General features: G+C 35.8%; 2 protein-coding genes across 2 annotated transcripts; one reads left to right on the forward strand and one right to left on the reverse strand.

The window, feature by feature from the left end:
* Positions 1-29,654: 29,654 nt before the first annotated feature.
* Positions 29,655-38,134, forward strand: LOC145094051 (protein transport Sec1a-like). Its single transcript, XM_079032311.1, has 20 exons — positions 29,655-29,882; positions 30,572-30,627; positions 30,717-30,798; positions 30,894-30,972; positions 31,209-31,259; positions 31,349-31,445; positions 31,535-31,567; positions 31,754-31,882; positions 32,856-33,044; positions 34,955-35,137; positions 35,236-35,306; positions 35,649-35,745; positions 36,097-36,222; positions 36,318-36,413; positions 36,567-36,683; positions 36,760-36,849; positions 36,938-37,125; positions 37,219-37,303; positions 37,402-37,491; positions 37,908-38,134. The coding sequence occupies exons 1-20, from the start codon at positions 29,810-29,812 to the stop codon at positions 37,929-37,931; spliced, it is 1,956 nt and encodes a 651-aa protein (XP_078888437.1). The 5' UTR covers positions 29,655-29,809; the 3' UTR covers positions 37,932-38,134.
* A 566-nt stretch (positions 38,135-38,700) lies between these two features.
* On the reverse strand, positions 38,701-41,626 carry LOC145094052 (proteasome subunit beta type-1-like). Its single transcript, XM_079032312.1, has 7 exons — positions 41,450-41,626; positions 41,242-41,349; positions 40,536-40,617; positions 40,140-40,269; positions 39,911-40,053; positions 39,428-39,514; positions 38,701-38,981 (listed from the first exon to the last, which is right to left on the reverse strand). Exons 1-7 carry the CDS (start codon positions 41,494-41,496, stop codon positions 38,907-38,909), a joined length of 672 nt encoding a protein of 223 aa, XP_078888438.1. The 5' UTR covers positions 41,497-41,626; the 3' UTR covers positions 38,701-38,906.
* Positions 41,627-67,430: the final 25,804 nt, after the last annotated feature.

Raw genomic sequence — 67,430 nt, forward strand, 5'->3', positions numbered from 1 at the left:
ACAACTTGTCGAGTTCATCTTCATCCGAAGAACACTTTTTGCTGAGACTCGTCGAGTTTGTTCTTGAGGCAAGAAGATTGCCTTGAACTCGCCGAGTCAGGGCGTTGACTCGTCGAGTTCCTTCATGAGGGAGTCTGGCTTCCAAACCACTGAGTCACACCCCATGACTCACTACCCCACCCAGCAAACACGAAAAAGGGAAAACTCGGGTACTCGTGACCCAACTCGTCGAGTCCAATGAACGACTCGCCGAGTCTGTCACATGCAAATACTATATACTCGATTTTGCTTGAATCTAGCTCATGCCATTCATAGATCTGGGTTTCTAGGGCCTGATTAACATGTAAAGTTTCCAACTTTACGTGTAAATAAACACTAATGAAGGTTTTAGGGCTCAAAATGCACTAAAAGAGTAGATCTAGGGCTTTCATGCAATATGGCTCCATAAAGGCAGTGGATCTGAGCTCATGGAGCTCAATCATGCCTAGATCTAAGGGTTAATCAACTTATTACAAACCCTAATTCGTAATCAAGCTTGGAAATGGCTCAAGAAGGACTTTAATGGAGCTATAAGGGACTATAAGCATGGAAACAGAGGGAAACTGAGTTATACCTCAAGGAAATCACTGAGATAACACCAAAATGCCTGGCCTCCTTCTTCTCTTCTTGATCTACTCTTCTTTTCTCTCAAAATCTTCAAGAAACACACCAAAGCACTTCAATCTCACAAGGAATAAGGGTTTGGACGATGTTTGGAGCTCTGAGGGTGAAGGGGGCGAGGTTGGGGCGCATAAGGTTGGTTTAAATAGGGTGCAAACCCTTGAAATTTAGGGTTTCATCAGACAGCAGGGACTTGCCTAGTCCAGAATGTGGACTCTCCGAGTCGCCAACTTAAAAGTGCTCCCAAACCCGCCTCTACTCGGTGAGTCGGGCCTACAACTCGCTGAGTCCAAGGCTAAAAAATGTAAAATACTTAGATAAATTTTACATACCAGGAACCAGGTGCTACATCGTCCTCGAAGTCTGCTGTTCGATCCTGGAACAGCTCGGGGTAGTGCTCCATCATCTCATCTACCGGCTCCCAGGTCCACTCCGACCCCTTCCGGTGCTGCCATTGCACCTTCACGAGTTCAACTCTTTTGTTCCTCAGATCCTTCGACTTCCGGTCAAGGATCGCTACAGGCCGCTCAATGTAATTCAGGCTGCCATCAACCTGAATGTCCTCCAAGGGTACTACTACTGAGTCGTCCACCAGGCACTTTCGCAGCTGAGAAACATGGAAAGTGTTGTGTATCTTACTGAGTTCGGCTGGCGAATCCAGCATATAGGCCACCTTGCCCACCCGGGCTATAACCCTAAACGATCCAATATACCTTGGCCCAACTTGCTCCGCTTACTGAATCGAATGACGCCTTTCCTAGGCGACACTTTTAGGAGAACCATATCTCCGACTTGGAACTCCAGGTCTGATCGACGCTTATCGGCATAACTTTTCTGTTGACTCTGAGCAGTCTGAAGCCTACTCTGGACCTACTGAATCTTCTCTGTCATCTTGAGCACTACTTCGGTGCTCCCCATGACCCTCTGTCCAACCTCGCCCCAACATATCGGGGTCCTGCACCTCCTCCCATACAACATCTCGAAGGGAGGACGATCGATGCTTGCATGATAGCTATTATTATACGAGAACTCCGCCAACGAAAGGTAGGTATCCCAGCTACCTCTGAAGTCTAAAACACATGCCCACAACATGTCCTCCAGAGTCTGGATGGTCCGCTCGCTCTGGCCATCTGTCTGCGGGTGAAAGGCGGTGCTGAAATGCAGACGCGTACCCAACTCGTCATGGAATTTCTTCCAAAACCTGGATGTAAACCGCACATCCCTATTTGAAATCACTGAAACTGGCACTCCGTGTCGGGCCACCACCTCTCTGATATAGATATCGGCCAATTTCTCGGCCGAGATGCTCTCCTGAATCGGGATAAAGTGGGCGCTATTGGTCAATCGATCGACGATGACCCATATCGAATCCACTACTCTCGCGGTCCTGGGAAGCTTCGTGATAAAATCCATCGTAATATCCTCCCATTTCCACAGCGGGATATCCAACGGCTGCATCTTGCCGTGTGGTCTCTGATGCTCGACCTTGACCTTCCTACAGGTCAAGCACCGCTCCACGTACCATGTCACATCCCGCTTCATGCAGGGCCACCATTAGTCCAGACGAAGATCCCTATACATCTTCGTCACCCCAGGATGAATGGAGAATCGGGATTTGTGCGCCTCCTCCATCAAGATCTAGCGCACGCCTCCAAGGTATGGCACCCACACTCTGCAGTGTAATGTCAATAATCCCCTGACTATGCGCTCACTCTTCCGATGTTCCTCCTTCATGGCCTCCTGCTGGGCCTTCCGAATCCGCTCCAATAGCGGAGTCACCACTATCATCCGCATGCAGATATCCCTGATCGGCGTCGCCTTGCGGCTAAGCGCATCGGCCACCACATTGGCCTTACCTGGGTGATAAAGGATCTCACAATCGTAATCCTTTACCACGTCCATCCACCGACGCTGCCTCATGTTTAGATTCGGCTAATCCACGAGGTACCTCAAACTCTTATGGTCCATGTAAATGGTACAACGAACCCCATAGAGGTAATGACGCCAAATCTTGAGGGCGAACATAATGGCCCCCAGCTCCAAGTCATGCATCGGGTAGTTCGCCTCGTGAGGCTTCAGCTGCCTCGACGCGTAGGCGATGACATGCCCTCTCTGCATCAATACTGCGCCCAAACCTGAGATGGACGCATCGCAGTACACAAAAAAAATCCTCCATGCCCTCTGGTAGGGCTAAGCTTGGCGCCTCGCACAATCTTTGTCTCAGTGTCTCGAACGCCGCCTGCTGCTCAGGCCCCCAACAAAAGATCACGACCTTCCTTGTTAGCCTGGTCAATGGTACGACTATCTTGAAGAAATCCTGGATGAATCTCCGATAATAGCCCGCTAATCCCAGGAAACTCTGAATCTCAGATGGAGACTTCGGAACCTCCCATCTCATTACGGCCTCCACCTTGTCCGGGTCTACCGAAATTTCGTTCTGGTTGACAAGGTGCCCAAGAAACTACACCTCGTGCAACCAAAACTCACATTTGGAGAACTTGGCATACAAGCTCTCCCTCTTCAAAGTCTCCAGAACCTCCCGCAGGTGCTCCTCGTGCTCCTCCTGCGTCTTGGAATAAACCAAGATATCATCAATAAACACTATCACTGACCGGTCTAACATCGGTCTACACACGCGGTTCATGAGGTCCATGAACGCGGCAGGAGCATTGGTGAGCCCGAAGGGCATCACCACAAACTCATAGTGGCCATAGCATGTCCGAAACGCAGTCTTCTACATATCCTCCTCTCTGACCCTCATCTGATGATATCATAAACGCAGATCAATCTTGGAGAACCAAGATGCTCCCTGAAGCTGGTCAAAGAGGTCGTCAGTCCTCAGGAGTGGGTAACAGTTCTTCACCGTTACCTTATTCAGCTCCCTATAGTCTATACACATACGATGCGACCCATCCTTCTTCTTCACAAACAGAATCGGGGCTCCCCAAGGCGAACTACTTGGCCTGATAAATCCCTTGTCTAGCAGCTCTTGCAGCCGCATAGACAACTCCTGCATCTCAGGAGGAGCCAACCGATACGGTGCCTTGGCTATCGGAGCCGCACCAGGGACTAGGTCGATCCTGAACTCCACCTGGCGCTCCGGAGGTATCCCAGGAAGCTCGTCGGGGAATACGTCCGCGAACTCTCGTACTACGGGCACCTCGCCCACCGCGCTCTACCCGCCTCCCGGGTATCCATAACATACGCGACATAACCTGTGCAACCCTGCTGGAGGTAACGCCTAGCTCTCACTGTTGAACATAGGGTTGGTCCTCGTTGTGGCTTCTCGCCCTGAATCACCAGCTCTCCCCTACTTGGGGTCCTGATCCGCACCAACTTTTGCGCGCAGTTGATCACTGCCCCATTGGGGCTTAACCAATCCATACCGATAATAACCTTGTTCCCCCGCAAAGGTATGGGAACCAGATCCACCAGATAACGCTCCTCAAATAACCTCAACACATAATCTCGGAACACCGTCGATGCTCGCACCGAACGGTCATCTGCAATCTCTACGTCTAGAGGGCAATCCAACATGCCTGAAGACTCGGAAAATCTCTTGCTGAGCGCGAGAGAAACAAACGATCGGGTAGCACCCGAATCAAACAATACCTGAACTGGGATACCGTTCACATGGAACGATCCTAAACAGAGCACATACATAACATATCAAAATCACAACAGCATATCATAACAGCATAAATAAGAAGTCATACCCATCACCACATCGGGTGCAGCGCGTGCCTCCTTGGTAGTCAACTGGAATGCCCAGCTCCTCACCATGGGAGCCTTTGCCTTGCCCTGCTGGACATCAGTGATCCGCAGGGTCGCTGGAGCTGGCGCCTTCACTAGCACTGATGCTGCTGATAACTGGGGGCAACTGGCCTTCTTGTGGCCCCTCTGGTTGCAGTGGAAACACAGTAACTCAGACGTCTGAATAACCGGTGCAGGGGCAGTACAATCCCTGCTGAAATGCCCCGTCTTGCCGTACTTGTAGCAGCCCGACGATCCCAGTCTACACTCCCCCTCATGTGGCCTGCCGCATTTCCTGCAGCGGCCCGGTCCTGACTGGCCTTTCGGCCTACCATCTGATCCCTTGGGCTTCTTCCCCGAAGCCCCAATCGACTGCCCCTTCTCTACTTTCCTCTTCTGGACATGCTCCAGATCGATCTCCCTCTCCCTCGCCCTGGCAATCCTGGACTCCAGGGTAGGGCAAGCTGAAAAGCTAACGTGCTCTCGGATGTCAGCCCGTAGCATGTCATGGTAGCGGGTCCTCCTCATATCCTCATCCCCCACATACTGGGGCACTAACAACGCCCTCTCCCGGAACTTGGCGGTGATCTCCGCCACAGTCTCCGTCGTCTGCCTCATATCTAAAAACTCCCTGGCCAGCTGCTGAAGCTCGACAGTCGGTGTCAACTCTGCCCTGAACCTGGTCACAAAGTCCGACCAGGTCATAGCCTCAATAGCCGAGGCTCCTAATGAGTCACCGATGGACTCCCACCAATCTCTAGCTTGGTCTCGTAAACATCCTGCTGCATATCTCACCTTCGACCCCTCGGGGCAGAAGTTGGTCAGCTGTGCGGACTCAATGTCCGCAATCCATCGTCTGGCAGCAATGGGGTCCTTCGCCCCATAGAAATCCGACGCACCACTGCCCCTGAAGTCCTTAAAGGACAGTGTGCGAGATCCTGACTGGCCAGATGCCATGTCACTCCTGAACGCCCTGAGGCGGTCCTCCATCAGCTCAACTATCCCTTCCTTGATCGACCCGAAAATGATGGGGGTCGACTCAACGATGCCTCTGGTGATCTCTAACGTGATGAACTCGCGTAGCCTCTCATCTACTGGCTCGGAACCTAATCCCGAACCCGATCCCTCTCCAGAACTGCCAATTGCTGGCCTCTGACGTAGTACCACCATTCTGCAATACATACAGGCAACTACTAGTGATACTGATACCTCTAAAGGAATCACATCTATTACAAGTTCCCCGGTCTTGTCTTAGCCTTCCTCAATTCGGGTACGGATCATCTGCTTTCAGTGGTACGGGCCCATACTACCTTCCACATCTATTCGTACCTTCCTCAAGGACTGCCTTGACTACACCAGATCCCTTTTACCACTGTTGATCTCTGCTACTCTTATCCTAGGCTTACCCTAGGAAACCTCTGACTCCACCCAACCCAGACCTCAGCTGCTGAAGGTCTCTTTTTAATGCCAAGTAGCCTTTACCTGAATACAATCACATGCAACGAGGCTCGGATAATCCTTCGAGTAAGGGACTCATCCCTACAACGGTTAGGACTCAAACAAGAGCTACGCAATAAGGTCAAATCCAACACTCTGAGATTATTCAACCCTGATCACATGTGACTTTAACGTATTCACCTAACAGCTAGCTCCCATCACTCAAAGCCCACATAGCACAAAGCAAACAGCATTCGGACAAAAGGGAACAATCTCAAGCAACTCTATCCTCATAACAGGAACTACACTAGCATACAGTGCTAAGCTCATACTATCAGGCATAACCTAGACAGGCTATCCTACTGTTGTCTACTCAATTCTAGCATGCAACTCTCATAAGCTGAAGCACATAAAGTAGGGACATAAGGCATCACTCCTATATCCTTAGTCCAATTCTAGCATGCTGTTCTACTGAAACTGATAAACGTAACATAAACTTGTATGGGTACTTTGGGGAATACTTACTTGAGCTCGGCCGGTCGCGCACATCACACACTTCGTTCTTTCTCAAAAACTCTTTACATAAATTTTAGAGAACATTTCCTTTTTCAAAATCTTTTAATCCCTTGATTTGAGTTCAGACACCCCCAAGAGTGTGTCCGAATCCCTCAAACCAGGGCTCTAATACCAACTTGTAACGACCCAATTTTCACGCCCAAAAATTTCATTTAAATTAAGTGGTTTGTAAAACATTTGTAGTAAAACATCATCCGATCATATCATTTCACAAAACATATTTCGTGTCTGAAAACCCAACACATAAAAATAATAATAATGTCATAGTACAATCCCAGAACATCTCATAATGCGGAAAACCAATGTGTGTGTGTATGATGTGCCACTACCGCGCCAGCTCCTTCCCCTTCGATGAAGAGGTACCTGAAACCAAAACTGAAAACTGTAAGCACGAAGCTTAGTGAGTACCCCCATCATACCACATACCATACTATCACATAACATACATACTGCCAGGAATTTCTAGGGTGCCCGACCTACCCGGTACGGCCATTCTGGGTGCCGACCTACCCGTACGGCCATTCTGGGGTGCCTTCCTACCTGTGTCAAGCCATTCTGAGGCGCTGACCTACCCATGTCGAGCCATTCTGGGGTGCTGACTACCCTTCGGTCCTAACAACCGAACCTCGGGGACTATTTCACCCCTTACTACTACTATCACATATATCATAGCATAACCTATTGTCAGACATATCTGGGTGTCCGACCTACCCTTCGGTCCTAACAACCGAATCTCGGGGACTCTTCCCCCTCTTACTACCTCTACCTCATGTAACATATCATGCTAGCAGCTAAACATGTCATAACATACTGTTAGGCATATCTGGGGCGCCTGACTCGTCGAGTTGGCTCGCCAAGTCGCCGAGTCCCTATCCTTCCATTAGACCTCATACCCGTCTCTACTCGTCGAGTTAGGCGATGACTCGACGAGTTTTCCTTCTAAATGAACATCGACTGAATCCTCATCCGACTCGTTGAGTTGTATGAATAACTCGTCGAGTTCATCATCAACTGATACACATGTCATGTCCTTAACTCGCCGAGTTGTTTGAACAACTCGTCGAGTTCATCTTCATCCTTAAGAAGATTGCTTTGGACTCGCTGAGTCAGTTCAAGCACTCGCCGAGTCCCATGAATTTCCAGAACAATGGCTTAGTCCAGAATGTTGGGTCACCCCTTGGGACCCCCTTAAAACCTTTCCACACTCAATTGGGTCCTTATGACCCTCAACTGATATGGGACAGAACCTAGGACTCGTCGAGTCCAAGAACGGACTCGCCGAGTTGGTCATAACCACTAACTGAATCTTCGCTTTCTGATGTACAACACTTGATCAAAATGTAGATCTATGCTTCTACAATCGATCTAGCACGTAAAGTTACAACCTTTACGTGCTTTCATGGGACTTTAAGCTCAAAAGGTCCTAAAACAAGCTCTCACAATGCATGGGGCCTTCCTTGAGTGCAAAAGCCACTCCTTTCTGCCTTGTAACCCCTCTAAGGACCTAGATCTGAAACATCAACCTCAAACCATGCTTGCAATCATGGTTGGTGACCAAAATGGCTTAGAAAAGCCCTAAAACTCCACAAAATGGGATCTATCAAAAGAGCAAGCAAGGTATAGACTTTATACCTTCTGAAGTCTGCAAATGATGCTCAAAACTGAATCCTTCAAGCCTGCTCTTGATCCTTCAAGCTTTTCCTTCGTTCCTTGGATCACAAAAGCACCAAAATCACTCTAAATGCCTTAGATTGTTTCAAAAACAGCTAGGGTTTGCTATGGGGGGTCTTCTGGGAGCAAATGGGACTAAAAAGGTCGAGTTAAGGTGTTTAAATAGGGTGCAAACCCTCGGATTAGGGTTTTTGCCCAAACAGGGTCTACTCGCCAAGTCCGGGACTCGACTCGCCGAGTCCACAACTTAAACTCCGCGCCTCATCCCGCTTCTACTCGGCGATTTGGTCCTTCCACTCGTCGAGTCCAAGACCAAATGCAAAATATTTAAAAATTTAATAAAAAGAACACGTACCAAGAACCAGGTGCTACACGCCCGCTATCATTCGACCTTGGTCCTGAATACTGTACTAGCATAATGTGCCTAGGGCTAACCCCCGGGTCTTCCTACTCATAACTACATGGGCCAACATTGTGTCCGTAGACCCATTCACACAAAGGGAAACTCACCTGCACTGCTGAACTTGCTGATAACCCTCTGGCTGCTATCCGACAACTCTTTGAACCGCTGCTCCACTAGCTCCCCGAGCTACTAATATCAATATAACACTTAGTCCCAAACTGAACTCTAGAATTCAAACTAAGTCAACTCTGGTCAAAGTCAAAGTCTTGGTTAAAGTCAACCTACCAGTTGACTCGACTTGTCGAGTTGTTCCACCAACTCGTCGAGTCCATGCTCCTCAAATCCTAAACAACCCCGACTCCACTCGTCGAGTCTAGCGAGATCTCGATGAGTTCTCCTTCATCAAAACCTCGGGACTATCTTCAAATGACTCGCCGAGTTGTTCTACAACTCGCCGAGTCCATCTTCATTAGCTAAGGAGATTGCCTTGGACTCGTTGAGTTCATCCTTGAACTCGTCGAGTACCATGATCTTCATGTCCATCACGGACACAGACTAGCTGAGTCCTTCTCTAACCCCACCCATTGCTCCAACTCATAATGGAAGGGTTTGGGTTTTGCGACCCGAATCACCGAGTCCATGAACTGACTCGCCGAGTCCTCCCTGTGACAACTCTATTATGTCTCTTTTAGTCTATTCCAACACTTCCAACTCATAGATCTGGACTGCTTATGCTAGCATTGCACGTAAAGTTGCTAAGTTTACATGCATGCAAGGGGGTTATGAGGCTAAAACACCAAATCCAAGCTACAATGGAGGTCTAAGCCATGAAAGGAAACCATAGCTGAGAAAAGCTTCTTCCTCAGAGCTCTTAAGGCTCAAAGATGCTTCGATCTAGTCTCTATTCGTCCTCAAAGGCTCAATACTCGGGTTGGCCTTGGAAATGGTCCCAAAAGTCTCATAAAAGGGACATGAAGAGATCTAAGAATCCATAGATCAAGGTAAGAGCTTGATTACCAGAAAGTGATGAGGAAGAGGGACTCCTTCTGGATCTACAATCACTCCTTAGCTCTTACAACTCCTTCTTTTTCTTCTAGCTATAAATGAAGCCCTAGAAATGAGAATGAGATGCTTAAATAGGGTGACAAGTCCCGAAATTAGGGTTTTCCCAACCCAGACCAGACTCGTCGAGTCAGTCTCCCCGACTCGCCGAGTCGGTCACTTAATCCGCGACACGGGTCACGCTCCGACTCGTCGAGTTCCTCCTTGGACTCGACGAGTTGACTCCCTTGACTTAGGGATTTTCTTTCCTTTCTTGGTCTTCCTGATTCTGGGTGTTACACATACATATGTATTTCTCTTTTCAATGACTGGTTTTTGTGTAGATTTCATATGTGATAAGAAATAACTTGTGGCTACTTTACGTCTTCTAATTGATTATTGGAAAAAGTTAGCAGAAGAGTTTTACATATGTTACACTCTTTCTTTTTGTCAAGCTACTTCATATAGTTTGAAGTGAATATCATGCAACATTCAACAACATCATGATTCTAATTGCTTATGTTTTCTTTAAACAGCATTCGGGGAGTAATCCAATAGTCCCTTTGGGTCCCCATCAGTTTTTGGGCAGACCAATAATGCAAATAACAACCCATTTTCTCCAAAACCATTTGGTAGCACATCTCCCTTTATTGCACAAACAAGGGGTTCTATTTTTGGTGGCACTTCTACTGGTGTCTTTGGTACACAAGCTTCTTCACCATTTTTTGGCGCTTCTTCTTCACCTTCTTTTGGTAGTTCAAAGCCTTCTTTTGGAGCTTCTTCAACCCCATCCTTTGGTGCTTCATCTTCAGCTTTTGGTGGTAAGTACATTTACTGAAGTAGTTTGATTTTCAGTTTCTATAGTACTATTTTTGTTTTCTTTTCATGAAAATTACAGAAAAACCATTATCTTTTGAACAGTTTCAGCACTTCTACTTTGATATCTCCACATCCTTCCCTATTAACGACGCAGTTGAGTCTAAACTTTACTTAAATCAACTCTACATCCTTCCGTTTATCTACATCGTCTACAGGTATGGTTCCTTTTAAGTTACAAATTCATTAATTTGAAGTAACAACTCATCTCTTTTGCTTCACCTGGTGAAGACTTCATCCAGTTTGTGTAGTTGCTCCTTCTCTATTCGATTAGGTGTTACCGATAGCCTGTTTCTAAAGCGTATACCAGCTACACCACCTGCTCTCCCCCGATTCCATCAATGGTTTTGCTATCTCACCGTTCCTCTAAAACCCTATTTTGTGGATGTATAAGTTACCGTGGCATGTGACTGTGGCCAATGAAGTCCAGTCTTCAGGTTCAAAACAGGGTCAAGAGTTTGTTGGTAAAGCAACTGCAGAGCAACAATTTATGAAGGATTCTGCTATAGATGCTGCAAAAATAGTTGTTGACTTCAAAATTAATGTATATATAATATAAACTTATGGTTCTAAATTGAGCCCGTATGTTTATATTTCCCTTTTTAATTATTTGTTGATCATTTAAGGTATAGCTTCTGTCATGGATCACAATATTAGATGTCTGTAAAGATGGTGACATTCTTAAGAGAGTAGTGAAGAATGGAGAACACACAGGACAACTTGGCGATTTGGATGAGGTTAAAGGTAGTCTTTTGCACTTCTTCTTTTCCATTTTATATTAAGAAGAATTTGTTAACTAACAAGTGATGTGGAAATACATCTAATCAGTCATTGATGTTGGTTAATGCAGTGAAGCTGCCTGATCGTGTTATAATTTCTAAATCACCAAAAGAGGGTGTTGAGTTTTACTTGAAAGATGGTAAATAAATGATTATGTAATTGGGTTATTTTCATTTAACCAAATTTCTTTAAAATAATATTATACTGTCTTACTAGGTCATTTATGTTCGACACTACCAAAAGCAATTAAGGCCATGACAAGAGAAGAGAAAGTTGATTTGATTGTTCAACCACAGTGTAAGGTTCTGTAAATATATATAATTTTAAATAAATTGATAAATAATGTGTCTTTTTATGATCCACATATGCATTTGGTGAAGAAGGGGTTACAGTTACATCACTACAAAATGGTTTCTCTCCAATTCCACCAAATTATATGCTTCATGTTGCATTAGAATTGGTATTTTTCATATCTGTAGTTGATTCTAACATTTTTGGACCAAATTACCCTTGCATACAGTTTCTATAGTTAAAAATTTTGATTTTAAATTTTTTGGACGAAACTGCCCCTGTATATTGGTTTTAAACTTTAAAAAAATTATTTTTAACAGTTTTAGACCAAACTGTCCCTGCATACTAATTTTATAGTTAATTTTTTTATTTTAATAGTTTTGGACGAAAATGCCCTTGCATAATGTTTTTATACTTAAAAAAATTGAATTTAACAATTTTGGATGACACAACTCTTGCATATCGTTTTTATAGTTAATCTTTTTTTGATTTCAACGGTTTTGAACTCAGATTGATGTTGAATATATTTAAGTAGTTAGGTGCTAAATGCAATAAACAGCAACGAGCTTTGAATTTACACATTTTTTTGGTTTTTTTTTCAAAAACCAAACTACATTGCTATTAGGTGCATTTTCCATTTTTACGAGTAAAATGACCCAAATGGCAACATACTTTTAATTTATATGTATTTTTTCCATTTTTACGAGTGAAATTCCCCAAGTGCATTCTCATTTAGGAAAGAAGAACCATGGTGTAACATCCCGAGTTCAGGAGTCCAAGTTCAGGGTTCAAAGTGAAAATGTGAATGGTCAACTCGGCGAGTCCAAGGTGGACTTGGCGAGTCGGCGGATGGACTCGACGAGTTGGTGCTGTGTGGAGAAAACCCTCATCCCAGGGATTGAGCCCTATATAAAGAACATAATACCCTCTCCCCAACCTCTTTGCTCTCCCTTGAAGTCCAGAAACCCTAATTTTCGTGTGTGAGAGAATTAGAGAGCATTGGATCTTGAAGGAGTGTTTTTTGAAGAAATCTTTGAAGATTAAGAGGCTTGGAGCAAGGGGCTTTGCAAGGTTTTGGCTTATTCTTCTGTTGGAGTCTTCTTTGGAGGTAAGGATTCGTTGCTTGAGCTGTTATCCATCTAGATCTATTATTTGTGGGGTTTTTGGGAATTTATCTAGTGCTATCTTGAGTTTGGAGATTGGATCTGAGGTTGCTACCTCAGATCTAGAGTAGTGATGATCCAAAAGAGCATAAAGTCCCTATTCAAGAGTTGTTGATGAAGCCTTTTAGTCCCAAACCTTAGCCAAGAGTGTATTATGCTTAGATCTCCTTGGATTCACGTAAATTTTGCCACTTTACGTGATGGATGGCTTGTATAAGAGTAGATCTATGGATTTGAGACCCTGCATGGCTTGGAAAGCCTTTGTATGGGTTAAGAGCTAGAGGTACTCGGCGAGTCACATGGGTGTACTCGGCGAGTTGCATGAAGATAGGCAGCAACTCGACGAGTTGGAAGAACAACTCGACGAGTTGGTTGAAGATAGCCTTGGACTCGGCGAGTCTGGTCGTGAGGTCCTAACCTTTTCTGGTTAAGCTGTGAATCGGTGAGTCAGGGGATGACTCAGTGAGTTGAGTATGGTTAGACTCAGAGTTGTGGGACTCGGCGAGTCTTGGGGCGACTCGGCGAGTTGAGTCGTGTTATGGGAGTTTCGGAGCATGGGGACTCGACGAGTCAGCGGGTTGACTCGGCGAGTAGAGTCAGTCAGGAGGGTTGACTTTGGATGAGGACTTTGACTTTGACCAAGAGTTGAGCACTTGACTTCCAGGGGTATTTTGGTAATTATGGGTATTTATTGAGTTCAGTCTTTTGGTATTGATCAGTGGTGGAGTTCGTGTCGGAGGTTGGAGCAGCGTGATCTTATCCTTTCAGTCGGCGGTTGCGAGGTGAGTTATCCTCACTATATCAACAGGGTCTAAGGCACTAAGGCCGGCACTTTATCGGATTGTAATCCGGGTATTGTTGTTATGTTGTTGTTTTGCTATGTTTGAATCCTGGTAGTTAGGATGGTATATGTTAGAGACCTGGTTAAGGTCGGTATCCTGGTATATAGGATGATGCCATGCTAGTGACCTGTTAGGTCGGTATCCTTGTTAGGATGAGGTTATGTTATGTGATTTGCTAGATCGGTTTGATTGGATGTGGATTGTTATATGATTATATGTTTATATGCACATGGTTGTTGGATTGGGGTTGGGTTGAGGCGGGTCCTGCTTTGTGTTGTAGGCCAACATACCCAGGGAGGACCGGTTATCCCGAAGGCCCAGCAAGCGGTCCGGATAGGCTGTAGGCCCCACGAGGGCGGACCAGACGTGCCGAGGCTCGGAGAGTGGACCAGGCCGACTGAAGGCTCGGTGCGGGCGGACCAGTCATACTATAGACTCAGAGAGTGGACCATGTGGATTAAAGGCCCGGTGTAGGCGGACCAATCACATTGTAGACTCGATGTATATGGCTAGACTCGAAGGGTGGACCAGGTGGACTATAGGCCGGTGCGGCGGACCACTCACACAGTAGACCCGAAGTGCATGGCTGTCCTGTATCAGTTATATGATATGGTTATGTTTGTATAACGTTGGTATTTTGGGGGTATCTCACTAAGCTTTCGGGCTTACAGTTGCGGTTTAAATGTTTCAGGTACTTCAGGAGACCGTGGCAAGGCAAAGGCATGATCGTACCGCTCCTCAGGTTTTATGTGTTTACGATGTGGTTTCTGGGAAATACTCTGATAATAAATGTACTGAAAACCTTTTTGTAATAACTTTATGAAATTGGGATGTTTTTGAAAAGTTTAAATTGGTTGGAATTTTTAGAGTGTTACACATGGATACACCAGCCGTCGGATTTAATCTCCGATTTCACAACTTCACCATTCTTTAAGGTAACTTCTATACCGGACGTATGATGTGTTTGTTTTTTGTTGTCTAAGATTACATTTTCTAATTTTGTTTTTATTTTTTTATTGTTGCACAACAGCTGTTCGCTGGAATACCTACATGAATCTACATGTCAAGAATGAAGCTTTTTTAGGTGAATTTGTCACCATCATTTTTCGTTGATTTGTAGTATCACCAGGTAACTTTTGTTAATTTTTATGTTCCTTTTACTATGTTTAATATATAGATTGGTAATAAAACTAATGAACATTAAAAGATCATGCATTTGGGAAATTGAGTTTATGAAAATACCTTTTTTTAGGGGTAGCTGTTGCCTGGAAAGCTGCAAATGTGAAAACTGGAACTACAATGGTCGTATTTGGACTAGGTGCAGTTAGGCAAGCTGTATGATTCTTATGAACTTATATAAATATACAACTTTAAAATGATCCATAAAATGGGACCGTGTATGTTTTTTAAATTGACTTGCCCTATAACAATACTCAAACTATAAACAAATAGTTGATCAAATGACATTTACAAAGAACAAACAACGGAAAAAATTGTCGCATCTGACCCCTGCAACGCGGGGGTCCCCACCTAGTTTCCATAAAAGATTATATTTTGTATTTTTTTTGCTTTATATTTTTTTTTAAAATAAATTCAACTTTAACATATTTCTAGTTATATTATTAAAAAGTTTCGTTAGCATGTAACTTTATATCCTCTAACTCATGTGCATCATAAGTATGGATCATATGAAAGAAAATTTTATTCTAAAACATAATGTTTTTGCTTCGTTCTTCTTTTTATACATCATATTTGGTCACCTAAAAATCACTACTAAATTTATTTGACAATATATGGATGAAGGATTTCAGACATTAGCTATTTTTTTACCTTTCTAACCTCTAACATGAAATCACATCTCTTCGATATTGTATGGATGGAGGATCTTAGATGTAACACCCGTAAATTCGGGCTAGACGTTTAAAATATAATAATTATTATTATTATATATTTTATCGAACAATTAAAATCGTTGAATAGAATAATTGTTCTTCACACGTATTACAGGCTAATAAATATTTATCGTATACACATTATGTGGACAAATATTAAGAGTATATAATATTTGTATAAAATCTTAATATAAAATTATCGTTAAACGATAAAATAATATTAAAAATAAAAGATTATTTATGATAAATAATCTAAACAAAAGTTGTAGAGACCATAACCACAAGCACGTAGATATAAAGAACGTTTAAATTTAACTTAATATGAGGATGTTATGATTTTTTAAAGTTTTGCGTTCAACTATGCACAACAAAGTGTGTCATAAAATATGGATCGGAGATAAGTTGCTTATTTGCCAAAGTGATATAAATTAAAGTTGTAGTTGTGGCATCCCCAATTTCAGGGCCAGAAAAAACCAATTTAATTATGCTTATTTTAATAAAAATATTCTTTTGAAAAGATTAATTATGCGGAAATTGTTCTCAAAACATGATAAATTTTATTATCAAAATATTTCCAAAGAAATGTAGTTTATTCATATTAAAAACTCTGAGATGTCAGCATTAATAAAGAAACATAAGCATAACGAAAATAATACATGTCTTACAAACATCTATTATTCTACTTATAATCCATAAATCTCTCATCAGATCATCACACATGTGCTCTCGTGCCACTACCTGTAATACAAAAAAATGAGTGGGTCAGGCTTGGGATCCTGGTGAGCATATAGGGTTTTCAACCTACAATAATTATAGTCTTTTAATTATGTATTTTCATCAAATCATTCAACCCGATCATCCATTCTCGTTATTCTCACATCCTGATAATAAGTATTGATCTCAAAGGACCCATCCTATGGATCGTTGTAAGCATCAGGGTAAACAATATTGCTTAGGGGATTCCTTAGTAATATATGTCAATAAGGCAACCATGGGGGATGGAGTACACTTGGTGAACACATAGTTTAAAAACACCTACAGGTTGCGAGCCTGATAGCGTTCCATTGGACTGTCTAGAATATTTTGTAGTCGTTATATATACTTCCCTAGATGACTGGATCTAAATTCGAGACCTCTCATCATTCATTCATTCTCATCACCCATCACTACCCAATATTATATATATATATATATATGTGTGTGTGTGTGTGTGTGTAACATCCGAAAACCCAAGGTATTTCTAATTTATTTAATCTTGCATTTATTAGTTTCGGGCCATGAAGTTGTTGGACTTAGAGGTTGGGCCTTTTCATATTAGCCTAAGTTGAAGTCGTACCCTGGTCATAAGCCTGGCGTGTACGGGGCGTAGTGTGATCAAGGAATCGCAGAGCCATGCACGTACGCGCAGCGTACGTGTTCTGACTCAAAACCCTAATTTTTAGGGTTCAAGCCATATAAATATGTCATTATGTCCCATGCCCCAGCCCCCTTATTAGCCTCCTTAGCTCAGAAACCTTAAAGTCTAGCCCTTTTCATACTTGTGTGTTCTTGGCCTTGTGAAGATCATTTTTGGTAGCTTGGAGCCTTGGAAAGAAGAAGAGGAAGTTGGTGAAGAAGAGTTAGTGAAGCTTAAGCTTGAAGATCCGAATTGTCATCATCATTTAACACTCATTTGAGGTATAAAGTTCAGAACTTGCCTTATGAATGCTTAGATCTCTTGTAGTTGAGTTTTGGACTTTTTGGTCCCAAGGATGAAGCTTGATTGTTCAAAGTCGTTTCTTAAGCTTAGGGTTGCCACCCTTGGTGATATTTGAGTCCTTAAGTCATAAAGTTACCATCTTGAAGGTCTTGAAGCATCCAATTAGGTTGTCATATTCCAAGTTTGGGTTCATTTGGGAGCATGCAAGCCACCAAGTGGTCGACTTTATGGGTTAAGACCCTTCATTGGACTCAGATATGTGTTTGGAACATCAAATCTTAAGGGTTTAAGGGTTTATTGGGTTTTTGGCTTAATAGGAGAGTATGCTAGAAGTACAAGTTCGTACGCACAGCGTACACACCATGCAGCCTATACGCTTAGCGTACAGATGACTACGCCTCGCGTACTCACTTGATTGGGCATTACGTTATTTTGGGCCTCGGTTTGGGTCACTTTCATGGATTGGTGACTTGGTCCATGGTGGACCATCTAGAACTGGACCAATGGGCTAGAGAATCATTGTTGGGCATTGGGCTAAGGCCCATGCCAAAGGATTGGGCCCAATTAGAACTTGGGTCATATATTGGGCCTCATTGGACTGTTTATCTTTAGGCCAAGGGTTGTGATGTGTCACACCCCCAAAACAGGCGGCGGAAACGTCCGGGGGTGGATGACTTCATTTGTAGTATCACAACATATATAGTATAGTAATCAAAGTACAAACAACCATTGCATTAATAAGTATAAGTTTTTACATGTGTTCAATCATTGTATATTGACACCAAAAATAGTTATATCAAAAGATAGAAGATATGACTCAAAACAGCTCCATCTTCTCAAAAGCTCGGGGAGTACATGTCTACTGATTCCTAGAGAATACAAGTAATTTGAAAAGAGAGTATCAACATAAAGTTGAGTGAGTGCATAAGTATTTATGTTTGAAAGTATGTTTTCTGTTCTTTGAATATGTAAATTATTCCAGAAATTTCTATATTTTCTGTTGTATAAGAAAAGTAGTTTTAATCTCATAAAATCGTTCTATTTGTAAACCAATATAGTTTATTTGTATTCCTTTGTAAAACCTGTAAAAGTGAGTGTGTCTGGTTCCACCAGCTGTTATTGTAGGCTGTAATGTAATATTGTAGAGTGTATCCTTGTAAACTAGTACTTTGAAAATGTACTCATGTTTAGTTAATTATACACTAAGCGTATTGTTAATATCTTTTTAGTGAGTTATTATAACCATGTTGAGACTAGATGGCCTGAAACAACGCTTTGAAGTGTCAAAATTGTTGATAACAACTGTCACTCGTAGGAGTGTATGCCCGGCTGTAGCTAACAGTCTGAGTGCAGGGTTGTCATCCCAATATAGATCTATACACACTTGTTTCGATCCCATACTGGAGATTCTGGTTATAATGTCAAGACTTTAACTATGTTGTTTAAATGAATAAACAACCTGAATCTATTGACTCATAAAAAGCACATAGACGTTACGTGTATAATAGAAGTGAAAACCCAATCATTCTGAAATAAATGATTGATAGTATGCTCCTAAATTAGTATTTTTAACATGTATTTGAAAGATGTATACCCTTGATTAGTTTTGGATCAAACCCTTGTTCTTGTAAAATGGTGTACTCTAGTATACTTGAATCGTGAATTAATGTTCTATGAATCATAGATTATACCTATTATAATATATATGTAATTTCTGAATTGATACTAAATGTTCATGAATGCAACCCCTTGCTCGACATGTTACAAAGGCAATGAAATTGAATGACATAATCTTTATATTTATATACATATATAAATATATATAACTAAATTTTAAACGACGGTTAGACAAATAACCTATACTCTAAGCCCACATCCAAACAAGGAAAAGGAAATAAAGTGAGTTATCAGTCCTAACCCTTTAAATCTTATATATATATATATATATATATATATATATATATATATATATATATATATATATATATATATGATTTTTGGGGAAAACTATAAGCTTATAAAATTATTTAAAGACTTTAACATTTTGAAATACTTTTGATGACTTGATGTCATTTTAACACAATTTGAAACCATTTGATTTGATGATAATTGAAATCCAATTTGGTGAGATATTTTGAAACTTTTTGATGGTAACACAAAATCCTTGTGTTACACTTGTATTCTCCCCCCCCCCCCCCCCCCCCCCCCTTAAAACTATAAAATCTATGAAAATACGAGGGTATGAACTCACCTTTGTGTGAGTGAATTGGATGAAAGATTGATATAGGATGCTTGGTATGCCAAGTGAACTCCCGAGCTCACATAGATCCTATTTAGCATATATTAACATATATATATATATATATATATATATATATATATATATATATATATATATATATATATATATATATATATATATATATATATATGAAATTAGGGTCTGTGTAACGCCCGTAGATCAGGGCTAGTCAATTTAGAGACGATAGGCGTCAAAAAATGAATTTTTGATGAAATATTATTTAGAATGAATAATCTTAACTAAGTTGTAGTATATGTTACAAGGATTCCGTACATATATAGAACGCCAAAATCTGACTTCGTATGAGGAAGTTATGATTTTTTGAAGTTTCGACTTATCGGTATGCAGCCTGAAATATTCGATTTGAGATCGAGTGGTTTTTAGCCAAAACAATATAAACGAGAATCGAAGATCTCGTTGTTGGTATCGAAGCAATGAAAAGTTAGGCGAGAACGGACGTCAAACGAAGAAGTTATGAATATATAACGAACTTTTCCTGTTCGGGCCTACTAAAAATAAATAATAAAAATAAAGTCAAAATTAGCCGACGAAGTCTAAACGAAAGTTGTAGAGCGTAGTCTCACCTACGTGTGGATATAAAGAACGTCGAAAACGGAGTTCGTATGAAGAAGATATGAATTTTCGAAGTTTATTAAATAATTAATAATTAAATTTAATTATTAAATCCCGGTATTATCCGAAGACGAGTCGTCGGACTCATCCGAAGTACGCCCCGCGTACTAGCCTACGCCCCGCGTACACCAAGGTATGTCGACATTCACACTCAAGTATTTCGGATACGTAAGCCATGACGATCCGAGGCGTACGCCCCGTGTACTCCGAGGTTCCAGCCTCTATAAATAGGATCTGAAGGCAGCCGACTCCTTTGCTATCTTTCTCTCTTCTCTCTCCCGTTTTACCTCGATTTGCGTGCTAGAAGTACCCCGAAGCCCTGGTAATATTCCTGAGTCCCGAAGCAAGTCCCGAGATCCCGAAGATCCCGAGAAGTGCGATTCCCGAGCCGACGCTCTGTCCGCGAGAAGTTCGATTTTTGTAGAAATCTTCCAGATCTGCGGAGAGATACTACTTCTACAAGACGTAGTGCTGTCTGATCATCTTCTGATCAAGTGAGTGTATACTACCTTTCATAAACACGATAATAATACAAGTATGGTTCGAGTGTATTAAGTATATTGTTGTTTATATGTGTGGGTGTGTAGTTACTTTCTTCTAACACATAAACATGAAGTATTTGTTATAAAATACATGCTATGTGTTTATATATTGTTGTTTATTTGAGATGAGTGTGGAATAGATGTTTTATATAGTTTTTAAATGAGTTAAACTGTATATGTATTTTATATCTACAAATATGTTGGGTAGAACATGGGTACATGAGATAGTTGGTATGTGATAAAATGATGAGGTATGAAAGATGATTAAGAATGATATTGGCAGATGCACCAATTAGAGAATATCATAATACTAGCAGATGCGCTTAAGAATAATATCGGTAGATGCACCAAGTAGTGAATGTCGTAATCCTGGCAGATGCGCTTATAGGATAATCCTGGCAGATGCGCTTATAGGATAATGTCGGCAGATGCGCCTAAAAGAGAATGTCATAAACCTGGCAGTCGCGCCTCATAGTGTATGACGTAATCCTGGTAGAGGCGCTTAAAGGATAATGTTGGCAGATGCGCCTTATGTAGCAATGGAAGTTTGTGCTAATTCCTTAGGTCAATCCTTAGGAATGAATGAATGACGGGTAGTTGAATTCCTAGGGTAAAATCCTAAGAAAGATAATAGGGATGGGTAATTGAGTTGATTGTTTGATGGTTGAATATAATAATTATATTATTGTGGGTTGAAAACCCTATATGCTCACCAGGCTCCCAAGCCTGACCCACTCAGTTTTCTTTGCATTACAGGTAATGGCACAAGAGTATAAGTTGGTGGACTTGACGAGAGATTTTGGATTATAGGCCAGTAGTTATGAATAACTGTTGTAAGGTCTATTTTGTTCTGTTTATGCTTTTGGTCTGTATCGGAACATGACATCCCGAGGTTTTATTATTTAATGAAAATACATTCTCTTTGAGAAATGTTTTGATAAATGGTTATCATATTTTATTTTGGGAACAAATTCCGCAACCGTTTTCTTTAAACGATCACTCTGATTTATAAAACAAAGGATAAACAAATCGGTCTTTTCTGGCCGAGAAATTGGGGATGTCACAGTCTGTAATAGCTAATATGTTTAGGAAACATCCTTAGGAACTAGGAAACACTTACAATAAAGTGTTAGAACCGAAAATGAAGAGCTAAAAGATGATCATGGCCACACAAGAGGGGTTCATGACCCTTGATGGGTTCATGGTCCAAGAACACTTGAAGTGTTCACGGCCCAGATGAAGGGTTCACGACCCAATGAGGTGTTCTTGATGAATGAAGAACACTTCATGATCCTAAGGAAGTTCCTAAGAAGATTCAAAGGTTTTTAGATGGGTATTCTTTGTGAAAACTAGTGAAATTCACGGATTTCAACCTAGTATAAGAAGATTTGAAGGATGTCGTTGAAATGATAACAAGATCAAGAAATGATACCTGTTAGATCTTAGGAAGAACTTGTGATTATCACTTGAATATGATGAGAAAGGATGAATTTACCATGTTCTTGAGGAGGAAGGTTGTTCTTGGTTGATGATACTTGAGAGAGAATGGTTGGAATTGTGTTTGAAAGTGTAGAAATGAAGTAAAAGTCGACTGAAATCTATATATATGCGAGGGTTCACGGTCCGAAGGGTTTCACGGCCGTGAACCTCATTTGCGGTCCGAAGGCGGTTGTAGCCGAGAAGCGTTCACGGTCCGAGGGTTTGCAGCCCTCGTTCACGGCCGAAGTTGATCATGGCTGCGAGGCTGCTGTCCGAAGGGAAAGAAAGAATGGTTTTCAGACTTCTTGTGTTCACCTCATAAACATATAACACCTTAAATACAAGTTGTAAACACTTATAAAACATTATTCTAACTCATTTAAGATAGAATAAGAATTAAATTGATTTAGTTGACCTAAGTTCGACTTTGGTTGACTAGGGTTGACTTTACAAGTAGAAAATAATGGGATGTTACATGATGTATGGACCAAGTTGTGTTGGGGGTAGAATAGTCTTTTACCCCAAGTATGGATTTTTAGGTAATGAGGTAGATCCCTCTGTTGATTAGCTTTTATTGTCAATTGTTATCTTAGAGAGCTATAGGACCAGCAGTTAGTGATCATTCGTTCAGTCAGCTTATCGAGGTGAGTTTCCTTACTGGATTTGTCGGGTCGAACGCACTACTGTCGACCTATGTTTATGTTATATTGTTAAGATGCTAGTTGTCTTTGTGACTCTAGCATGTGCATGTGTCTATATGTTTGTCGGGCTAAGGTATGATGTTGGGCAGGGCATGATGAATGTTCGTATGTTATGTATCTATATGATTATTGCATGTGTATGTGTTCATTTGATATATGTTATTGCATTGTTGGGCGGGGCCCGTTTACCGAGCTCAACTCGATGTCGGGCGGGGCCCGATGCCGAATTGGGTCCAATACCGGGTTGGGCCCAATGACAGGGCGGGGCCCATTATATGTTTATTGTATGTTTGTTATGTGGTATTTTGGGGGAACTAACTATGCTTTGTGCTTACAGATTTTAGCTTATGTTTCAGGTACTTCCGGTTGTAAAGGGAAGAGCTCGGCTGATTGCATCGCACACACCATTGGGATTCCGCTTATGATGGTTCACTCTGATTTTATGACAATTAATACATTGGTTTTATTTGGATATTCAAATGATGTTGGAAAATACTATTTAATCTATTATTAAAATGAAAATTTTCGGGACCATATTTTTTATTGTTACAAGTTTGTATCAGAGTCTTGGTTTAAGGGATTTGGGCACACTCTTGCGTGTGTATTAACTCAAACTAAGGACTAGATGGAAATTTAAAAAAAAAAACATTAAAAAAAGGATTTCTAAAAGAGAAAAATGTTATGGTGCATGCAATCAGCCGAGCTCAAGTAAATTATCCCAAAATACTCATACATGTTTATTTATGATATGAACTGTGGAATTGTGAATCGCATGCTAGACTAGGGATAAGGATCTAGGAGAGATGCCTTTGTATACATGTTGTATGATCCTATATAATTGCATGCTAGTATCGATCAACCAGTAATAGGATGACATGTTTGGGATATGCTTGGTTTTGATTACTTGATGCTCGAATGCTGCTTGCTTCGTGCTTTTAGGAGTTCTTGTTAATTTCAGCTAGCCAGTAAGCGAATATGCCAAGTTACATATTATGAAAACTAAATAATTCCATAAGGTTAGGTTTAACACTATTGCGCAGCTCTTGTTTGAGTCCAACCCTTGCAGTGAGAGACCTCTCATTTAAAGAATTATCTAGTTTTTGTAGTATGTAATTGAAAAAATTTATCTGGTTTTTGGGCTGTTACACAAATCTAATATACTCTTAAACTAACACTTAATTTCACTAGTGTCCACGACGAGACTTGAACCCTCGACCCCAAAGATAAATGACAACATCCCTTTGGTATATTTGATCACTTGTGGTTTTGTATTAATTTGGTCACTCAACTCGTTTTTAGTTTTAAAAGGTCATTTAACTTTTAATTTTTTGCTAAAATGGCCACTATGATTGATAATAACATGTTTACATATCTTTTTTTTTTTTTTGCTATCTAAGGCCATTAAACTTTTTTTTTGGCTATTTTAGTTCACTGGACATTTTTTGGGCGATAACTAGACACTCACTTTTGAAATTATGTACATTTGGGTGGGTGTGTGTGTGTATATATATATATATATATATATATATATATATATATATATATATATATATATATATATATATATATATATATATATATATATATATATAGGTTTAGGTTTTATGGAAAACAAAAAACCCTAAAAATCATAAAAATGCATGAAAAAAATATTTAGAGATCACAAATCTTTTTTTCTGACTTTATATTCTTAAAAATCGCAACTTTTTATATAATTTCGCTGAAATTTTTTTTGAAAAAAACCAAATAATAATAATAATAATAATAATAAATCGATTTTAATTTTTTTTTTCAGCGAAGGGTTATATGAAAAACAAAAAAACCCTAAAAATCATAAAAGCATGTTTTTTTTATAAAAATCGCTAAAAAAATCGATTTTTTTGGGTTTTTTTTTCAAATTTTTTTTAGCGAATTTGAAAAAAAAGCTACGATTTTTTTCATTTATAAAGTCAAAAAAAGTTTTGTGATCTCTGAGTGTTTTTTTTATTCATTTTTATGCATTTTTAGGGTTTTTTGTTTTCCATAAACCTAAACATATATATATATATATATATATATATATATATATATATATATATATATATATATATATATATATATATATATATATATATATATATATATAAACGAATTATGAAAAATAACATGTAAAATCGCAAGTAAAAAAATAAAGTCATTAAAATTTATTGTGGAATATATATATATATATATATATATATATATATATATATATATATATATTCTACAATAAATTTTAATGACTTTATTTTTTTACTTGCGATTTTACATGTTATTTTTCATAATTCGTTTTTCTAACTTCATTTTTATTGCGTTTTTACTTTTTTTTTACAACTATTTTTACAGCTTAACTTCTTTTACTTTATTCTCATGTTATTGTTTTTTCAAAATCCATTTTTTCATATGTTTTTAGAACTTAATACATTTGTTTCAATTAGGTGTAATATATAACTACATAATTATTAACGGGAGTGATAATCCTAAAATTATTTGTTTCTCATGCATCCAGTATTGTTGTATAATCAACAACTTTCTTATATGACTACCTATTACAATTGTAACAACACCCCCACATATGTTTCTAAAAAAATCATCATTTTTTTCTCGTTTTTGTTGTTGGTTTTTTGTAGTACTAAATTATCCGTTTTGTTTGATTATTGGCGTTATGGATCAAAAATATGATTCTCTTACTTAATTAGTATCCTACTAGATAACAAAAAAATATGCATATTTTAAGTTATGTAATGATGATTTTTTATGTAAGAAACATATGTGATGTGTTTATTACCGGTGTAATAGGTAAGTCATCATATAAGATAGCTGCTAATTACACACCGTTACTGGATGCGTGAGAAACTAATAATTTTAAGATTATCACTTGAGTTAGTATTTTTATTGTTCAGTTAATTTATATTTAATTGACAACACAAATATATGACATTCTAAAAACATTTTGCTAAAAGCATATAATAACAAAGAAAAAATAAAGTTGTAAATGGATTTTGAAAAAAACATGAGAACAAAGTAAAAAAGTTAAGTTGTAAAAATAGATTGTGAAAAAAAACATAAATAACATACGAAAAGTGAAGTTATAAAAACAAATTTTGAGAAAACATATAAAAATGAAAGTAAAAAAAAATAAAGTTGTAAAACAAATCGTGAAAAGAATGTAAAAACGAAACAAAAATGAAGTTATAAACATGAATTATTGAAAAAAAAATGTATAAAACCAAATGAACACAATTTCAAAAGTTTAGTAAATAATTATAGTTAAAAAAATACAATCGACCTAAAATATATATAAAAAAAAAGTTGGTTGATCTTAGATAGTAAACCAAAAGTATGAAAACCTATTATTTTCAATGATGGTGACAATTTTGGTAAAAATTTAAAAGTTAAGTGGTTTTTTAAAATTTAAAACAAGTTAAGTGACAAAATAAATACAAAGTCAAAAGTTAAATTACCAAATACGACTTAACCTACGTTATTTCACTACTAGTGTTCTGTTGGTGATTTTAGTGTTATCAACATATTTTGGTGTAATTATTATTAATAATGAGATAACCCGAGCTTGAAGGTGTGGGGGTGCACACTTGGTGCGATAACTATTAACTCGGGAATATGGGGTCCGGGGGCAACGCCACTTGGTGCAGGGTTCCAAGGGGCTGCAACCACTTGACGGGGTTTAGGGGCAACGCCCCTGGCGATGGTTCCACTGATCGATCAGGGGACGGGGCTCCAAGGGGTAGTGCCCTGAAACCTAAACGAATTTTACATTGGCTATATGCAATTTTCCACGAAAACTCTCATGATGACGTCTTGATGATGTAAACATTAGTTATGTCTAGTAACTACCTGTTTTGGCATTAAATCCGAAGGCAACTGCCATAACCTCTTTTCCTTCTAGTATAAGAACCTTTCCTCTGGTTCCACAAAAAAAGGTTGGAACTTATGTACACGAAAATATATTTTGTTCTCTCTATCTCTACAGAACACAAAACAACAAGATATATTTCTGTGTTTTGATTTTGGAAGTGGTCTATTTTTCAAAATTGCATTTCTTGGATTATACCAAATCGGATTTCATGATACCCTAGGCATAAGGGTCGAAATCACAGATTTTTTAAAAATGATTGCAATCATGATCCTATAAATTATCCAAGTTAATTGATATTCTAAGACCCCAAAATTTTTCATGTTCCATCAATCTATGTGAAGTAATTAAAGTTGTAAAATAATGTATATATTACTTAAATTTGTATATCCATCGAATTTTGAATTAACAACAAGAGTTATTTCATATTTCAAAATATCTTAACTCTTGAAATGACGTAATTTAATAAAATGGTTTCACTGTTGGTAAAAAAAAATGCTTCATATGAGAACAATATAATTTTTTTTTTAATAAAAACTCATATATGTCAAAGTTTAATGGCTCATTTGTTTATAACTATGATAAAATTTTGTACAAACGGCTGAATATGTTACAATATTTAAAACCATTAGCTATATATTTATATATTTAATATTTATACAAGAGATATAAATTGCTTCGATGTACAAGAATTTTTGTTAGAATCTATATATTTTTTTAGAGCAAAGATTTGAACCGTTAACATGATGGTTGCGTGACATATTAATATTTTTTCAAAAACTCTAGATATGAGTTTTCACGTTCGATTAGTCTAATTAGTAAACATAGCATTCTAAATAGATAAAATCAAATGATAGTATTAGGAAATGAAATTAAATAAGAATGAAATAGAAGAGGAGGTTCACAACCCATGCATGAAGGCACATGACATGGAAATCGTGTTTCCCACAAAGTCAAGAATCAATTTATATTTTAAATCCCTATATTATGATTGTATTATTTTTATATGTTATTATAAATCATTTGACGGTATCAAATAAGTCAATAATTAGAGGTATAGTAAAACGAATGGTCAATATGTTACATAAGCCATCAAAGTAACCAAAACAACCATTTTGAAGTATGGACGAATACAAATCAAGTTGATCCGTTAATTTTTTAGTTAATTTTTATTTTTTCGTTTTTATTTAATGTACCATATATGACCAAAAAATTGTTGTCATTCAAAATTTAAAATAATAATATAGATTTATGATATTGTAAGCATTTGAACACATCTTAACTGATTTTTGACTCGTTTAGCATGTTAAAGAGGTACGACTTGTTTATTTATTATTTTTCTATTATTGTACATTAGGGGTTAGTATTTGATGTTGAGCTCATTGCAGATGAGGGATACTTGGACGAGATTGTTATACATGAGGGGATGGTACATGATGAATACTTGGACGGGATGTCTCGCATCTTGGTGCATGCTTTTTACCAATGACATTGTCTTGGTTGTTGGGTCTATGTATGAGTTGAATGAGCAGATGGACACCAAGAGAAAGATGTTTGAAGAAAAAAGGTTACCTATTAACATAACTGATACATATCTTTTGTGTAATTTTAAATAGAATAGTAGTGTAGTATGAGTTGAAATAAGTATCAAGGATAAATCCATACACTTAATGGATAATTTCAAGTACTTACGTTCTATATTCTATAAAGGTGTGTGTTGAGTTAGACGTTACTTAATGCATAAAGGCAAGTTGGTTAAGTAGAGGGCGGTCTAATGTGTTTTGTGTGACAAGAAGGTCATGTTGATACTAAAGGAAAAACTCTACCAAGTGGCAGTTATATTGGATATGTTGTATGCATATGAATGTTAGTTGGTGAAGGAGTATAAAAGGAATATAGAAGTTCTAGAAATGAGGATGTTGTGATAGATATGTAGTAGAACACAGTTGGATAGAAATTCAAACATGATAATCGAAGAGACTTTGATCATTGATAATTTTAGGGAAAAAATATTGTGGTGGTATGAACATGTACAAAGGAGGCTAACAACGAATTTAGTTGTAAATATACGGACATTTATGGTGGAACGTATGAGAAGGAAAACACACCCCATAAGGAAATGGGAAGATTGTGTGAGGTTAGATATGAAGAAGTTAGACATTGTAGTAGGGCGTATATGCTTAGAATCAGGGCAGTAAAGTAGCCTAGGTCCTTGTATATCTTACTTATATAGGTCCTTGTATATCTTACTTATATGAGTGAACATTTTATTCGGTAATTACTTGCTACTCTTTTCTCATGTTTCCACTTGAATCAATTCCTCCATCGTTTTATTACTAGTTGTTTTTAGCTCAATTTCATGTATCAAACTTTGATTACAATGTTATTTCGTGCATCTATTTACTGCTATCATTGAATTACCCTCTTCATATTTTTCCCATTGCAAGTTTAAGTTTTTCCTATGTTGAAGGTCATTGAAAGATGTTGCTCTACCTAGGTGGAGGCAAAGCCGCCAACACTTACCTCCAACCTCTTCCATATCCTATTGTGATGAATGCTCTACTTAGGTGGAGGCAAAGCCACCAACATCTACCTCTTCCATATCCTCTTGTGATGAATGACGTTCAAATTATCCTAGTAATGTCTTATTCATTTATATTAAAAGATTAAAAAAAGAATGGTAAATTTTAAATATTGTTTTGTTGGTGGATTTTTTATTTTCAATAGTAATTATAATGTTATTAATTTATACTTTATATAGATTAAAATACATAAATATATAACTCACTTTTCAAACTACATTCAAATGTTGCTTTTTTATTAAGATCTTATTTAAACAAGTTTTTATCATTAGTTTTCAACATTTCAAACAAACCAAAAATGAATTTTTATTTTCTGAATGAGAATATTTGCATCTTAAACAGTAGTACAGGGACTAATCTTGTATTTCTATCTTTTCGTGGGAAACAAAGAGCGCTTAAAAACTGTCACCCCTTAAAATATGACACTCTGTCTCCGGCATCCCTCCCCTTCGTTCTCGCTTGTTCTCTCCCCACATTCTCTCTCTACAATTGAATTTTTGTTCTTCACGATCGACATTTTCATTTCTGAAATTTGAAGCTTTGAAATTCCGATTCTTATTTCTTTTAATTTAGAGAAGTAAAAGTTATAATCCAATGTCATGCACCGATTCCGCCTCGTCCTCTCATGGCGGAGAGTATAAGAATTTCCGTCAAATCACCCGTGACAGTAAGTTTCTATCTCCAGGATTCTATTTGGTTTGAGTGATTGATTTCGTTTGTGAAATGTATCATATGTACGAAGTTATTTGATTTGTTCTGCTGCAGAATTGGCAACAACGTGCTTTGAATTGCTTAGATGAGTTAGGAATTGCCGGATTCTATGTTCATCCTTTTAGTTTATGTTTATTAATGGATTAAATTAAAGTTGATCTCCACCCGATTCTAGTAACAGAACTTCAAAAATGATATTGAATGTACGAGAATCCCAACAAAATTTTATCATATCATGGTAGCTTTTACAAATTTTGGAGTGATTATGTTTCCCTTTATAATCCAAAGTTTAAAAGTACGTATTTTATTTAAGGTGAAAGTATTATTCTAGTCTCAAAACCTTAATGTACCTTTTTTAATCACATGAATGTTCATTGGTAGCTAAGTTGACCTCCATAGTATTTCTCTGATAGCTTCATGAATATCAAGAGCATGTCATTTTGATATTAGTGTGACTGTTTGATGGTGAGACTTTATTGGGTAGGAGAAGAATCAAGTATCTATTCTTATTCTTATTCTTATTCTTCTTATTATTATTGGTTGTTTTTTGGGCCTAATGGGTTTTGCTTAATCTGTTATCATGTAATAATTTTTAGCTTCTTTTAGTTCTCTTTCATGATGTAAATATGGATTATTCTTTTGCAGGGTTGCTGCTTGAAATGCTTAAATCATCCTCATCAGGGGACTCAAGAGGCTGGAAGGTATGTTCATGTATTTATTGCAGGAAATATTTGCTTAAATCTTGTAAAGATAAGATGTCAAATGTTGAGATTTTAATGGTTTGTTACAGGTACTCATCATGGATAAAGTTACTGTTAAAGTTATGTCTTCTTCATGCAAAATGACAGATATCACAGATCAAGGAATTTCATGTAAGTATAAAAATGCCAATTTCTCTAAATCGATTGCTGATATTTGATGAGTTTATTGAGATTTAAATGTTTTATGTTCCTGTTTTTCTCTTCAGTGGTGGAAGACCTTTTCAAGAGAAGGCAGCCTATGCCTTCTATGGATGTTATTTATTTTATTCAACCAATCAAAGAGAAGTATGTTTTATTTATCATTTCACATGTAGTTGTTCTAACTGAATTGGAATTCAAGATTCCATTCCATGTTTGATGGATTACAATTCCTCCGCATTCCAATTCTCTCGGATTTCAATTCCTTTGACAGATTCCATTCCTTCCAAAAACATTTTATGAACCAAATGCCTCAAAAGTTGTTTTAAGTTTCTTCAATATTTCTTTTGTTTGTCTGACTCTTTTCTTTATTGGGAATGCAGCATTGTGATGTTTTTGTCTGACATGTCAGGAAGAGAACCTTTATATAGAAAGTATGCAGAAAGATGTAATTCCCATGAAACTAAGCCTTTTTTATTTTGTACATTATCTTATATCCAGTATTTTTTTTCTTTTGTTTCAGAGCATTTATTTTTTTTAGTGGTCCTACCCCAAAGGAGTTGGTTAGTCATCTCAAGAATGACAGTAGTGTTTTACCACGAATTGGTGCTCTCAGAGAAGTAAAAAAAATAATAATAACATCATTTTTCTTCTTATTTTGATCTTTTTTTTATGTGAAGATATGATTTAAATCATGATTTGATTGCAGATGAATCTGGAATATTTTCCTCTAGAAAGTCAGGTAACTCTTATTCTTCCATTTTTTAATACTAGCTTTAGTTCAAATATTCAGTTTCTGTAAGAAAAGTTTTGTTTTTATCTTTTCTATTGTTTTTTTTTTTTTTTTTTTTGTAAAAAATAAAAATAGAATCTTTCTTTCTTTTTTTGTAATCAATCATGTTTTTGTTTTAACTGTGTTTCATGTCAGGCATTTACAACTGATCATGATAGAGCTTTAGAAGAATTGTATAGTAAAAGTTCTGAAAAATCCCGCCAATTTGATATCACCATGACTACAATGGCCATTCGCATTGCTACTGTTTTCGCTTCATTGAAGGTAAAATTATAATCTTTCATGGATTTATTTATTAACCTGTAACTCTTTTCACAAAATAACCTTTTTTTTCTTAATTATTCCCACAAATAGCCAACAATTCCGCAATGGGCCCACTGCAAGATTACTGTTTGCTGAGAATTTTGCTTTTTGTATGGTCCCCACCAAAATATATTGAAAATTTGTAAAAAAAAAATTATATAAATTTTTCTCCTTATACCGCGAAAATTCATATACTGCGAAAATCATTATTGTTTTTCAGAAATATTTTTCTTTTGTTTTGGGGATCTTCAAAAACCATTTCGTAGTGTGAGGAGTATTAAGTTGAAAGAGATTTTTTTTTTAAATATCATTTTGTGAATGAGGAAAAAAAAAGTGATTTAAAATGAGGAAAAAAAAATTTTTGGGCCCATTGCGAAATTGAATGTTAATTGTGGAAAAAGTAGAAAAAAAAATTATAGGAAAGCGGATATTTTTGTCTTTGGGAAAATGACTTAAAAGCCCAACGAAGTTTCTAAACTGTTTAAAAAACTCCAATTATGTTTTGTCTGTTCAAAAAAACCCAACAAACTTAACATTTTGTCTAAAAAGTCCAACTAAGTTACACTTTCCTGAAAGTCAAATAAGATAATCATATGATGTGGCTTATTACCATATCGGAAAAATGACTTGTTAGACCAACGAAGTTTCCAAAACGTTTAAAAAACTCCAATCATGTTTTGACTGTTGAAAAAAAGCCCAACGAATTTAAGCAAAACAAAATTGGGATTTTCTGAACGGTTTAGAACTTTGTTGGACTTTTTAGACAAAATGTTAAGTTAGTTAGGTTTTTTTAAACAGACAAAACTTGATTAAGGTTTTTTGAATGGTTTGGAAACTTCGTTGGGCTTTTAAGTCATTTTCCCTTTTGTCTTTTTATGTATATAAAAGGTTAAAAGGCATATAATTTTTGTTATTGAATTGGTTTTGTTTTTAGGAGTTTCCTGTAGTGTGGTATCGTGCAAAGGGGATGGATGGAACAAGCGCAGCAACATTCCGTGACTTGGTGCCTGTGAGGCTTGCTTCTGCTGTTTGGGACACCATTTCAATGTACAAGACAAGTATTCCCAACTTCCCACAAAATGAAACATGTGATTTGCTCATTGTTGATCGATCTGTTGATCTGGTAATTAATTAATAACTAATTACTAATTACTAATTACTAATTGCTAATAATAATATTAGTTAGTTATTGGTATATATATGATACGAATCCCAGGAAGGTATGAAAAAGTTTGGTAGCCTTTGTACCAAATAAAATAAATTTATTTAACCATGCATCTTTCTTTTTAGGTTTATTATATTTATTTATAAAAAACATGGTCGAATCACTTATTCTATTCTTTCGAGCCAACCAAACATGACAATGGAATGTAATGATCCATTTTATTATCACTTTTCGTTCGTTTCATTCCATCATGTTAAACAGACTCTTAGTTTGTTTTATCTGATAGCATTCACACCTTTCCATATTATCAATTTTCATTCGTTAGGCATAGGATGTGACATGACCCTTTTTTTTATGTATATAATGTTTGATGACACATTTTACTAAGAAAATTTCCATGATTTTAATTAAATTTTTTATTTTGTTTTTGTAAAAAGAAAAGTAATTTTTGTTATATTATAATCTAACTTAAGCTTTAGTGAGCTTCTACATGTTTAATTTTGAAGTTATGTAAATAGTAAATAATTAAATAATCTATAGAATAAGGGTTCTTCACTTAAATAACCAAAAAATGGGAAGTTCATATGACCAACTTTTGAACATTTATCACAAAATGACCATTTATTTTTCAGAATAACTTTTTTCACGAATTTACTTTATTAGTGGTCCCCACTACGAAAATATTAAGACAAAATTAGTGAATTCTTTTTCACAAAACTGACACCATTATTAGGTGAAATTCCATCATTTCCGTGATTTTTTTTATTTATCATTTTACAGTTTTTGTTGCGGGACCCAATAAAGTGATTTCTAGAAAGGAAAAAAGAAAAGGTATTTTTCGAAATAGTTGGTCATTTTCTGACATGATGTACCCATTTTTTTTTTGTCATTTTCAGTGATTAGCAATAAAATTAAACCTTGTATTTACTTATATTATAAAAAATTAATATGCAACGAAATGGAATGTAAGGCTGCACGGTGTGGTGCAGTTTGAGACCGCACCTGGGTGCCACCTCAGCAGGGAACACCGCCCCCAGGGTGCGGTTTCCTGCCATTGAGACCGCAGTGCAGCCTTTGAAGACCGCGAAATGTGATTGGTTGGTCAAAAATCTGACCGTTAAATGCAATTTCGTTGTTTTTTTTTTTTTTTTTCCTTTTGCTTTTTCTTTCCTTCCTATATATATACACATATCAAACTTAATTTTTTTTCACAACACAATCTTCTCTCTCAAATTTTTTTTTTTAAAATCACCACTCTCCAAAAAATGTCATCTTCTTCATCTTCTGAAGAATTTTAGACTATTTTTGATACCGTTATTGCGTGTGTTCAAATGGCGGAACAAACATACAACGTTGTATGTAACAACGCAGCTGCAAGTTCTCAATGTTTCCTTTAATTATTTTATTTATTTATGTTTTTTAAGTTTCTAGGGTTATTTAAATGTCATGTGTGTGGTTTTTTTTTTTTGGTAACACAATGTACTGTTTTTTTTTTATTTTCAAGTAATGAAGAATTATGTTTTTTTTTATTAAAATAGAAGGTATATTAAATTAAATTAGTTAAAAAAAAGAAGTTTTATTAAATTAAAATACTTAAAAAAAAAACAAAAAAATAAAAGAAATGAAAAGTGTGGCACCACACCCTTGGTGTGGCAAGAAACCACACTTGAGTGGTAAAAAGTGACATGGCGCTGATGTGGCGGGGAAGGGAGTGTGGTTTCGGTGGCACCACTCCCTCCAGCCTAATAACTCATTCCATTTCCTCACTTACTCCAATACATGTTCATCCATTCCATCAAACCAAACAGATTTTTATTGTTTTTCTTTATCTATTTTGTTATAGATTTTGACATGTTATACACTTTCAGATTGCACCAATAATTCACGAATGGACATATGATGCCATGTGTCATGATCTTCTAGACTTGGATGGAAACAAATATGTGCAGGAAGTCCCTAATAAATCTGGTGGAGACCCTCAAAGAAAAGAGTTCCTTCTAGAAGATCACGATCCAGTTTGGCTTGAAATGCGCCATTTACATATAGCCGAAGTACATTTTTGATTTTTTCTTTTACCTTTTTTTCTTCACTTGAAAATATATGATAATCAATTTTTAATGTCTTGTCTTTTCTTCTTGTCACATATCAGGCTAGTGAAAAATTGAGTGACAAGATGCAAAACTTCATGTCAAAAAACAAAGCTGCACAATTACAACAAAAGTTGGTACTTTCTTTTATTTGTTTATTATTACATTATCCTACTTTCATTTTTTTTTTCCTATTACTGTACTTTGAAAAATCTACTCGATTATAGCAATGTCATCCAGATACAAAGCAATTTTTACTGCTATAACTATGTAGATTTTTCAAAGTATAATTTTGTAATAGGAAACAAAGTGAAAGTACAATGCTATAGTTGGATATATATATATATATATATATATATATATATATATATATATATATATATATATATATATATATTTCATATGAAAATGCCTTAAAAAGACAAAAATTGAAAGTAGGTTGCTATAATACACAAAAAATATGACTTTGGTGCAGAGATAATAGTGAGTTGTCTACTCGAGAGATTCAGAAGATGGTTCAAGCTTTGCCTGCTTATAATGAACAAATGGAGAAACTTTCACTCCATGTAGAGGTCTCATTCTTCCTTATCTCCTCTCTCTCTCTCTCTCTCTCTCTCTCTCTCTCTATATATATATATATATATATATATATATATATATATATATATATATATATATATATATTCACCCAATTATAGAAATGTCATTAAAATGCATAGCAATTTTCACTGCTATAATTGGTTAGGGTTTTCAAATACAGTGCCTAATAAGAGGAATAAAATGAAAGTAAAATGCTCCAACAAAAACGAATTCTTAATAGAAAAAATGAAAGTATGATGCTAAAAGAAACAAATGAACAAAAGTGTGTTGCTATTTCTTCCATTTGGATTTACTTTGCTGATTAATTTGGTGTTTTTAATAAGATTGCTGGAAAAGTCAACAAAGTTGTGAGAGATGAAGGGCTGAGAGATCTTGGTCAACTTGAGCAGGATCTTGTCTTTGGTGATGCTGGGACAAAGGAACTCATTCACTTTTTAAGATCATATCAGGTAACTTATATACATATAAAAAGCTGAAGGACATTTTGGTAAATATGATTTTTTTGTCTCAGGCTAAGAATAAGATAATCTTATACTTGTTACAGCACACAGATACAGAATTCAAGTTGAGATTATTGATGATTTATGCAATGGTTTACCCTGAAAAGTTTGAGGGTGATAAAGGAACAAAGCTTATGCAGGTAGCTATTTGTCACTACTATTTATATGATTTTTTTAAATTAAAGAAAAAAAAAGTACAAGAATTAAAGTAGGATGCTATAATACACTAATAAATGAAAGTAGATTGCTGTTTCTTGAAACATTTTTTATTTTTGTTTTTACTTTCCCTTTAGGTGGCAAAAGTGCCTTCTGAGGATATAAAGGTATTCCAAAATATGAAATTACTTGAAGGAACAAATAGCAAAAAGAAACACCATGGAGCCTTCTCCCTTAAGTTTGATGCTCACAAGGTAAATTAATTTTACAATCTTTAAATCAAAACTCGATATTTTCACAAACTTATGCAAATTTTATTTATGCTATTAGAAACATCACGCATTAAGAAAGGATAGAACAGGAGGAGGAGAAGAAGAAGAGGAAACATGGCAACTCTCCAGATTTTACCCCATGTTAGAGGTACCACACACATAATCCAAGCAAGGGCATTTACGTCTTTTTCACATACACAGAGTCCTTGCCCACCTTTTTTTTTTTTTTTTGGCAGGATTTGATTGAAAAACTTGGGAAAAATGATATGCCAAAGGATGAGTATCAATGCATGAATGGTCCAAGACCTAAAAATGCTGCTACTAATGACACGTCAGCAAAGAGTGGGGGCACAGCTAATCATCCAAACTCAAGGAGATCAAGGAGGACTACCAAACCACATGCATCTGGTGATGGGCATTCCGGGTAACCTACACAAAATTTAAAATTCTTCTTCAAATATTGTAAAACATAATTTAATTAAAAAAAATGTGGAAATTCTATATTGTTTTTTTGTAGCAATTCTACGAGTACAGCTACAGATTTTAAAAACATGGGGCAGCGTATTTTTGTTTTTATCATTGGTGGGGCCACCAGATCCGAGGTAAAAAATAAATGTATTTTTTATTTTTGACTTTTTTGTTGTCTAAAAATACATGAATACTAATCTTATGTTGTTTTTTTTTTTTTATTTGTGTGTAGTTACGTGTTTGTCACAAACTTACTGCTAAATTAAAGAGGGAGGTGATATTGGGTTCAACTAGTCTCGATGATCCAACACAATATATCTCGGTAATATTAATATATAAAATAATAATAATAATTCCTTTAGTTATTCTTTTTATTTAAAGTAATTTACATTTTTGTCCCTTGAGTAAAGCTGATTGTTTTCAGTTTTGGTCCCAAAAAGTTCTCTTGAAATTTGGTTGTTATTTGAGGTTTTGGTTTCCTAATACAAGTATTTTGGGGCTAAAATTGCAAAAACAGCTACTCATGGACCAAAAAGTGTAATTTACTTTTTTATTTATATAAGCATGATGTTTCTTTTTGACTAGCATGAATGAGTTAAATACATAAAGCCAAGGGATTGAGGATTTCCCTTGTTATTTTTACAAATTTGACCTTATTTATGTTTTTACTTCTTTTTGGAGTACTTTTTTTTTTTTGCTTTACCAATCGATGCTTAATTTTATCCATTTGTGTTGCAGAAAGTGAAGATGCTTTCCGAGTAAGATGACATGCGGATACACTAATTGCATAAATAGTGTTGGTCTTTTTTATTTATATTTTTAATGGATATGATGGGAAATATATACGAGTGTTTTTTAGTTACTATAGAAAAAAGTTGTATAAAAATTCTCATTAGTTGTGGATACAGGACTTTTCTCATTAAGTCCTTAATTTTTATAAATTCTCTCATTTTCTTTTCTTCTCCATAAATATATCGCCATTTTCTCAAATAATTTCATATCGTGTTAAATAAAACCTATAAAATCATGATATCATTCTATAAAATTTATTGTATTTTGCACTTCTATAAATTTTTGTAACGGCGGCATTTGGATACTATATTGGATACTAAGATTATGTTTGGCGTATTAGCTTGGATACTATATTAGATACTAAGACTATGTTTTGCGTATTAGCTGAAAAGCTAGTTAATATTTGAAAAGCTAGCTGATAAAAAATAACATTTGCTAAAACTAGCTGACATATATAAAATTACATAAAAAACATAAAAGAGTATGTGTTTCTATACTTAATTAACGGGTGTATTTGAAATCTTTTAAAAAAGCTTCTAAAAAGCTAGTTTAAGTAGCTTTTCAAAAAGCTAGCTTATAAGCTACTTCTTGGCTTAACAATCACGACAACATAAAAAAAAACTCGAAAAATAAGCTAGCTGTGGCGCGCCAAACACAGTCTACGCCTATGTTTGATTGATTAGGGCTGTGTTTTTGGTTGATAAATAAACTAATTTTTGGTGTGCAAACATTGCCTAAATATTTAAAATAACGGTTACTAAACAACAATTCATATGTTCCATTACAATTACCATGTCTCATGTGAAAAACAAAGAATCCAAGATCTGAAATACTCAAAAGCATCAAACCCAATTATAATCTAAAACATAAAAAGTTTTCATCTTGTGACATGATGATGATGATGATGGTGATGATGATATGATGATGAATGAGAATCTTGAGAAACTAATCTCTGCGGAGTTGTTCACTTTCACTTCGAACACCATTAGCATTTAGAATTATAATTTCAACACTGTCTCCCTGTAAATTAATATAAAAATAAAAATAAAACATCTTGTGAGTAAAAAAAAAAGGAATTCAATCATTGAAATATGCATAACCCATTATAGCAAGGTATGAGTAACTTTTTACCCATAATAGCAACAACAATGGTATGTTTCTATTATGGGTAAAAAACAAAAGCTATTTCTTGCGATTTGTCTTTTCAATAATCCAGTGCTGCAACTTTAACTAAATGATCAAAAAAAGAAAATTTTCAACTTGCAAGATTTTTTGTTTTTTATAAAAATACAAGGGAACAAAGTATTGTTTCTTTTTTTAATTAATGCAGCAAAACAAATTAATAGAGAAAGTCAGGAAAATCAAGCTTTCTCCATTAACTCAATGTTCCACTTTTTTGGATGATATATTTACGATGACGAGGGCGATCTTGTCTTTTTTCACTAAGAAGAAATCAAGAAACTTACAGTGTAAATATCTCTTTCTGTTGCTGATGAAAAACAAGTCTTCACCAAATCAATAGCTTCAGCTTCTGATAGTGGTGTTACAGCATCCTGCACCCCCCAAATAAATAAATTAAAAATAAAAATTATATTTTTTTGTCACTTGCTGACTGGATATGCTAATCATGTGAGGGTTAAAAATGTCATTTCAGTGATACATTAGTGAAAAAGGATAACACCCTCATTATATATATTTTGAAAATAATTTTTTGAAAAAAAGTAATTATAAGTGAATTCAAACAATATTCATTATTTATCATTAAATTCCATTCCAATTCCTGCCAAACATGGAACTTGAAGAATTCCATTTCCATTCCATCCGTCTGGCAACCAAACACACATGGAATGGAATCTTCAATTCCAATTCAGTCAAAATCCACGCAAGACATGTATGTATTTGCACACACTTACTATGTGTGTGAGAGAGAAAGAGAGAGAGAGAAGAACCTTTGCAGGCAAAAGAAGAGGGCTAGGGGATTTAAGTTGGTTATCAAGGAATGGAGTGATGAGTGTGGCACCAGAGCCTTGAGCACTGTATCCAACTCTTTCATAAGATCCAACAGCATCATATGTGAAAACACATCCCTTCCCTTCAAAATATATATATAAATAAATTTATAAGAAATTATTCCACAAATTATATTTTATAAATCTGTATAGATAGTAATAAGATTACCTTCACTATCGAGTCCCCCTAAAACATTAAAGGCATAATAAGGGAAGAAGCGTTTGTAGTAAAGAGTGTTGGATAGAAGCTGAGCCATTGCAGGGCAACTCATTTGTTTGTTGTGCTGGTGTTGATAAATCTGTAGTAATACATACAAATATTAATATTAATAATAAAAAAAGATCATCATCATCATAATAAGAATAAGAATAAGAATATTATAATAGCAAGAAATGGAAGTATGATGCGATAATAAATATATCAATCAAAGTACATTTGCTATTTCTTGCATTCAACACTCTTTTAAACATCATTTATACATACAACAATTCATTTAATGGGAGAAAAAGAAAAGAAACAAGATGTTATGAGCAATTAACTAAAAAAGAAGTTGAAGAATCTTACCAGGTGTCTAGAAGACAAAACCTTTTGAAGTGCTTTCACATCAGCCTGGAATCCTGAAGAAGCCATGAAACTTTTGTCTGCTCTGAAAATATAATTTTTTTGAACAATGTTAGATATTTTCTTTTATTTTTTTTTTAATTTATAAAGCTTTATGCTTTTCAGACAAACAAAAATGGCAAAGTTTCAAAGTGAAAGTAGGCTAATTAAAGTTATAACATCAAATAAAAGAAACAAAAACAACTATATTTTGTTTGCATTACGAATAAATTATGAAAACAACACTTCCATGAGACTCAAGTACTTTCTAAGGTGTTGTTTCTAATTTACTTAATGGACTTAATGTGGACAGGATTTAACTCATTAGCCTATATATGAGTGTTTCTTTTTTACATATTGCAAAAAAAACCCTGCAATAATCACTTTCAAATCACACATGGAATACCCCCTAATCTCTTGTAGTTTCTATACCATGAAAAGAATCGATTGAATATATTGTATATTTTATGTTACCATCGACAAATTTAGCAGAACAATTTGGAGTTTTTGAGCATCTAGAAACCCTATGCCCTAAGGGTGGACCAAATTACGATCCACACATGATTAAGAAACACTAGGGTTCAAATTAACAGCAGAAAGTGAGGAAAAACAACAGAACCTATAAATAAAACAAACAAATTCATAAAATCGGAAACAAAACAAATCATACAATTTACAGATTTTGGAGTACTCTCGGGTGAGAATACTGTAACCGGTAGACATCCGAGTATCCGCTGCAATCACGCAATAATCCGCACCAGCAATCGCCACACAAGTTCTGCAAAAATACACATCGAAAGATAAAATCAAACATCGAGAACTTTAAACGTATATCTTGAGATATAGAAGAATTAATGAAAGGCATAAACGATGTATACCCTCCATTGTTATCGTATGGAGACCAGTTTGCGTGTTCCTTCGGCATGATGGTAATGACAAGTTTGGAGTTCAGATCACAAAACTCACTGTGTGTGTGTGTGTGTGTGTGTTGTGTGTGTGAAGAAGAACCCTTTTCAGCTCTTTCGTTCTTCTATTTCTTTTCTCTCAAGAAAACATGTAATTCGAAAAGGGGAAACTGGTTTGCATTTTGGTCCCCAAGGTTAAGGGTTTTATCACTTTATATCTTCCTTTTAATTTACACAAAATACAATCATTACAATTTTGGTCCCTTCGTTTTTTTTTCTTTTAAATTTACATGAATTACATTTTTTTGTCCTTAGTTGTTTTTAATTATGAAAGAATACATTATAGTTTTGGTCTATGTGGTTTATATCTAGGGATGGTCCCTATGGTTTAGGGTAATTTGCACATTTGGTCCCTAACTTATTTTTTTAACTCAGAAAGTCTTTACTGTTTGTTTTTGTTACGCGCTTGGTCTTTGTCTTACCTAAAAAAACTATTATTTAAATAGAGATAAAATGGTAAGATATGTAAGGTAAGGTGAGGGGGTGGGGTTGGAGATGTGTTTATTTAAATAAATTAAAAAATCAAAGGTAAAATAGTATTTTTAGGTAAGACAGGGACCAAACGCGTAACATAAACAAATAGTATGGACCTTCCAAGTTAAAAAAATAAATTAGGGACCAAACATGCAAATTATCCTAAACCATAGGGACCATTCGTGAAACTTACTCTAATTTTTTTAGGAAAATTGTGCTTTATGTAGTCTATATATACGCATCCATTCACTTATAAACACAAACAAACAGTTGGACGGCTGGTTAAGACGATGGCTTATTGAAGCAAAAGACTTAGGATCGATTCTTGCTCCTTACATATCTTTTGTTTACATTTGTTTTATTTTCACACATCGTCGAACACATGTTAACTCAACCATTTTCATTTATTATATAAACATGCTATCTTGATGTTTCATATGATATCTACTTTGAGCCCCATATCGATTCAAGTATCACAAGATACTTCAACTTCATGTTTATATAACAAGACATATATCAAGACTTGAGGTTAGTTAAGGATTCGATTAAGGTTTGGGTTTAAAATCGAAATCGAACCAAGGAAACCCAAGTACAAACCGAAAACCAAAACATCGAATCGATGGGTTTAGGTTGGGATACCCTTTTACTTTGATCCTCCGCCACTGATTATATATATCTTCATTTCTAGTCCAATTTTTGAATTTTTAGTATCGTTCATTCTGATGGTTCCCAAAAAGCATCAATGTTACAAAAAGTTATAGTCTAAATATGGTAAATTTGTAATTTTTATACCTTAAATGTAATACCCCGTTTATTAAGTAAATAAAATTTTAATTCACATGCCAATATAGTTGGTTTCCATTTGTGTCTCCAAATCCAATATTAACATTGCTTCAAAGCTATTTTGCATTCCTCTTTCGAATGTTTCCGCTTTTTTTGCCGTAGAAAATTCTGTCAAGAACTTTGGTAACAGTCAAACAGAGGCTGTATAATTTATACCTTTTTAATGATTTCATGTAACTTATACCTAATTATGTTGATTTTTTACTTTGTGATACTAAGACAGGAGACAAATCTTAGGACCCATATACCAATGGGGATGGAAAGAAGTTTTGACTATATGCAAGAAATGGCAAGCTACTTTAATCTATTTGTGTAATAGCATCCCACTTTAATTTCTTTCTATTAAGGCATTGTACGATGCAAATCCATCCATTCAAGTCACACCCCCGAACCAGACGGCAGACACATCCGAGGGCTCGCGTGACTAAAATTGAATATCATCACAATGAATATACATGAATCATAACATAAACATCACCATGCATCAATATATTACAATTGACATTGTTCACATCAAGTACATCGTTTAAACATTACATATCCGTAACATAGATTGTTTGATAGTTTTCAAAAGCATAACACCCTAACGTACTCGGTATTACTCCTCAGCTTGCCTGTTACCTGAGAATACAAGTTATTTTGAAAAAACATATGGATGTTGGTGAGTTCATAAGCATGGTTGTTATGAAAATGTTTTGTGTAGTTTATAAAACCCAGAAAATCCGATATTTTCTGAAAAAGACATTTGTTTATATCAAAGTGTGAAGATCCATAGGTTTATGCGTGAATGATTTCAAAGCGTGTATAAATGAAAAGTTTTGCATCGTAGTTATTGAAAAGTACAATGAATGTGTTGATTTCCTTGAAAAAACCCGATGTTTTCCGATCAGACGATATAATTGTTTCAAAATTGTTAAACCATCACAACGAATGATTATGATTTTTCCCTGATTACTCAGATAGTATTAGATTTGTTTATGTGAGTCGTTATAACCATGCATGATGTGACAACCCGAAATTTATTCCGTCACGATATTCCATTTCCGTTAGTAAAACCGTTCGTATTTCAATTTTTCCGTTAACTTTCGATTTAAATAACTAAAATGAGACTTTTGTTACGACCTCGTGAGTATCCAAACCTGTTAGAAACACATGAAAAACGCCCCAAATTATATTTTAGAAAATTATTAGTTTCGACCACGTCGGGTTACAATGATTAAATCGGGTACGATCAAAAGCCCCGTCTAACGTCAGTATCGGGTAGATTTCCACCGAGCCTCAAATTCAAACCATATTTAAGGTTGAAAGGACCTCATTTGAAGCCTTTTTCCCTCTCTCTACTCTCTCTCTAAAAACTCAATCTTGGATCCAAAAATCACCTCTTTCAAGCCTCAAATTGGTATGTAATCCTTCCTAACTCATAGTATAACACATTTAGCTTTCAAATTCGTGTTTAATTCATGAAATAGGACCAAGAACATGTGTTTACGGCCCTGGAACAACCCTAGGCCGCAAACACACATAAATGGGGTTTTTGAGCCTCAAAACCCTTCCAAACCACCTTTAGAGCTTAGATATGACTTATGGGCTTTCAAGACTGGACTTAGAACACCAAAAACTTATCATTTGAGGGGTAAACATGAGTTTACGGCCCAAGAACATGCTTGGACTGTAAACACCCTTTCATAGGCCGTAAACCCCTTTTTAGGTGTTAAAATGCCCCTTAAGCACCTCCTGAGCCTTGGAATAAAGTCTAGAACCATCCTCCAATGTGTTAAGGACCTTAAACTTGATAAAAACCATCCCTTTAGGAGTTCACGGCCGTAAACCCCCCAAGGAATGGTTCCTGGGCCGTAAACTCCTATAACATGATCAAATGGTGCCCTAACTTCATCCTATAGCTTGTACTTTGGACTAGAAACACTTGTGATTGACCTAGGACCACCAAAACACATTAAGAATGGGTACATAAGAGTTTACGGCCGTAAACTCCTCAAATGGTCCAAATAATGATCAAGCCCCCTTCCAATGCCTTAAAACTAAGCCTAGCATCACCCCACAAGAGTTTTAAGACCATTAAGCACCCAAGAGCACCCCCACCATGAGTTGACGGCTGTAAACTCATGGGGATATGGTCTCAGGGCCGTAAACTCCCTTAGGAGTTTACTCTTGAAGAGCAAACTCCATGTCTAGGCCATACACCCCCCTTAGATGCTACCCGGATCACTCCAAACACTTGAATAGAAGTGTTTTCGCGTCTCAAAGTGTTATTCATATTTAATTAGTAGTTCAAAGTCTAATTAGATACAATTGTGTATCTCTTCATATTACATAGGAACCTCGCGTGTACTCAAGCCCCGAACCGACACTTAGCATCCAACCGACACATTTCTCGTCCGGTGAGTTCATACCCCTACACCTTTTTCCGTGTTTTTCAATGTTTTCAGGGGGGAATATAAGCAAAAGTACAAGGATATCTTGTACTCAAACTTATTATTTCATTTGAAATGTTTTATATTCCACATGTTTTTAACAATCGAAACCGTATTAACCAACAGTTTGACTTGTAGAGTTAGTTTTCAAGCCTTATTATATATTGTTATATTATATATTTCTCAGATGATTTTCCACTTTATCATTGTTAAAGGCATTAGTTTTGATTCGTCCTTTGTAACACTCCACAAAGATACGCGAGTGGAGGACCGCCCTTTGTAATTAGAATTTAAAACAGGATTTTTCCGCATTATTACTTGTAAATTCGTTAATCTTAATAATTGGAGACACGTCCTCTATAACACTCCACAGAGATACGCGAGTGGAGGACTACCCCTGTAACCAGAATCTCCTGGAGGAAGAGCGTGACTTGAGTGTATAGATCTATACGGGGCTGACTACCCCGCACCTGGCTGCTAGCTACAACCGAACCGAAAGGTTCAAGGGTGATGAAAGTCATAAAATGATATTGGACTTCTTATTGCCATATCTAGTCTATCGTATGGTTATGGAACTCGCAATTTAGATAACGGAGATTTACTTGTTGGTAATGATGAATTTAGTAAGCTAATAACCTTAAGAATTAGTTACTTTCCACACAATAGTTTTATATACGTGTTAAAACTAACATACATTTCGAGGATAACCAGGCTTTCAGGAAACTTCACACAAGCACTTAAGTATAGTAGATACTTGTACATTACATTCAGAACCAATAACCAACCACAAACTTTTAAGGAAAATAAGGGTTTTTCCTGGGATAACAGAACTCGTTTTTAACTAGATCATGTAGTAACCAGATAACAAATTGTTCTTAACCAAACTGTGTAACAAATGGATAATCAAACTTTACTTATAAGAAAATATGGGATTTTCTTGGATAACAACTCTTTCAGAAAACTAAAGGAAACTTGTTCATTTTCAGAAAACAAACCGCTTATGAACTCACCAGCTTTATGTTGATTTTTAAACTACTTGTATTCTCATGTTCTCCTTAGACAAGTATCCCGCGTTCTTTTGCAGAAGACGAAGCGTATGGAATTCACGTCTTTACTTTCGTTTAAACTAATGTATCTATAAAACATGTATTACCTTACTTTCAAACAAAATGTAATGATCCTATGTTGTCGCAACTAGAAATTTTGTGCCTTGTAACTGCAACACATAAGTAAAATTTTGAATCAAAAACTTAAGAGCGTGTATGATACTTACTTTATGACATCAAAATTTGCAATCAAATACACCATACAAGCATTACAAATTGTCAACAAGCAATTGGAAACCCTAAAAGTTCTTGCTTAGGTCCATTTTGGACTAGGACTTCCTTATTGGGCCCAATGGACCAATAAGCTTCCAATTTGACCATCTTGGGTTTAGAACTCTTAAATGGGCTCTAATTGGACCCATTTCCATTTAAATCAATATTTTGGGCCATATTGGGCCTAGAATGAAATAAAATACCATAATGGACCTTATTGGATCACAACAAATTTATATAGCCCTAATGGATCATAAAAATCATTCCTTAATTTATTTGGGCCGAAAATTTCATAATTAAGTCATATTCTTCCTTTCCTTTCTCCTCTTCTCGGCCCAACAACCCAACATGGAAGAGGGTTGACTTTCAATTGCCACCTCTTTATTACCTCTTGGATCTCAATGCACTAACTCATGTTCCCATGCACACATCACTTCACTCACTTCTCTTCCCCCTCTCTCTTTTTCCTTTGGCCGAGAGTCTCCCAAACACATACACTTCACAACAAAACTCTCTCTAAATCACTCAAGACTCATCCCTTCTTCTTCATCCAAAAATCTCGAAATTTTTCTTGTGTTTCAAGAGGATTTCACAAGATAATCATCATCCTTTGGTAAGTTTTCACATGTCTAAGTTACAAAACTCCTCTCTCATGTAAGATCACTTATCCTAAACAAGTTTTTGGTGATCATACTCCTAGAAAACTCCCTAAGTTCGAGATCTTCCAAGGAGGCTTGCTAGGATCAAGTTTTCTTCATTTCTTCCTTCTAAACCGAAAACAACAAGCAAAGGTGAGCTTCATACCCCCTATTTTTCGGTTTTTATAAGTTTTGTGGGGGGGGGGGAATACAAGCAAATGTGTAGATCTATGAGTATATGTATGCTTTGTGTGATTTCTATGCTTGTATATATGTTCTTATGTGATTGTGGTGTTGGATCTAGTCAAAAACACCTTAAAACCGAGATCTACATTAAGTTGTATGAAATAAGTATAAATCATGTTATTTCACACAAATCATTTCTAGAAAAATAACCAAGTTGGTTAAAGTGAACATCTTTGGGCTTAAAACCCATTTTTGGACTCAAAATGCTAAAAATATGAAACTAAAGGGCCCAAAATGTCAAAATACAAATTCTGAGGGTTGAGATGAGTCAAAACAGTTTCAAGAATGTATTTTCTGGAAATTTACTCTTTTGAAGGATTAAAATGTGAATTTTTAAGCATAATGGGCCAAAAATGAACTTTTCGGCCCAATAAAGCCCAAATTGCGAGATTTTCAAATTAGAGGGGCTGAAACTGTACTTTTCTGTAAAACAGGGGACTACTAGTGCTCCAAGTCCATTTCAGGGGTTAAAAATACTTTTCATATTTAAAAGGGACCAAAGATGCAAAAATTTTCTATTTTGGGCCAAAAGTGTAAAAATTGCAAAAATAGAGGTTTCAGCCGAGAAAACTTCATTCTGAGGGACTAAAACTGTTTTTCAAATAAATTTGAGCTGAAAAATACCTTTTCAACAAGTTTTGATACTAAAGTGTCAAGAAAAATGGTTTAAGGACTAAAATGGAAATTCTTTTATACAAAGGGTCAAAAGTGTAAATTTATCCAAAAAAAAAGGGGCTGCAGAAAGTAAATTTCTAATGTTTTAAACAACAAATCCGTTATGATGAAATACTAGTACCACGACTACCGACGAAACATAATACACCTTCAACACCAAAAATCGTTACCAAACGAATTGATTCGGTCTCGAATCAATAATGAATCAAAAATATATACACGACGATACTACAATACACACGCTGAAATTACGGGAAGTCAATACACACGCGGGAATTCACCAGACGTCGATACACCATCTTTGGGCCCTCTTTTCTCCTCGGTTGTGGGGCTATGGGAAGTCAGGGTGGTTGGATTAAGTGAATAGTACGGACGACGCCTAAGGGATCGTTTGTATAGTTGTAAACTAGTCGTTTTCATTAATGCGTGTTTATAACAATTCACAATCCATAATTAATCCAATGTCACCTGGAATTATCGAATACACACGGCACAACGGTATAATAAAATACAAAACGCGTAATTCAATTCATACACCTACAAGATGCATACCAAGTCTAACAATTTTTTTTTACAATTATAGAAACAAACAAGCATACTTACGGATCTTCACACTTTTTACACGATACTCTTTTCAGAAAATATCGGATTTTCTGGTGGTTTTCAAAACAATACAAAACATTATGTTTCAAACATTACTTATGAACTCACCAACATTTCATATGTTGACGTTTTTCAAAATACTTGTATTCTCAGGTAACAGGTAAATCGAAGGGAAAATGTACTCAGTGATGTTTTGTTGTTTGTTTAACTAGTATCGAACAATCTACTTTTGGGAATGTAATGTTATGAAACAATGTACTAAATGTAAGCACTACCGGTTGTACTATTTCAATGCATGGTGATGAATGATGTTATGTTTCATGTATATTCACTGTGATGGTATTCAATTGAGTCACAACAGCTCTCGGACGTTTCCGCCATTTGGTTCGGGGGTGTGACAGGTTGGTATCAGAGCTCTGTTTATAGTGAACTAGCATATCTAGCCACACATTGATATGCAACTATAAACCAAAAGAGGGACTAACACAACTCTGAATAAAACAAGTAAAACACAACAATAAGACACCCTTGCTTGCATTAGGAATAAGAACATAACGCCGAATCAAACAAGATAAATACTAGTATCTCGGTTAATCCAGGACTGTTCTTAGTAGTATCAAGAAGCGGATGTATCCTGATCAACTACATTCCCTCCAAGGTATAACTAACACATGTTCTGATGAGACCGCGATAGCTAGGGAACTTAAAAACAAACCCCTTTATCACCAAAAAGAGAACGTCTGTTTAGTCTATACCATAGTTGTAGAGTTGTAGGAGTAACGATAGTTTATACCTTCGCCCAGTCTTCATGGAGGGAGAGCAGCAGGGTATCCAGTTGATGGGTTTTAGGTAAAACAAATAAACTATAAAAACAATTCCTAAGTTCACATGCAACCTACTTTGGATCTATGTTTTATCTATTGAACATACAACTTTGAATTGCAAAACAAGAACCCTAGAGGAGAGAGGCTAATATCAAAATTAACAAAATAGGGTTTAGTAATTACATACCTTTCAATTGTTATAGTAAACAATTGATAATTCCCTTGATCTTGATCTTGATCTTCTTGGAAGCTTAGCACCACAAGTGTAATGCCTCTAATGGAATCACACCCAAACTAGCAAGAAGGAAAGTAGAAGGAGAGAGAGCGAGTATGCAATTTTCGGCCCTAAGGGTTTCTTCCAAAGAAAGAGTGACCAAAATGTGAACCAGGAGGCTCCTTATATAGTTGAGGGATCTAGGGTTTAGGAAAAACCCTAATGCTCCTTGCTTAGGGCCTAAGCAAAGCCAAAGGCCTTATCCAAGCCCCCTTGGACGAAATCCTTAGGGTTTCCCCTATAGATTTCGTCCACCTCCTTCCAAGGAGGTTCTGGAGCCTTCCACTCAACTATTAGATAATTGCAAACTAGTCCCTGCACTTTATAATTAATTCTTTTAACCCCAAAATTAATTCTGATTAATTTCTGGCTAACAATTAATTAAACAAAATGATTTCTTATTAATATATTAATCTTTTAACACATTAATAAATTCATTTATATTAATTTATTAATCTTACAATAAATTAATATCTCTCCTTTCATAATTTCCTTGTCCGATTGCTAGGTTTGAGGGCAACCCAAAAGGACTGTGCTGCTATCAATTCAAGTACATACCAATTATAGTTATGGGCTTAGACACCTAATCCAACAGTCTCCCACTTGGATAAGTCTGTAACTATAATTGCTAGTATGCCTTCTAAATTTGACCAGCAAATTGTAGCTTCCAAAAAGTTGTTGCCGAACTCTGACCCAGTCAGTTACGAGTCCTAAGATAAGTGATCATATAATCCTTCGTTCTGCAAGATATCCACAGACATAAGACATGGAATACAATCAATCTCTTTGTCCAGAATATATGTTTCCCGATTTCTGATTTGTGATGATATAGGACTTCTAATCGAACACATCAATTCAGTCCTGGCTGGGCCCAGCGCATAAGTCAACACCAAATCATCGAGGGGCCCACAGATATCGATTTTCCCGATAGGGCAAAAGGAACGAATAAACATTGACTCATATGCTTGTATCTTTTACTCATCAAACCATACATGACAATATGTTTTATAACACCAAGTTACTGATTCGTTTTCATATCACCAATGTATAGCCGACTTGCAAATTACAACTCATATATCTCTATGTCAAGATCATAGATATTATCGTCTCAGTATTACTCGTGATGAATTCCATGAAGTAATACTCTGAGCGTGGGTTTATCCAATACTCAAATCTCAATTTCTGAGTACTCATGAACGTTGCAGCAAATCTATTGCCATGTCTATCCTTAGACAATCTACAATCCAGTTCATGACAGTCTTGATTCACTACTTACTTCCAAAAGTACGAGCGACTGTGGAGTTTGAATAATCTTATTATTCGGGAAGTCAAAACATGCAAAGTGAAACGCAATAATAATATTAATCCTATATGGCCCCAAAGCTTTTGAGCGTAAATAAAAACACTGTTGTTTAAACACCATATTGATCACTCATTATTCATTGCTTATAGTTTCAGAAAATCAACTTATTACTTGAATTATAACCACAATTGTCCCATGCTCCAAGCATGCACACTTTGGTTTCCTATGGTCCATACTTTGTGAAATAAATCAATTGAAAAACCTTTCCAATGATGCTCATTTCACAATTCCCAATCCCTATTACTAGTGTTAGAACACAAGGTTCTTGCAACTACTAGAATATGCTAGATTCTAACATTTTATGCAACGATCCTTTCGCAAAGTCATAGCACAAAAGTCACCAAGACTTGGCCAATGAAATTACAAAGTACTCTATCGGAAATTGTTTTCAAGATAATTCCATAGACGTGAAGTCTCACATTCAAAGTACATTCCTTTGAACATCCTTCTTGCATAAAAGTTTCTAATCTAGACACAGACTCTCAACATCCAACTCCCAATATGGAGACATTTCCATATTTGCCATATGACAGCTTATTCTTAATAGAATCTTATCTATTCATAATAATGTCAATATAGCCCATTCAGTACTATACTTCTAACTACTCACAAGCGACAAATCCTCAGTGAACCTCAGATTTTCCTTTGATAGTTGTTTAATTATTTTTAGTCAAAACCGATTCTATTTCCTTTTTCCCTCTTAATGCTCTAGGCATTTGGAAAATTTTAGAATGGTAAAATATTACAGCATATGCAATCGATCCTATACCCGAAGCATGATGCATAATGTCTCACATAAAGAAGTGATACTTTATCATCCTTCTGCCATAATATTTTATGTGTCCTGTTCCCACATTTCGATCTATGAAGAGGGATGCCGTGATCATAATCGAATTTGAGAATGCATTATATATCCTTGACTAAATTTATTAACATTTCTCAATCTAAGCTTTAGAATTTTGAAATGAAGTATAATATTCTCTCTCTTAATTATAGCAAAACAACTTTTCAAACATTACAACTTTGCAAAGTGAATCTTTGTTTTCTATAATTAATATTGCTAACTCGTAATACTTTACCATAATAATCATGCTCCCACTAACATGATGATTATTTTCTTACCAGCATAACACTTATGCTCCCACTAGCTTTGACATGTATTCAGAAAACAATTAAACTTCCAAAGAACAATGCTTATTGAATTCCTTAAGTTCATATTTCTAATACCTAATGCTTTGATAAGCCTTTATCAAAGCTTCTTAAAATCATACACCTTTGCCTTAGAAAGCTCATATGTGTGTCTAGACAAATTCAGAACTTATGTCACTAAGTCCCAAATGTTCAGACTAATTGTCAAATCTCATATTTCGAACTATGGAAAGGGATGCCGTAACCATAATCGAATTTGAGAATACAATTTCCACAATTGCTATCTTCTTAAAATCTCTCTTAGTGAAAGCATTTCCTCACAGTCATTTTCATGAATGAGGTAATCTTATGACACTTAGATTTTGTGGTGTATAAGTTCCTATCCATGTGAATTTGTCAAAACCAAAGTTTGTGACAAATCCAAACTCATATGGACTGAACTTTCTCAATCTCGATTTCTTGCCTCATGGTAACACGAGTGCCCACCATGTCTTCCAAGTGGTTTATCAACTCATCCTTACTTATCAATGTACTTTCCATTGATCAAGGTGCTATGTCTTTATGCATTCACATAAGAACTCATAGAACTCACTTGCATAATTAATTCAATTGGAATGGCATAGAAAAGGAGTATGTCATCCACGATAGGCTATAAACCTCAAGTCGTGTGCTAGTGATGATCGATAAGGTTTATTCTTGAAACCTTTTTCAAGATCATTAAAAACTCCCACTGACCTCTTGACATATACGATTCTCTTGTCAGGAAACTTTCCTCGACAAAACAAATATTCAAGAGTTAGTGTGGTTCTTATCAAGACAAAACACTTCACAAAATTTGTCCTAGTTGGTCTTTGTCTTATCCAAGACATCACAACTTACAAATTTTAAATGTTCAAGAATAAGAAAACTTTTCCAAATTCCACATTTGATGTGTTATAAACCTTCTTGAGACTTGTCACTCAATTCACAATCTTGGAGTATAACTCTAAGACTTGATGTTGGAACGAAGTATGATTGACTTCTTGATTTTAACCATTTCCACAATTCTCGATTCCTCTTTTTAGACATGCAAATGTACTAAGACTTACTTAGAGGATCAATTGAGATATGGTTCCTAATCATTAAGACTTATCATAAAACACAATAAAAGTTACTCTCCCTTCTTCTTAGAATAGAGATACTTTTATCTTTCTGCCTACTTGATTCTTCTTATTCGTTCTGCCATTGATTGAAATTCTTTCAATCAACTCAGAATTATATTTAATCTTATAAGCATAACCATATTCACTAAACTTTAGTAAATCATGATGAATATCTTTATCATTCTCGTGGTGGACTTGATCAATGTACAACCTAGTGTACTTGATCTCCTAGTCCTTCTCTTGACACTTTGTCAAAGAATTAGTCTAATTTCCAAATATGAAGTTTCTCATTCATCACGCAATCAAGTTGCATGACTCCAAGTTTCTGTCCAGTTGAAGCTTGGGCGATGAGAATCTTTCCTCATTTGGCAAACTCTCGACATTTCCACAAATGACATAATTAAGAATCAAATCCATTATTGATAACAATACATCAATTTTTCATAACGACTTCATTGCAAGGATATATAAAATTATTCAAACCAAAAATTTTATTTTATTCATAAAAGCAGCGGAAAACTTGTCCTTACAATGCAAAATCAACTGAAAAACTATGTATTTATTCCTAACAAATCTATCATAACTTTCTAAGCTCAAAATCTGATCTTCGAATCCATGCGACGGTGATCCATTTCTTCGTGATCAGACTCATCTTGCTTTTCCATCAAGCTTCCTCTCTTTTCTCTGATCCTGCAAAACATTCAAATGTAATCTTATCACATTATGTATTAAGAATCAATGAATAGGAACTTGATGGAGTTAGATAGTGGATTTTATACCCAAGGAGGAGTCATAACACTAGACTCTCCCATCTCTTAGATCTCTCAGGTAGATAGGGCAGCTTCGTCTCCAATGCCCCTTCTCTTGGCAATAAAAGCAAATGGACTCTTTTGGAATGACACAAGGAACAATCTCAGAGTTTACCTTTTCTGGATCTCCAATGTCATCATTTTCAATGTCCCTTGAAGTTTGGGAGTTTGATTCACCAGACAAATTTGCTTGATCAGCAGCCAAATCATTGCTGATTCAACAGCTATAAGCAAATAGGTGAGATCAATGAGGGTTACGTCGTGATTCATCATATAGTACTCTCTAACGAACTCACTATATGATTCAGGAAGTGACCGAAGAACCCAGTCAACAGCCAACTCACTTGAAATCTCGACACCAAACATGCTTAACCTATCAATGTGTGACTTCATCTCTAAGACGTGTGCATACACAGGTTTCCCATCTTCGTGTTTACTTGCCAAAAGGGCTTGAGTGAGCTTGAACTTTTCAAGCCTTCGAACTTGTAGGTTTGGGAGAACAACGGGAGGAGGTGGAGGAAGTGGAATCAAGTTAGTCCACATGGTAGGGATTGATCTTTCACCTTCATAGTGGAACAAACCTTGAGCAGGAATACTTTTTTCCTTTAGATTCGGGAAGACCATGGTTAGATTCAGACATCTACAAAAATGGGAGAAAATTCAAGTTAGTTGATAAGAATCCTTGATGTAACACCCAAAAGAAACATCGAGGCTAGGATCCAACACAACATTCCACAAATTGGAAGAGGGATGCCGTAATCCAATTTGCAGAATATTTGAAGGTAGGTAAATGACGATTTACCAATTTCCACCATGAAAAACGAAAAAGAAGGTTAAGTTTTAAATGTATTGGAAACTCCTAGATTCTTTGAGATACATTGAAACTATTCAATGACATGTTTTAATCTCGGATTATGCTCTTCTATTTGTGACTGGGATGCTGAGGATCACAAACAAGATGTGAATAACCATGCAAATGTGCTTGGTAACCTCATTGTCTTTATCATTAACTATTGATGTGCTGGTAAACCACACACGCTCCATCAAAAATGACAATTATGAGATACCCATTACTACTCTTTATTAGTGCCTTTTAGTGTGCCAGTTAACCACACACGCTCCACTAACGACCAATAAAGCATAATGTGCAATTTCATGGATTAGCATACTTTTCACATTTCTCCTAAAGTAACTAGAGTTGGGGTTTTGTAAAATAATGTTCTAGTGCTTTCTTTAATAACATTATACTTTTAATGAGATGTAGTTGTCCTATCAAATCCGTTCTGCTAACGACCCTCCACTAATCAAGGAAGCGGTGGGTGAGAGTGGACACCCATTCAACTACCATTTTATAGGCAGTTTCCTTATACCCCCCTTATAGATTAGCTTCGTGAATGAGGCATACTAGCGATTTGACTGACCATATTCTTATACATATATAATATTTAACTTTTAATTATAATATACATATAAGGTGTGTTTTAAAACATTTTAAAACTCCAAGGGTTTATATAAATTTTTCGAAATTTAAACTATTAAATTTTAAATTTAAGTAAACCAATTAATTCGATTTAATATTTATCTATTAATTAACTTTTAATTAATTTATTAAATCTTTTAAGGATTATCTAATTAAATTAAACAATTAACTTAATCCTAATCCATATCCCTTCTAGATTTCAAAAATATGGGGATAGGATAATTTCCTTAATTTTCTCAACCAAATAACTAGATTTAATATTTGTCTATTAATTAACTTTTAATTAATTAATTAAATCTAGTAAGGATTATCTAACTAAATCAAACACTTAATTTAATCTTAATCCATATCCCTTCTAGATTTCGAAAATATGGGGATAGGATAATTTCCTTATTTATCTCAATTATCCAATAAGGCAACTATTATCCAAAACAAAGAAACCTAAAAAGGGGGAGAATATTTCGAAATTACAAGGGGAGGAGGCTAGGGTTTTGGAAACCCTAACCCTAATTTCGACTAGGGTTCATGGAGGCTAGGGTTTTTGAAAACCCTTTGCACCAAAACCCTAAAATCGAAAATTTTGGCCTTTAGGGTTTAATGGCTATAAACCCTAATTTGCAATTCAACTATTATAGCAATTCAATTTAAAACAACAATGGCTCTGATACCACTAATGGGTTTTAGGTAAAACAAATAAACTAGAAAAACAATTCCTAAGTTCACATGCAACCTACTTTGGATCTATGTTTTATCTATTGAACATACAACTTTGAATTGCAAAACAAGAACCCTAGAGGAGAGAGGCTAATATCAAAATTAACAAAATAGGGTTTAGTAATTACATACCTTTCAATTGTTATAGTAAACAATTGATAATTCCCTTGATCTTGATCTTGATCTTCTTGGAAGCTTAGCACCACAAGTGTAATGCCTCTAATGGAATCACACCCAAACTAGCAAGAAGGAAAGTAGAAGGAGAGAGAGCGAGTATGCAATTTTCGGCCCAAGGGTTTCTTCCAAAGAAAGAGTGACCAAAATGTGAACCAGGAGGCTCCTTATATAGTTGAGGGATCTAGGGTTTAGGAAAAACCCTAATGCTCCTTGCTTAGGGCCTAAGCAAAGCCAAAGGCCTTATCCAAGCCCCCTTGGACGAAATCCTTAGGGTTTCCCCTATAGATTTCGTCCACCTCCTTCCAAGGAGGTTCTGGAGCCTTCCACTCAACTATTAGATAATTGCAAACTAGTCCCTGCACTTTATAATTAATTCTTTTAACCCCAAAATTAATTCTGATTAATTTCTGGCTAACAATTAATTAAACAAAATGATTTCTTATTAATATATTAATCTTTTAACATATTAATAAATTCATTTATACTAATTTATTAATCTTATAATAAATTAATATCTCTCCTTTCATAATTTCCTTGTCCGGTTGCTAGGTTTGAGGGCAACCCAAAAGGACTGTGCTGCTATCAATTCAAGTACATACCAATTATAGTTATGGGCTTAGACACCTAATCCAACACCAGTTTCATCAAGTCCTAGTGGCTCATGGAATGCTTGAAGATGAACCAGAAGGGAATCAAGAGGAAGCACACGACGTCGGACCTGACGAATACACAGAAACCGACTACGAGATCGAGGAGATCGACGATGACATCGAGGAAGGACAAGACCCGGACAAAGATCACGCCACGTCATTTGTAGACGAGGCGCAACCAGACCACCCCGCCCCACCAGTGAACCCCCACAAGGGAGAACCGTTCTCCCGAAGCTGAGATCGCCACCCTACGGCAACAACTGTACGCCATGGAAGCACGTGCAGTGCAAGCTGAGCATGAGAGGGATGAGGTTATTGGAGACATGACTGAGATGGCTCAGTTGCTGGCTCAACACTTCGGCATATGACCCCGCCACTATGTAGGACGCATCACGGAGTGTTAGGGATAGGCTTACCTTACTAGGTCATTAGGAACTATGCTATGTACCCCGACTCTATGTTTAAGTGACTACACTACTCATAGAGCCGTTGTGTTATCAAACTAGTGTCACTTATGTATGCTCTTACGAGCAAAATTTTCATGTATTAAATACGGATAATATTAGTGAAATTATTACGTGCTTTGTTATGATATTACTAATTGCTATGTGTTGTGAATCTATGATTGTATGTTACATGATAGAAGTACCTAAGTTCGTGCCATACACCTAGTCAGTAGGATCACAACCACGCGGAAACCACGTACACTCAACATCTTTCCGTTTCATGACAGAAAGATGCCTTGAACGACTTATGGAAATAGCGGGGGCTTCGCACCCTCTTTTCTCCTCGGTTATGGGGCTATGGGAAGTCAGGGTGGTTGGATTAAGTGAATAGTACGCACGGCGCCTAAGGGATCGTTTGTATAGTTGTAAACTAGTCGTTTTCATTAATGCGTGTTTATAACAATTCACAATCCATAATTATTCCAATGTCACCTAGAATTATCGAATACACACGGCACAACGGTATAATAAAATACAAAACGCGTAATTCAAAGTATTAGGAAAACATCGGGTTTCCTAGGGTTTTCAATTAATACAACTACAAGATGCATACCAAGTCTAACAATTTTTTTTTTTACAATTATAGAAACAATCAAGCATACTTACGGATCTTCACACTTTTTACACGATACTCTTTTCAGAAAATATCGGATTTTCTGGTGGTTTTCAAAACAATACAAAACATTATGTTTCAAACATTACTTATGAACTCACCAACATTTCATATGTTGACATTTTTCAAAATACTTGTATTCTCAGGTAACAGGTAAATCGAAGGGAAAATGTACTTAGTGATGTCTTGTTGTTTGTTTAACTAGTATCGAACAATCTACTTTTTTGGGAATGTAATGTTATGAAACAATGTACTAAATGTAAACACTACCTGTTGTACTATTTCAATGCATGGTGATGAATGATGTTATGTTTCATGTATATTCACTGTGATGGTATTCAATTGAGTCACAACAGCCCTCGGACGTTTCCGTCGTCTGGTTCGGGGGTGTGACATATGTAATGTATTGTTTTGTGTTTACTATGCTTACTATGTACATTGGTTGTGATATTACATGACGTCCTCCGCCCCGAAACGTTTCCGCCATCGGTTTCGGGGTGTGACACATGATAATGACTAGTTCGTCTGTCTTGGCATTCTAACGAACGCCAGAATTGATCTTAAGAATTTGTCACCCTAGACTGGTCGAGTCTAACTGTAGCGAACAGCTAAGGTGTGGGGGAGTCACCCCCGTATAGATCTATACACAAACTCTCGCTTTCCCTCCAGGAGACTTTGATTATAACTACAGACTACAGACCACCCATAGAGGTGCCACCCACTATTACTCACTAAATCTAACATGAATATGATTACCATTGATTAACGACCTTTATATGTTTATTGAATTTAAGGCATGCCTAACAAACGAGGAGAATAGGATTACAAAGTCCTACTAATCTAACGTATTATTTATGGCTATTGGGTATACGAAGGGCACGTTGGCCCATTTCGCATTTGATTTACTTAGACCTTACTAGCAATGCTAATGGGCCATTAAGGCCCAATAGCACTTAAAAGCCATTGAGGGTCCCTTAAATATGAAATTGGGTCATAAAAGGCCCAATAACATTTATTATTATCCTTTGGCCCCAAAAGTCATGTTAATGGGTCATAAAGGCCCAACAAGCATGATTGGAACTTTCAAGCCCAAAGATTTGAATATTTAATTGTTTTAGGTATTACATGATTTTCGGAAAGATTGATTTTTAGATTCGAACGACACGAGGTCGGTCGGTTACTTATAACGATATTTAGAATTTCATGTATATTCGTGTTTCTATTTTTCGTAAGTTGTAGTTTGGTGTTTTTGACTCAATATCTTAAAAATAAAATCATTGACTCAAAAATATTGGTTTGAACCCTTTCAACCCTTCTTTAGTAAAAAAAATGATAATTTTAGTCCTTTATAAAAAAAACATTTTAATCCCTTAAACCATTTTCTTGACCCATAGACTTGTTCAAGTGATATTTTTAGCTCAAAACTTATTCTTTGGCAGTTTCAACCCTTCCAGAAAAGTGTTTTTCGGTTAAAACCCAAACTCGTGCAACTTTTATAATTTTGGCTCAAAATCCAAAAACTTTACATTTTGATCCTTGTTTGGAAAAAATATCATTTTAATCCCCTGAATTAATTTTGTTTACTCTTTTTCCCCTTGTTTTGAGAATTTTACCATTTCAACCCCTTGAAAAACACCTTTTTCAAATATTTGGGCCTAAAGGTCGAAAAGCCTAAGGTTTAGCCCATTAGGCTAAAATTTACACTTTTAGTCCTTTTAAAAATCAAGATTGTTATAATAACTCATATTTTAACTGATTTGACCTTTTTGACCCTTATAAAACCGTAAATGACATTTATTTCCCATCTTTTACTTATTTGTCAAAAATGGTTCATAATTTGGATTTGTGTTTTGTTTTGCTTATTTTGAACTTGTATAACACTTTGATTTTGATAATAACATGTTTTAAGATGTTATTGAACGTATATTTCCTAGTCATGGTTAACGATCTCGGCTAGATCATGATTTTTCACACATATTTATCAAATAAATTCAAGAAATCACACATATCATACAAAAACACATAGATCTACACATATTACTTGTATTCTCCCCCATAAATCTTATAAAAACCGAAAACAGAGGGGTATGAACTCACCTTTGCTTTTTGATTTCGATTTGAAGAAGATATGGAAGAGTTTGATGCTATTTTCGGCCCTAACAAGCTTTCTTGGGTTGATTTCGATCTTAGAGGTTTATAGGATGATGATCATGAGTTTATATGAGCTAAGAAGAGATTTTTGATAAAACAAAAAGTCTAGATTATGGATCCAAGCATCAACTTACCTAAGATGATAATTTTTGTGGAATAACCTCCTTGAAAAGCTCTTAATCTCGAAATTTTTGAAGGAGAAGTGAAAGTGTTCTTGAGAGAATTTGGAAAGAGTTGGAATGAATTATGTATGTGTGTGTGTGTGTCTACTCTAGGCCGAAGGTAAGAAGAAGAAGAGGGAAGAGAGATATATGGATGTGAGGGATGCATGGAAACATGAGAATGGTGCATGTAAGTATGGAAGTTATTGCATGGATGCCCATTATGAAATAAGGAGGTGGCTAACCCTCCTTATTTCACTAGTTTCTATTTTTTTATCCTCTTGGGCCGAGAAAGGGAGAAGAAAGAAATTTGGGCTGTTTGTGCTTAAGTCCATATTTGTCACAACTAGAAATTTTGTGCCTTGTAACTACAACACATAAGTAAAATTTTGAATCAAGTCTTAAGAGCATGTATGATGCTTACTTTATGACATCAAAATTTGCAATCAAATACACCATACAAGCATTACAAATGATCAACATGCAATTGGAAACCCTAAAAGTTCTTGCTTAGGTCCATTTTGGACTAGGACTTCCTTATTGGGCCCAATGGACCAATAAGCTTCCAATTTGACCATATTGGGCTTAGAATCCTTAAATGGGCTCTAATTGGACCCACTTTCATTTATTCCAACATTTTGGGCCATATTGGGCCTAGAATGGAATAAATTAAATATTACGAACCATTATGAACCATAATTAACCTAAACTAGCCTAACAAAGTATAAAAATCACACTTATATTTTATAGGGCTAACAATCATTCAACCTAACTCTAATATGGGATTAGGGGCAATAAAGCCCAAAAATCTCCTTTTTCCTCTTCGAATCTCGGCCCAAGCCCAATCCATGGGGAAGAGTTGACTTAGGCCTTGCCACCTCATTTTTACATGGGGGTTATCCATGCAAATAACCCAAGTATCCATGCACTATCTTATCAATCTTCTCTCTCCCTCTCCCTCTTTTTCCTTCGGCCGAGAGCAAGAGATGAACACACACACCTCACAAAACTCTTTCTAAATGACTCAAGAATCATCCACTCTTCTTCATCCAAAATCTCGAAAATTTGGCTTGAAGTCTAGGGATCTTCATAAAGTAATTCATCATCTAAGGTAAGTTAATGGCTAACTTATGATCTAACTCCCTTCATTTCATCAAAATCTCTTCTAAATTCATTCAATCTTGTGATCTTGCACCTTAGAAGCTCCTTAAATTCGAGATCTTCCAAGGAAAGGTTGCTAGGGCCGAAATAACAACAAACTCTTCTCTTTTCTTCTTTAAATCGAAACCACAAGAAAAGGTGAGCTTCATACCCCCTGTTTTTCGGTTTTTATAAGTTTTGTGTGTGTGTGTGTGGGGGGGGGGGGGAATACAAGCAAATGTGTAGATCTATGAGTATATGTATGCTTTGTGTGATTTCTATGCTTGTATATATGTTCTTATGTGATTGTGGTGTTGGATCTAGTCAAAAAGACCTTAAAACCGAGATCTATATTAAGTTGTATGCAATAAGTATAAATTATGTTATTTCACACAAATCATTTCTAGAAAAATAACCAAGTTGGTTAAAGTGAACATCTTTGGGCTTAAAACCCATTTTTGGACTCAAAATGCTAAAAATATGAAACTAAAGGACCCAAAATGACAAAATATGAATTCTGATGGTTGAAATGAGACAAAACAGTTTTAATAAAGTATTTTCTGGAAATATACACTCTTGAAGGATTAAAATGTGAATTTTTAAGCATAATGGGCCAAAAATGAACTTTTCGGCCCAATAAAGCCCAATATGCGAGATTTTCAAATTTGAAGGGCTGAAACTGTACTTTTCTATAAAACAGGGGACTACTAGTAGTCCAAGTCCATTTCAGGGGTTAAAAATACTTTTCATATGTAAAAGGGACCAAAGATGCAAAAATTTTCTATTTTGGGCCAAAAGTGTAAAAATTGCGAAAATAGAGGTTTCAGCCAAGAAAACTCCATTCTGAGGGACTAAAACTTTTTTCAAATAAATTTGAGCTGAAAAATACCTTTTCAACAAGTTTTGATACTAAAGTGTCAAGAAAAATGGTTTAAGGACTAAAATGGAAATTCTTTTAAACAAAGGGTCAAAAGTGTAAATTTATCCAAAAGAAAGGGGCTGCAGAAAGTAAAATTCTAATGTTTTAAACAACAAATCCATTATGATGAAATACTAGTACCACGACCACTAACGAAACATTATACACCTTCAACACCAAAAATCGTTACCAAACGAATTGGTTCGGTCTCGAATCAATAATGAATCAAAAATTCTATACACGACGATACTACAATACACACGCTGAAATTACGGGAAGTCAATACACACGCGGGAATTCACCAGACGTCGATACACCATCTTTGGGCCCGAAAGTTTCAAATCGTGCTTGTTGGGCCTAGCTAGCCCAATGACATGATCTTTAGGCCCGAAGGAAACTCGCTTACATGTTGTTGGGTCTTATATGACCTAATTCCATGTAAAAGGACTTTCACTGGCTTTTGTGCTGTTGGGCCCCAAGGGTCTTTTGGTACTACTAGCAAAGTCGAGAATTCACCAATACGATTCGGGCCAAGGGCCTTTCGCATTCACGATAGCCTTGAACGACTTATGGAAATAGTGGGGGCTTCGTACCCTCTTTTCTCCTCGGTTGTTGGGCTATGGGAAGTCAGGGTGGATGGATTAAGTGAATAGTACGGACGACGCCTAAGGGATCGTTTGTATAGTTGTAAACTAGTCGTTTTCATTAATGCGTGTTTATAACAATTCACAATGCATAATTAATCCAATGTCACCTGGAATTATCAAATACACACGTCTCAATGGTATAACAAAATATAAAACGCGTATTTCAAAGTATTAGGAAAACATCGGGTTTTCCTAGGGTTTTAAATTCATACACCTACAAGATGCATACCGAGTTTAACAATTTTCTTTACATTTATAGAAACAAACAAGCATACTTACGGATCTTCACACTTTTTTTTACACGATACTCTTTTCAGAAAATATCGGATTTTCTGGTGGTTTTCAAAACAATACAAAACATTATATTTCAAACATTACTTATGAACTCACCAACATTTTATATGTTGACGTTTTTCAAAATACTTGTATTCTCAGGTAACAGGTAAATCGAAGGAAAAATGTACTTAGTGATGTCTTGTTGTTTGTTTAATTAGTATCGAACAATCTACTTTTTGGGAATGTACTATTATGAAACAATGTACTAAATGTAAACACTACTAGTTGTACTATTTCAATGCATGGTGATGAATGATGTTATGTTTCATGAATATTCACTGTGATGGTATTCAATTGAGTCAGAACAGCCCTCAGACGTTTCCGCCGTCTGGTTCGGGGTTGTGACAATATTATGGGCCCATTTTGATGATTTTCGGCCCAATTGGTCTTTGGAGATGGTTCACGGCCCAATATAAATCAAAGTATGAGTTTTATGGCCCATTAGGGCTAATTAGGTTTGTTATGGCTCAATAAGGCCCGTTAAAGATAAACTAGTCCATTCTAGGCTTATGAGTCCCAAAATGTTAAGTTTCATGTAAATGGGTCCAATTAGGGTCCATTTAAGAGTTTTAAGCCCAAAATAGTCAATTTGGAAGCTTATTGGCCCATTAGGCCCAATAAGGAAATCCTAGTCCATGATGGTCCTAAACCGGGATTTTTAGAGTTTCCAATTCTTTGTTGACTATTTGAAGCGTTTGTATAGAGTGTTTGATGGAATTTTGTTGTCATAGAATAAGCATCATACATGCTTTCAAGTTTTAATCACCATGTTATCATTGTTCAATGTTTACAAAGCATTAAAATTCCTGGTTGTGACAATTCATAACATTGTAATTTAATTACTTACAATTTCAAGGTCATTCTTAAACTCTCTTTTTACTATACTCATGGGTCGTCTTATTACAACCTTGCATGTTTATTTCTGTTTATCAAGATACTGACCTTTATTGAGTCGTACTTAGCACGGGTCTCGAAACTTTCCTAGTATATACATGAGTTTATGTCATTTTTGGTCACTTAACTTTTGGTCTTGTGCTCATTTGGTCACTTAACTCCTTTTAAGTTTTAAAAGGTCATCAAACTTTTCGCTTTGTGCTCATTTAGTCACTTAACTTTTGGATTTGTGCTCTTTTAGTCACTAAACTTTTAACATAAAGATATAAAAAATGAACACAATTTTAAATAGGCACAATTTTAAAAGTTAGGGTACTAAATGAATACAAATCCAAAAGTTCAGTGACCAAACCAAAAGTTAGGTGACTAAATGAGCACAAAGTCAAAAGTTCGATGATCTTTTAAAACTTAAAATAAGTTAAGTGATCAAATGAGCACAAAGTCAAAAGTTAAGTGACTAAAAACAACCTAAACCCTATATATATATATATATATATATATATATATATATATATATATATATATATATATATATATATAAGGAGTGGATCAAATGAGAACTATAAAAGATTAAGAACCATAAAACCCTCATTTTCCTATTTAATATGTTAACATCATGATTTTTTTTGTCTTTTTGGTAAGAAAAAGGCAAAACCGTAATTTTTACACTATAATATGTTTATTCATACATTTATTCATATTTTCACACGAAAATTATATAAAATATCCAACTTAATACAACCCTTTCGCATTTTACATCACATAATTCACAACTTAATACAATCTATTGTACATTAATTACGAAGTCAAACTCAAACTCTACAACCGCCACCATCAAAACAACAAACCGACACCAACCACCTAGTCCTCCGTTGCAACTATCATTCTTTCAAAATCAGATCTGTATATAAAATAATACGTTGACAACTTAAATATTACATTTACAATTTAATAAACCTAATAATTTATTAAAATAGAGTTTAATACAAAGAAATTATAAAAACTTATACATTCTTACATATTTATACCACATAAAAAATTAATATATTCACAAAAAAATAATACATGCATTTATATATAAAATTCTCATGTTTTAACACAAAAATAAAAAAAATAAAAAAAAATCCACGGCTTAATATAGTCATTCACAATTTAATACATAAAATTCACAACTTAATATAAAAAATTCACAATTTAATATATAAAAATTATACATTCTCAACCATATTCTCTACTTGAAACTTATATTTATACATTTAGATTTGAAGTGTAATGTTTTTTTCAATGTTTAACTTAGATAATATTCACAGTTCAAACTTTACATACTCTATTAAAAAAAAATAGATAAAATCATATGTATGTATAATGTTTCAATTATCTCCTATTTTAGAAGCAATAAAATAAATAACAATTTAATACATAATTCACAGTTTAATACAAAAAAATTATATATTTACAATCATATACTCTACTTAAAACTTACATTTATACATTCAAAACTGGAGAAAATTCATACTTTCAAAGTTTAATTTACACACTATTCAAAGTTTAAAATTTACATACTTTATTAAAAATAAAAAAAAAACAAATCTATGTATAATGGTTATTTCATCTTATATTTTAGAAGTAAACATAAAATTCATAAAAAGTTCACATCTTAACATACTCAATACACAACATAATATATACTTAATTCACAGTTTAATAAAAAATTCACAATATAATAAAGTACATTCACATGTTAATACTTACATCTACTGGTATTCGAAGGTTATATTAGATAGAGTTCAGATATTCATCAGAAATTACAGTTTAAGAAAAACCTAAATTCATATTATTTAAAAAAACATTAACATACAGACATTCGTTATTTAATTCCCAACATAACAACCATAAAATTTAAGTTGTGAATAACATTTTTATGCACATAATATAACAAATAAGTAGAAAATGAAAAAAGATTTATCTATAAAACTCGACATACATGATGTTAATCGAAAACTTATCTGTAAAAATTCAGATCTGATGAAAGCAGTAATGAGATGCACCACACAAACCAGATCCATACATGAAATGCATCAAATACATTAGATCTGATGCAAATCTAGTGTTAGGTAGCATATTTGGTGTTCAGAACTCCGTTGATCTCAAGAGCAGGTTCACCGATGGTAGGATCTGATGCAGATCTATGCCTAAAAGTGTACCAAACAGATCAGATCCGACTAGATCTGAAAAATCGGTGTCTTTGGTTTTAGATATGAGAGGCAGATAGTGGTTGTTGACTTTTGTGGTGGCCTATGGCGAGGAGGCAACATCGACGATATTTTTTGGTTCTTTGGAGAGGTCGGTAGTTGCAGACGAACCACAAATCACAGATCTGAAGGTGTAGAAGACCGACACCGACGGTTGTGACAAGAATTCGACGGTGATAATGGTAGCTCACATCGACGGTTACAGGTTTGGTGGCGCTTTAACGTTGTCGGTGGCAACAAGTCACCAGAGCAACGACAATAGTGATAATCGTCGAAGGTCGGGTGGCCGTCGTCGACAGTGTCGGCGAAGGGCATCAGAGGGAGAGATTTGTCTGACTGAAGCTAGCTGGGAGGAAAGAAAGAGTTCAGATCTAGATCTAGATTTGATTTTGAGATATAATGAGTTGTGTATGTAAGAAAATGGGTTTTAATAAAACTATTAGGGGAATAGACAAAAAAAAAC

The sequence above is a fragment of the Lactuca serriola genome, chromosome 3 (assembly GCF_051521515.1).
Source record: "Lactuca serriola cultivar US96UC23 chromosome 3, Lser_US96UC23_V15, whole genome shotgun sequence".
NCBI classification, from domain to species: domain Eukaryota; kingdom Viridiplantae; phylum Streptophyta; class Magnoliopsida; order Asterales; family Asteraceae; genus Lactuca; species Lactuca serriola.

Excerpts from the sequence above, each read along its gene's own strand:
- LOC145094052 (XM_079032312.1), bottom strand. The coding sequence starts at position 41,496 with ATGCCGAAGGAACACGCAAACTGGTCTCCATACGATAACAATGGAGG. Across the intron at positions 40,270-40,535 it reads TTTTGTCTTCTAGACACCTG|ATTTATCAACACCAGCACAA; the intron begins GTAAGATTCTTC and ends GTATTACTACAG. Across the intron at positions 40,054-40,139 it reads AGGGGGACTCGATAGTGAAG|GGAAGGGATGTGTTTTCACA; the intron begins GTAATCTTATTA and ends TATATTTTGAAG.
- LOC145094051 (XM_079032311.1), top strand. The coding sequence starts at position 29,810 with ATGTCATGCACCGATTCCGCCTCGTCCTCTCATGGCGGAGAGTATAAG. Across the intron at positions 31,446-31,534 it reads GAATTGGTGCTCTCAGAGAA|ATGAATCTGGAATATTTTCC; the intron begins GTAAAAAAAATA and ends ATTTGATTGCAG. Across the intron at positions 35,746-36,096 it reads AACTTTCACTCCATGTAGAG|ATTGCTGGAAAAGTCAACAA; the intron begins GTCTCATTCTTC and ends GTTTTTAATAAG.